This window comes from Heloderma suspectum, chromosome 5 (assembly GCF_057233095.1).
Source record: "Heloderma suspectum isolate Gila_16-S chromosome 5, 16-S_ref, whole genome shotgun sequence".
Classification (NCBI taxonomy): Eukaryota; Metazoa; Chordata; class Lepidosauria; order Squamata; family Helodermatidae; genus Heloderma; species Heloderma suspectum.
Window position 1 is genome coordinate 218799667 of NC_139462.1, and position 71937 is coordinate 218871603.

Consider the following 71937-nt stretch of genomic DNA (forward strand, 5'->3'; position numbering starts at 1 on the left):
CCAAACGTAGCTGAGCTGGCTTAGTAGCACATTCTGAAGTGAAGTAATATTAAAGAGTCTTGTGGCACCTTAAAAACTAACAATATTACTAAGGCAGAAGCTTTCGTGGACTATAGTCCGCTTCATCAAATCCAACCACGGTGCAGGAAAACTTCGTTACGCCAGAATAAATGTGTTAGTCCTTAAGGTGCCACAGAACTCTGCTGGTTTTGCTGCAAAAGACCAACACAGCTACCCTCTGGAAAATGAAGGAATATAATGGCCATCACAGTCTAAAGTGCGTGCGTGCGTGCGTGCGCTGGGGCAGGGGACACCATTAAGTCCAGAGTCTAAAATTCCCCAACTGGACCGCTCTGCTGCCAGGGCAAAACTCCCGGCGCCATTCCGCCATCCCTTCGCGGCCGTAACGAGGCCAATTATCACCGCAAGTGAACGGCTCCGGAACGAACGCAGCTCCGAGCTATGGGGCAGCCTCGGCCTAATTGGAGGGCTAGGCGAGGAGGGGAAGGAGCCAGGACGCACCTTCGTCCCCGCGGGGCGAGGCGCCTCGGCGCGCACTGCGCCGGGCTCGCCTTCCTTGCTGCTTCTCCCCCGCCCCCTCTGGCCCGCGCGTTTCATGTTCGGGGCCGGGGCGGGGAATGGAAGTTTCCTTTTGTCTGGCCGGGGTCAGACGGAGCCGTTTTGTTCGGTAAAGCTTTAACGCTTTGTGAACACGTAGAAAAGCGCGAGCCCAGCTTCTCTGGCAATCCGCATTGTTTCGCGGCTTTTAAAGCAAGTCCCCAGCCCCAACCCCCGGCTACTGGATCGATCACTGACCCCCCCAAGTTCATGGCATTTCAAGGGCCTCCTCTGCGCCTTGCCCAGCCTGGGTGGACCTGTGACCAGAAAACGCCAGGCGCCAGCGCATCCACTTACACCATCCATCCATCCATTCATACATACATACATATATATATATATATAATATTTAACCAGGGGGAACTTGCTTGGCAGAAGGCCCCTCTGACAACCGCAGTCTCTGAAAAAATGTCCAGCGTCAGCCCAGTGTTTAATTCAGACGCTTTTTTCTTTTCCAGAACTGGATTGCAGAAACTAAGGGAAGTGGTGGATAAGCAGTGGTGGTTTGCCTTTGGGGAAGAGAAGAAAACCCAGTGTCCTCCTCCCTGCCAAAGGACAGACGGTGCCCAATTTCCCGAAGACTGGGGCTTCATTGTCTGCAAAATACACTAGGATTGTAATGCTCCCGTTGGCAAGGAAGGCTGGGGAGGAGTGGAGGGGGACACACACACATACACACACACTCTTCCAAATGGTTTATTTAAACAACCAAACACAAAAAGAGGGGCTTCAGCCAGGCTCCTTATGAGCTGGTGTGAAGGATATTTCACTGTTTGGCTTCTGCAACGGGCGACCGCCAAACTAAATAAGTCAAGGGGAAAAGTAGGAGACAGGAAATTGACTGTGCTGCGTGTGTGTGTTTTTGTCTGCAGCGAAGTTTCCCTTGAGTGGTTTCATTTGGATTCTGTCTAGCCTCGCAGGCTCCATAATTCCTAAGACCTCCAAGCCTGCACCATCACTGCCCCAAGGAAGATGCCCCAGCTTTTCTATCTACTGCGACTGAAATAAGAGAGGAAAGGAGAAAAAGCGTAAAGCAATATACTTGTCCTATATCACGTCCTCCAAGAAGTATGTAATTTTCCTGTCATTAGAATGCACGGAGATCATAGGTTAAATATTTCGACAAGGTAAGTAGGATAAATGGCTAGGAATTTTATTTTGTATATTTAAACATATATTTCTATAGAAAGGTTTTTCAATGTGCCGAAGCTGTACAGTAGAGGGGTGATTTCGAGCATTGCTGCCTCCTGATCATCTTTGTGGGTGCCTAGGACAGTGTTTTACTGTGCCCGAGGAAAAGATTTTTCATTCATTTATTTATTGGCGGGGGATAAGAAGCGAGAGCGGAAACCCTTTCTGAATAGGAAAGGAGACCTTTGCAGCTAGAGCATGTCTTTAAAGACGCAGTTTGCAGGGAGGAACCCAAGGGATTGGCTTTCTAGGCCTTTGTTAATGCCTCTTTGCCCCCTGGCGGTCGTATAGCGTAAGGGCAAAAGGGGGCCTTCACTTAGGGGTTCCAAAACTCTACAACGGGGGCGGGACGGGGGGAGAGTAGGGGGAAATCCGCACCGTCGTTGGCGTTGTTTTTGCGGTTTGCAATGTAACTCCCAGCTGGACATTGAGAAGGCAGACAATCTAGAGGTAATCTAGAGGGAGGGGAGGGAGTAAAAGGGGGATGGTCTAGCCAAGGCTCTCCCTGTCTGCCCCCCTTTTCTGATTAAAAATCAGATGTTTCTGTACTTTTAAAACTATAATCTATGTCAGGTTTTTTGAGAAGTTACATAATTGAAGCACAATATACGGGATTGTACAATATAATAAACATTTCATTCCACTTAACACTGAAAGATAGAGAAGTACTGAATTTACATTCAGCCAAATAAAATGAGGAAGGGTTGATCAAGGAACCGAGGAAGGGGCCTTCCGCCTGATTTGGGTGCGGGGATCTCCCTCACACCACAGCTTACCCCACTCATCAGGGCTTCCTGGGTCTCCGTGTAGTATTTTCAGGGAGCTGGAGGGGCTGCCCTGGGAAGGAGGGGAAGGGAAGTCCGCTTCACAAGCATAGTTGCTCTCGTTTAAATGTGGATGCAACTCTTTGATTACAATCTATACACACCTACCTGGAAGTAAGCCCACATGAACTCAATGGCACTTCTGAGTGGACATGCATATGACTGCCCCTTAAGACTAATCCTAAGAACACTTACTAGGAAGTAAGGATGCAATCCTATACACACTTACCTGGGAGTAAGTCCCACTGGAAACGATGGAGCTTACTTCTGTGTAGACATGCATAGGATTGCTTTGTGCCCCTAAGTATTCAGTTGGACTTATTTTTTAGAAGACACACTTAGGATGGTGCTGCACCTCTGCAAGCCTATCCACATCTGCATAGGAGTAAGTTCCCATGTAAATAGGACTTACTTCTGAGTAAACATCTATAGACTATTATCTGAGCTATTTTAACTAAGCAGATTTATGTAGAAGTTTCACTGAAATAAGTATCGTATTTCAAAGTAAATGTGTTTAAGATGTGGTGTAACAAATGGAAAATGTAAATCTACAAAGAGGGTTAAAAAATGTAAGCGGAAGAGACTCCCCTATGGCTCTTATCTTGACGAAAGCAACTCTACCTGCAGACACATTTGAATGGTAGGCATTTCTGTAAGATATTCCATTCGAATTTTATTTCCCATAGTTTTTAGTGGATAGTTAAGTGGTACGTAGTGACAAATGCTTACATCAACCAAAATGGCTGTTGATTTATAATGAGTGCAGTTTTAAGATACCACAGCAGCAATAATCCACAATCTCGAACACAGTTGCAATCCCATCCTTCCCATCCTTACTGGGAAGTAAGGCCCACTGAATTAAATGGGGCTTTCTGTTATGTAACTGCATCAGATTGATTGTGGGACTTGCTTTGAGTAGACAAGATTTGGGGCAATCGGGTTGTGGGAGTAAGTTGCAGTGAAACTCAGTGGAGCCAATTTGAATGAAAATGGGCACAATCCACCTGGGAAGTTCTCCCACACAAGCCCAAGGGGCCAAGGAATGTCAAAGGTTTTATTCTGTAAGACAGAAAGAGCTAAGCAAGCTCTCAAGTCTGAATTCGAATTAAAGGACTTCAGTGTGGAGAAAAAGTAGCCCCAGTATAGGCACCATCTCAATCCTGAACTCACTTGTGTAGAGCTCTCAGCCAAAATATGAAGAAGGGAGGAAGAGCGGGAGCGCACTGACTAAATAAGACTTGCAGGGTTCCAAAGGCAAACAGGCTCAGCAATCAAAAGGACGCACTTTATGCAGATCTGCAGATCGTTTGGCATCTCTCTCTCCCCTCCTCCCTTTTATTAACTCTTGCTGCAGCATTGTTTGTTTGGTTTCGGAGTAGCCCCCTTGCGCTCCTTTCCTGCCTGCCTCATTCGTGGGCCCTTCGGAAATGGGGGAAGCTCAGCTTTGCATTCATTGTACCTGATCGCAGTAATCAGACAAGGGTTGCTCCTCTGTCAACCCATCTTCCTGCTGTTTTCCTTGCAGGAGCCAGCAATTTGATTGCTTCTTGAGGAAAATAGTCCATCATCACCAGGCAAAACTCTGGAAATGTTGATGACATAACACCCCCCTTTATCTCCCTTCTCCCCCAATTACTGGACTTGAAAGGGCTCAGATCTAGGAAAACTGTACCTCTGACTCTCCCCCAACTTGTGTCCACGTACTGCCCTCCCCCCCGCCATCGGTTGTGCAGGTGCCCACATCTTTAAAGCAGCAAATCCTTGAACGAGCTTGAGCGGCCGTCATTTCCCTGTTATCTGGCTCCAAGTTCAATACTATTGGTGACATTTTAATTTTCTCTCCTCTCAAGCCAGGGAGCTTTGCCCATTGCAGGGACAAAGCAGGCGAGGGTCACGAGGGGCTGGTTCTGTCAGCCCATCCGGAGGCCTCTGGTTGACATACGTCTCTATCCTAACACCAGCATCGACACCAGAACCTACCTGAGCTTTTCCTATGAGTGGATCTGACAAGTCCCTGATGGAGGAGAGGGGGTGAGGTTAGAAAAGAAATGGGAATTGATCATTCCCCCCTCTCCCAATCTGTGAATGCCATTTGAAGATAATGAATCAGTTCTCTTCCTCTATCGCTTGCTCCTTCTTCCCTTCCTTCCTTATATGTCCATTGTCTTCCTGGCCATCTAATCTCTTGTTAGGCCACATTTAGGTGAATTTCCTTTCCACATTCCCGCCTGCACACATCCAAGGTGGATCTGGTTAGAACATTTGATTGTGGATGAATGCTGCTGGCCACAGGTGCCCAACCCTGTATTTCAATTTTTACCGCCACCTCTTTCTAACACACTTCCTTCACCTGGAGATTTATCTCTCTTTCCCCTCCCCACTAGTACCTCCCAGCTTCTGGATAGGCCGAATGATATATTTATTAATTTATTAAAAGATTTACAACCTGTCCTTAAGTATTATTAGGGTGGTAATAATTCACTGGCAGACAGATCCTAAGCAGGTTTACTTGGAATAAGTCCCAGTGTGTCCAACAGCAGCCTTAATCTTGGAGGGGAGAGGTCTAAGGAGGGAAAACTATCAATCACTGGAAAGTAAGGCAGTGATATTAATATGGTGATAAGAAATAATAAAGCCCGTTCCTATAATTACTGACCTGACTAAGCTGATTCCGTTTATCTTCTCAGCTGAATAAAGTATCTCTAGTTTTGTTTCAGAAAAATTAGCCTTCATGCTTTCTTTTACTGACTGGATTTACAAAAAATGATGTTAATAAACTAGGAAACCTGGATAAAAATAATGACCTAACGGATGTGCCTACTGTGTAAAACTGTGGGTCATGATCCAGCCAATTTAAGCACTTTGCCTACAATCCTGTACCCACTTACTGAAGAGTAAGCCCCATTGAACGTAGTGGAACTTACTTTTGAGTAAACAGTTATGGGATTGCACTGTTGGAAGTCTAATTGTTCCTATTGAATGCATTGGTAACCCTCCCATTAAAATGAATGGAACTCAACTGGGACTCACTTTTGCTGGATCCTGTTCTTAATTTTGATTTCTCATTATTTGTCTGCAGTGTAGCAGTAATAAGTCTAGGAAATTTGTAAAATACAAATGATGTATCTGGCCAGTTCACCAACTAGTTAAACTCAAATGTTTAGATTTAGCCCTATTTAGTGCCAGTAGGTTCAATGGAAATAAATCAGTTACTCATTTAGTTCAGTTTAACCGTGTTATGAATCATAACAGGATTTGAGCTGTAAAATCTTGTTACACTTAAGGGTTTAAACCCCACCTACTTCACTTTGACAAGGCTGTGGATGGCACCAATAACCATAATTTTGAATCTCTTATTTGTGTGTGCATGGCTACTGTGAACCAAAATGATCTTAACAGGGGGGGGGGGGGGAGAGAGAGAGAATGACACAATATTTTTTTACTGAGCAAAATAAATAAATGCTGTCCCTTTAAAGTTAGAGACCGGCTAGAAACACATTGGGGTAATGGAGCAGAGAGAGGCTTTGGCCTTGAACAGCAGGTGGATTCTGTCGATATTGCTAAGTTGCAGCTGGGGTCGATAGTAAGTTTTCCTTGGCAGGAAGAAGAATTTATCAATAGGGATTACAATCAAGTGTGTGGCAAAGTAATAAGGATGACTCTGTTGGAGTGCTTGGTTGTATATGTGCAGACAATGCACATTCAGCTGGACTGTTTCACTTGCTGGACTAGAGTTCTCTTAGAAAACAATCTTGGTGGGATTCACTAAACATCCTGATTTAAATTTCCTTTTTTTGATTCCCCTTATGGGAAAACATAATTCATGGCCTAAAGAGCCAACTTTTGCTCCCCAACAATTATTTTAGTGCCCATTTTTAAATACTTGTTTTGGTTCCATTAACAGTTCCCCATCATTAAAATATAAGAACCGGTCACGTTAACTTGTCTTTGCATATGAGAAGGGGATTGAACCCATCTTGTGTGAATCCCTTTTTAAACCGCATCCAACACACTTCCCTTGGGTAGTGTAAATCGGGCTAGAAAAGTCACTCATTGAATATGCACTGTAAAAGTTTAACAGCGGTTACAGCCAAGCCAAGGGTTCAAAATTGCAAAGTTAAATATTTGTTTTTAATTTTCTGGCTCAGAAATTTTAACTACCAGGCAAGGTTCCTCCTGCAGCTGCTCTAATGGGCTTGCATAAATAGTTTTGTTATTACCACTTGTCTGCTAAAACAACATTGGCTTCGCATCCTGACACATCATATTTAAAATCCTGGCAGCCAAGAGAAATCTCTCATCTAATGGGAGTAGGGGGAGAGTGAATGAAATGAACTTGGTTCCATGTTGGGGTGGGCGAGGAAAGCTGGGTTGAGAGATTTATATAGTCAGTCTGAAAAATTAAAAAAACACAGCGGTTCTATTAGTTTTTAATTAGATTGTGTGATTTTCAACATGTTTAAAGGACAAGACTGTGTGCCTATAGAGAAAGAGTTCAGTGGGAATCTGTTTGATTAAATATATTTACTATGGAGTGAGATCCTGACCAATTCAGGTGGAAGGTATGGGGAGGGGAGGGGAGGGGAGGGGTTCCATTCCACACCACTAAATTCAGTGGGCTGTGGATGACACAGAAAAAGGCTGACATGACTTTTAAACAATATCCCATTTTAAAGAGAAGATATGGAAGGTCCTATTTCAAGAAATAACAAAGAAGGCATTTAATTTTCACTGAAATTTGAGGCATACTCTTCCAACTATTCCTCCAATTAAAATATGGATTCTTCCTTAATATTTAAATCATTTGTTTGAATTTCAGAAAGAATCAGGTGTGCACAAGAGGCATAACAGGCAGAGATTTTATTTTTATTATATTTTCCAGCTTGAGATTACATACAGAAGGAACACGTGGGCACTGGTCCTCAACCAGCTCCAGCGGTGGGAAGTTCTCCCATGGAAGCTCTTTCGAAATAACTGAGATATGTGCCAAAGCAGGAGACAGAGCTCAGCAGGAGAACTTCCCACTGGATCTTACCCCTGGCCAATAGGAAGAACTCTGATTGTAATGGATCAGGCCTGCACATTGATTCACTAATAAAATGAACAAAACCGTTTACTAGGTAGTCAACAAACTATATTTATTTATTTAATTTGTATACCACCCAATAGCAAAACCTCTCTGAGCAGTTTGCAACAAATATAGTAAAAGTTTCTAACAGAAGGAATCAGTTCCTCTAGAAACCTTCCTTTTTAAGTCTGTCACCTCTTCCTATTCTCCATCTTAAGACTGTGGCCAATGCAGACTTTATGGCTTTAAGCTAACCAAGCTCACTCTCACCCACCCAGCGTGGGTAACATCTAGCCTGATGAAAAGTTCTGGAGAACTAGAAGGCTTGTTCACTATTTGGTGACATTGCTGGCTGGTCCTGATAAAGTTGTTGCCCTCCTGTAAATTTTGGCATTTATCTTACGGGCCAACATGGCTGCCTTTACTTTTTAAGGTTGCAATTTTTAGTAGTAAGTAAAGCCCCTTGAACTCTGTGGAATTTCCTACAGAGTAAACATGCTTCAGATCTCATTGTTAGACTCCCCACTCCTGTGTGAGAGTTCTTTCTGCTTGGTTTTTTCAGCATTGCCGTTCTTTTTATGGATGGTTTAAAAAAAAAAATCGGCTGTATTCGTGGACACAACTTCAGAAATGGAGCAGGGCATTTTAAACATTTAAAATATCTTGCCTTGGTTACTTCTGTTTGCTTCCACATCCCCTTCCACCGGATAAGATATTTTTATGGTGTTGCCCCCCGCCCTTCGAAGCAAGAAAACTGCGTTCGTTGCTGAGATGTCTTCTGTCTGGTTTGATCAAACGATTTAACACAGCACACCAACACCCCCTCCTCTGCAAAAAAGCAGTTGATATATTAAGAACCGTGTGGCTGGCATCAAATGAGGCTGTCTTGATCCCATTCTGGGATAAGCAGACCAAGGCAAATATTGCAACCTCTCACACACCCTTTTCAGGTCTAGGTCCACAACCCAGTCACGCCAAAGTGCTTGACCGATGAGATGTCTGATTTCCAAGGAATTTGTGTAAGATACCCCCGCCTGAAGGTAGTGGCAAAAGCGCCTAATCAGCTAGTGTGGTGCCTTAGGAAAGGGCTTTCGCTTGAAGTCCCAGTATTTTTTATCTGAACTTGGTTGCGGTTCGGGCGGTTAGGTTCAAAGTAGGGTGTGATCGTCGATGGAGCCGGTCTCTTGTGGAGAAATACTCGGGGGCTGCCCGATGGACTCAGCTCTGGTTGTTTTATTTTGCTTTCGGACAATATATGTACTCCAGCCATCGCGTTTCAAACGCAGTTTAAATTCACAACTTATTTACAACGGGTGGGGCATGTGATTATTTTCTTACCATTCCAGGAGTAACAGAAAATATGCTGCCTGACCGAGTAGGAAAACGGTAGTGCTTTAATTAGGTTCTTTATGCCCTTTACGCCATCCTTATTTCTGATGTTATTAAAATTCCTGTTCTTAAGTGTGTGTGTGTGTGTCACACACACACACACACACACACACGGGGGAAGAAAACCTTTCTGTATTATCCCAAGCATCACAATGACCTTGGGATAGGAGGAAAGAGAAATGCTGATTTACATATCGCTCCCAAAACTGGTAATTTTTTAAAAAAGAAACAACAGCCAGCATTGATGAGCGTCTCTCCATCCGCCGCCTCCTCTCCGCGCTCCTCCTTTCCCGGTTTCACTGCATTCACCTATTTCAGTGCGCAAAACGAGGTACTGGTGGCAGCCATTGATCGCCCATCATGACGGCTCCTCTTCCCCGTTCACACGGCCTGGCGTCATGGATTCATCCATTTGAAAACATTACAAGCAACATCGGAGATGGACTGGGAGAGGAAGTGACACTTGACCCCTTTCGGATCCCGCAGCCCGGAGGAGAGGCCGCTTCCAGAATACGAGTCTGCCCTGCTGGGAGGCTGGGGACGCCGCCTCTCCTCGCCCCCGCCGCCGCCGCCCCTCAGGCGAAGCGAGCGCGCCGGCGAAGGGCAGCAGTCGGCGCCGCGTTGCAGCGCCGCCCAGCGCCGCAGCAGCTCCGCGGGCGCCTCGGAAGGAGCGCGGGGGCGGACGGCTCCCCTCTGCTGCCCGCCGGCCGCCCCCTCGCGGGCTGCCCCGGGAGCGAGCGCCCGCCCGCCGCACGGCCCAACCGGGGGCCGGCAGCTCCGCGCTGCCCCCTGGCGGGGCGGGCTCGCGCTCGCCCCGCGCCCGTCTTCTCCGCGCCCCGAAGCGGCGCTGCCCGAAGGCGCTCCCGACGCGCCCTGAAGCCGAACCACCCGAGGCAGCTGCCAAGGGGGCCCCGGCTGGCGGCGGCGCCGGGCGGGGCCCCGGCTCCGGAGGAGGAGCGTCACGGCTCGGCTCGGCTCGGCTGCCGCCGCCGCCGCCCGGGCCGCCTCCACCCAGAGCCCGGGCCGAGCCGCAGCCAACCCCTGCTGTGGTGACCGGAGAGGCGCCCGGCTGGCGGCGCGGCGCGGCGCGGGCCTCTTTCGCCCTGGCTCGTGCGTATCCATCGCACGGGCTTGCGGGGGTTCTGCGCGTCGGGAATTGTCCGGCGGAGGTTAGGTTAAGCTACGCGCGCTTCCCTCGAACCGTCTCGCCTCTCATCCAATCCTGTCGCTCGCGCTCACAAATGAGGGGTCACCCCCGCTCCCGTTGGGCGATCGCTCAAGGCACTCGCTGGAACAACCGTTTTACGTTAAATGATATCTAAGGACAGAGGCATCTATATCTCGATATAGTTAAGAGCCCGTTAGGAAAGAAAATGTATTTCCTAATGAACGATTAGGGTGCAACCCTCTACGCTCCTTCTTGGGAGTAAATGCCACTGATCCCAGTAGAACTTCTAAGCAAAGGTCCATAAGATCGGGCGACTAGTTGTGGAGAGGAAAGTACGTGTCCACCCACCAGCTTCACTCATTTGGAGGTGGTTGTGTTTGTCCCTTAAATCCAATACAGTTTTTGAATGATCACTTTCAAGAACACGGCAGAGTCGTCCCGCCCCCCCCCCCGCGTCTTCGTATTATTATTATTATTATTATTATTATTATTATTATTATTATTAAAAACAGCTCCACGACGTGACATTCTTTTTCCTGGAGGTAATTTCTCCGTAGAAGAGGTGAAGTGGTTTTAGAAGAGCAATTTGCCAAAGTTCGATTCAAAGATGGGGGCGGGTTGCTTCATTTTCTTTTCATTTACAAACACCATTTCTGAAATTGACACTGAAATCACATTTGGTGGTAAAGTAGCCAGCGCAAAATCCCCAAAAGAAAGACGGGTAAGAGCTGTGGAGACCAAGCCGGTTCTGTAGAGGGCTGTGGAACGGGAGTGTCCAGAAATGAGTGTTTCCACATGCTATTGACAGCAATCGAGAATAGTTACAGTGCAATCCTATACATGTCTACTCAAAAGTAAGTCCTATTCAGTGGGGCTTACTACGCGGTAGGAGGAAGGACCGCCTCTTTCCATATGTTCCTACTCATGCACCGAAATCATCTGTGACCCCGCTACCAGTGTCCCCCACCCCTGCTCCAGCCTTTTTTGTGGTGGCCCCCACCCACCTTGGGGAGTGTCCTCAATGACGATGTCCATTGACTTGCCGGCTCCAGGCGAAGACTTTTTTTTTATTATCTCAGGCCTTTTACAATCCTTCGCTTCCTACTTCCTTTACTTCTCATGCTAATATATTTTAAAGCGGGGGTTTAAAATTGGCTTTCTTCATATTTATTTTCTGCTTTTAAGATGTTGCTGTTATTGCTGCTTTTAATTGTTTTTGGTTTTAAAGTGTTTATCATAAATGAAATAAATTGCAATGTAAATAAAATAAAACAGTGTGTATAAGATGATCTATGGAATTTATTTTTGAGTAGACATGACTAGGATTGCGCTGTGAGTGACTTACCTGGTACTTTGAATGCTAGTTATAACATCGTTCTATTTATGGGGGAATTACTTTGGGACTAATTTAGAAGAAAGGTAACGTTCACCGGAAAATTTGCTTTTAAACATAAATCCCACCCTAAAATCGTTTGGCTACCAAAGGACCCAGCGAACTCCGCCACACTGGCTTGCAGGGATTTGGGCATCCCTTAAACAGGGAGATATCCGGCTCTGGGACTTGTTAATTAGCTAATTCACATAGAGTGCAATTCTATACACGTTCACTCAATGGGATTTGTTCCCACATGTGTATCGGACCGCACCCTTAAAATCCTATATATAAAACCCCGCTTCACTCAAGACTTCCACCTGGGTCCCACCTGTTTATAGCGATTATTTTAGCAGGACAGCGCGTGGAAACAGACGGCCACATTACCACGCATCTGCTCCTGATTTGTGGTAAGAATTCGCCTTCCCACGTGGCAGGTTGACACCGCCTTAAGGAGCGGTTACGCGCACAGTGAGATAGACAGTCTCTGTCTCCACCCGCTGTACCACCCTGCCACGGGATAAGAAGGAATGCATCTCACTTCAGGAGCAGGTGTGAAGTGTCGTCTGTATCTACCCAGCCAGGTGATCTGACGCAAATTTCATGTGAGTTTGTATGGGAAATACAAGAAATCCAAGCAAGTGGGGAAATGGGGGTTCATTCCGTAAGCCCCCAGTCGACGGAAGAATCGGATCAGACAATCTTGTGGCGCTCAGCGTCATGTAGCGAGAACAACGTGGGCTGAATTTCTCTAAAAAGTATTTTTACTCCCGCCGCTTCTTAAACAGCCCCCGTTTTACGTACTGTGGAATTGCCCACTCCTATTCCCAGAGTTATTCTGACTGAACTAATCAACATGACACCTCGTTTCGCAACACCTAATTAATTAGAAAGAAAAGGCAGCGCGCTCCCGCCTCCCTCGCGCTCTGCGGTAGGAGTCCCGCTAAGGCGGCGGTACTTGCCAGCCTCCCCGTTCCCCCTTTTCCCAGCAGGGGGCGTGAAAAAGTCGCTCGGTGGCGCAAAGGGAAGATCGCCGCGCCCCTGCCAATCCTGGCGGAAGCTTCGCGATTTGGAGCCAGGCGGCGTGTGTGAGACCTGCCTCCAGACCTGACTTGGCGTTAGTGCGGTGGGTCAGAGAACAGGAAGCCCGGGTGGTGTTTATTGATATCAGCCAGGGCTGGCTTTAGGGGAGGGTGTTTGTTGAATGTACTCTCTTTGCGGGGAGGTAGGTTGACAAAAATCCCTAACTATCTTCAACCCTTCCCCCCCGCCCCAAGTTTTACAGTACAAAAATTGGGTACAAAAATGAACTTCCATCAGTTAGTTCTAGATATAAATCAACAGGACAGGGCCCTCAACTGAGGCAACATCACCAAGTGCAAACATTAGAAATGCCATGAGCCAGCTTTCACCTACTTGTCTCCTGTCTGGGAGTTAGTTAGTCCAACACATCTGGAAGGCACCAGTTTGAGGAAGGCTAGTATAAGCACTATTAGATATATTACAGTTATAAGTTTATTGGAGGAGATGCTGAAAGCATTCTTTGCCCAGAGCACTATTTATCCTACGGTTGTCCCTGATCTGAGCTTGCTGCGAACAAGCCATGTGAGACATTCAGCGCATCAAAGAAGATGTCGCATCAGACATAACGATGGATAGGCAAACATCGGTATACAGATGTGATACTATAGAAAGCATCTGAGACCATCACAGAGGGAGAAAACTACCAGCAACTGGCGATTGGTCTCAGTAGAGGTACTGGAATCCAGACTTATGCCACCTATATCTTTGACAGTTTCAGGATTTCAAAACTGGTCCAGTGAAAATGAACAGATTATAATCCTGTTCATGTAAGCAAGGGGTGAAAAAAAGCAGAGGCAGGGGTAAATTTAAATAAATAAATAACTTTGGGACTTCTTATGTACTATTAAGCTGACAAAATAATAATTTTAATGTGATACCTTGATTTTTGCATGAAATGTTAAACATATTTAGATCCAGAGTCAATGAAATGTGGTTTCTGATAGGACAACCACAGGCTTTCAAGAGCATGTTCACATTTTAAACCTAAAACAACTGAATTCAAATCAGTTTGCAAACCCTCCATTCCAATTAATTTTAAATTTTCACCTGTCACATTTTTGAATGAGGAATTTAAAAACAGAATTCAGTTTCCATTTCGAATGTAAATTTGTTTCTAAATTGGAATGCTTTCCTATGTCTACTTACCTGGGAGTAAGCCCCTTTGAACTCAGTGGGACTTATTTATGTGTAGACATGTATGGGATTGTGCTATAAATTAGTTGAAAAGATCCTGTTGAAATAAATGAGACATGTTAGTGATCATGACTTAAGTTCCATTGATTTCAGCTTAGTCTTAATTATTCTGGGGTTAGATCCAGACATGGGTGGTGCTTCCATCCAGTTTTCAGGGATATCCTCCCACACATTCATAACAAAGCTTACTGTACTCAGTAGGGTCCCCTGACCCACTGTGGAGCATTTTCAGGGGGCTGGAGTGGGGAAGAGGGGGAGGAAGTCCGCTTCCAACAGCCCAGTTGCATGAGCCCAAATCTGAATCCAACCCCTGACCTTGACAGCCTATACATGTTAAACTTCATCAAATACTGATTACCATTGCGTGTTATCTATCAAATGCTAAAATATAAAAATATACTGGTCCTTAATACTAAATACTATTGTATGTCAAACCTCAAATTCTGTCAAAGATGTTATAGCAGAAGTTCTCAAGCAATCTTCCATCTTCAGTGAGAATCATAGAATCATAGAATCATAGAATAGTAGGGTTGGAAGGGGCCTACAAGGCCATCGAGTCCAACCCCCTGCTCAATGCAGGAATCCAAGTCAGAGCATCCCTGACAAATGGCTGTCCAGCCTCGTCTTAAAGGCCTCCAGTGTGGGAGAGCCCACCACCTCCCCAGGTAATTGGTTCCATTGCCGTATTGCTCTGACACTCAGGAAGTTTTTCCTGATGTTCAGCCGGAATCTGGCTTCCTGCAACTTGAGCCCATTATTCCGTGTCCTGCACTCTGGGATGATCAAGAAGAGATCCTGGCCTTCTTCTCTGTGACAACCTTTCAAGTACTTGAAGAGTGCTATCATATCTCCCCTCAGTCTTCTCTTCTCAAGGCTAAACATGCCCAGTTCTTTCAGTCTCTCTTCATAGGGCTTTGTTTCCAGTCCCCTGATCATCTTTGTTGCCCTTCTCTGGACCCTCTCCAGTTTGTCTGCATCCTTCTGAAAGTGTGGTGCCCAGAACTGGACACAGTACTCCAGATGAGGCCTAACCAGTGCTGAGTAGAGGGGAACTAGTACTTCCCGGGATTTGGAAGCTATGCTTCTATTAATGCAGCCCAAAATAGCATTTGCCTTTTTTGCAGCCACATCACATTGTTGGCTCATATTCAGCTTGTGATCGACGACAATTCCAAGATCCTTCTCGCTCGTAGTGTGGTTGAGCCACGTATCCCCCATCTTGTAACTGTGCATTTGGTTTCTTTTTCCTAGGTGCAGAACTTGGCATTTGTCCCTATTAAATGCCATTCTGTTGTTTTCTGCCCAGCACTCCAGTCTATCCAGATCACTTTGAATTTTGTTTCTGTCTTCCAAAGTATTAGCTATCCCTCCCAATTTTGTGTCATCTGCAAATTTGATCAGCATTCCCTGCACCTCCTCCTCCAAGTCATTCATAAAAATGTTGAAGAGCACTGGGCCCAGGACTGAGCCCTGCGGTACCCCACTCGTTACCTCTCCCCAGTTTGGGAAGGTCCCATTGAGAAGCACTCTTTGAGTCCGATTCTGTAGCCAACTGTGGATCCACCGAATCGTTGTTTCATCTAGCCCACTTTGAGCTAGTTTGCTCATCAGGATATCATGGGGCACTTTGTCGAAAGCTTTGCTGAAGTCGAGGTATATGATGTCTACAGCATTCCCACGGTCTACAAGGGAGGTGACTTGATCAAAAAATGAGATCAGATTTGTCTGGCAGGACTTGTTTTTGACAAATCCATGTTGGCTTCGAGTAATCACGGCATTGTTGTCAAGGTGCTTCCAGATGGATTGCTTGATCATCTGCTCCAGAATTTTTCCAGGGATTGATGTCAGACTGACTGGTCTGTAGTTCCCAGGTTCCTCCTTTTTACCCTTTTTGAAGATAGGGACAACGTTAGCCCGCCTCCAGTCATCTGGCACTTCCCCCGTCCTCCATGATTTCTCCAAGAGAATAGACAGCGGTTCTGAGAGTTCTTCTGCCAGTTCCTTTATTACTCTAGGATGCAGTTCATCTGGCCCTGGAGATTTGAACTCATTCAAAGTAATGAGGTGTTCCTTGACCATATGCCTGTCGATCTCAAGCTGCAATCCTGCCCCTTCAGCCTGTACTTCGCCTTTGCCAGGGGGGTCATAGACCCTCTTTTGGGAGAAGACTGAGCCAAAGTAGGAATTGAGCACCTCTGCCTTTTCTTTGTCATCTGTTATCATTTTGCCATCCTTATTTAATAGCTGAACAACCATTTCTTTCCTCTGCCTTTTACTATGCACGTAGCTGAAGAAAGCCTTTTTGTTGTTTTTAGCATCCCTCGCTAACCTCACCTCGTTCTCCGCTTTAGCCTTCCTGACGCCATCCCTGCAATTCTGTGCTACCTGCCTGTACTCTTCCTTTGTTACTTGGCCTTCTTTCCACTTCCTATATGTGTCCTTTTTTGTTTTCAGGTCATGTCTAGGCTTTTTGTGAAGCCACATTGGCTTCTTCTGTTGTCTTCCACCTTTTCTTCTTGTTGGAATTGTTTGTGATTGTGCCTTGAGAATTTCCTTTTTTAAAAGTTCCCACCCATCTTGGACTCCTTTTCTTGCTAGCATTGTTTGCCATGGGACCTTACTGATCATTGTTCTGAGTTTATTAAAATCAGCTTTCCTAAAATCCAGGGTACGCGTTTGAGTACACTCGGCTTTTGCTTCCCTTAGAACCAAGAACTCAAGTACAACATGGTCGCTTTCCCCCAGAGTTCCTGTAACTGCTACTTTATCCACTAAGTCATCTCTGTTGGTTAGGATCAACAAGAAGAACAGCAAAGGACAGTTTGCCCACTCCTGTTGATCTTCCTCTGCAGTGCACCGCTACAGTGGCATGCTAGGTGTGTCCTAGACACACTTGCAGTTCTCAGTGACTGATGGCGGGGCCTAACAGTGCCCTCTGTGAACTGCCCCCGTTACCTCTACAACAATGGTAGGATGTTGGGCTGTATGCCCCCCCACTGCCTTTTTTGCATCTCCCACTTGCCATGCTGCCACCACAGTTCAGCGGGATGATGGCAGGGGAAAAAAAGGCCCCTTCTAAAGGAAAATCAATGGTTTAGTGTCAAATTTCAGTGGTACTATTTTAAAGCAAAATAGCCCCTTTTAGCTGCTGCAGCACCAAAATTTGGCAGGGACAGCTAATTTTACTTTAAAGGGGGCTTTTTCCCCTCCATTCTGCTACATTGCTGAACTTCAGTGGCAGAATGGCAAGTGGGGGCAGGTATGTGGTCCCCTTAGGGGTCTGGGGAGGGCAATGTAGCCCCCAACCCTTGGAAGTTGCTCACCCCTGACCAGTAACATAAGCCAGAATACTCTCAAATGCTAAACACCATAACATATCAGCTATCAAGTAATACAAAATATCAACCATTAGATATCAGAATTAAGTCAGATCTAATGGGTGTCAATGACTGATAACCAATATTTGGAAAATATTTGAGAATATTCAGACACCTGGAGAATATTTGACATCAAAACGTGTAAAAGAGAAATGTTCACAGTGCAAGAAGAAATTTGTAACCACAACAGCACAATTAGCCCATGAGAGTCTCAAAGGCGGCTGAAAGAGTTGCCTGTGAGAAGGGCGAAAGGACATATTAAACCAGGTTCTTATGTCCTCTCTCACTTTTAGCTGTTCCTTAAAGAAGCAAGGTTATCTGGAGATTCTGCTTAGCTTGCTTTGGAAGGAATCCACCTCTGACCTCATCACCTGGGGAAATCAGCAATGTTCTAGAGAAGAACGAATGTGTCCTCAGCTTGTGGGGAAGAGTAAAGATAGGAGGCAGAAAAGAAGAATGAGTAACATTCCTCTCTCCCTCCAGGAGCTGAGATATTCATTTCCAGGCTGATTAATTAGGATGATGTTGTGCCCCACCCTACTACCATTATTAACTACTCTGGCTGCTGATTAATTAGGCAGTGGAAGTTGGAGTCATATATTCATTAGCAGATTGTCTGATTTTGTGTTTGTGTGTGTGTTTTAAATATCCGCAGGAGACCATAACCCTGGGAGCTCATTGAAACCTTCTGCTATTCACTCCCTTCCCAGCTTGTTTATCTCGCTTTTGTTGTTGTTGTTGTTGTTGCAAACAGTTGTACCGCCTTGTGGCTGCACCATTTACAGGCCAGAAGAAGTCAAATCCCAGCATCTGGAGAAGGGCATCCATTTGCAACCATTCTCCTGAAATATAGAGGTGACACACAGAAGGCTGGGTGAACTAGGGCCACTGCTGTATTAAATTAACACGCAAAGTTGAAAAGCAGTGTGGGATTACTGATCTCTTAAGGGTGAGCATACCCATCCCTAGTGTTGAGGGCCCCCAAGGGGAATCTTTCTCTGTCTCAAGACGGCAAATACCAGGTTCCCTCTTTCTGCCTTAAAGAGGTTTCTGGGTGCTCACAATTTGTTTAGCCCCCTATTACCACCTGCACTGAATTAATTCCCACAGGCATCACTGCAGATCTTCCAGGAATATATTATTCCTGTCAGCAGACAAATGCATTCCATCACCTTGGCAGAGGCACAGCAATGAAAACCTAATTTCTGGGTATGGCAAATAGTCACCCAACTGGCAGGATCCAAAAGGGAAATGTGACGTCAAAGTGGCCTTTTGGATCCTGCCAGTCCACCCCTTGGATCGTGACCTCCTAAGGATGTGTTTTGAGGGCAAGTATTAAATGGGAATGGCATTCCTCGTGGGACTGCTTAGCATTTTCCATGCCTTGGACTGGCCAGAAATTGTCTGCCCAACAGGGTGATCAGACACCCTGAAAAGGAATTCTAAAACCCAACTGAAAGCCACAAGATAAATCTTCTGCGTCCTCCTTGTTAGGATCATCATGCCAGTAAGTCCGCCAGAGAACCTCATTTAATTGGGCTGGGTCCCTTTACTGGAGGCCTGACTGGCACCATCCTTCTTGCCCTGGTCTGCCCTGCCTGTCCCTCAGCTCCCGTGGCTCCTGATGAAAGTATCGGGGCGCTGCAGATGGAACACTCATGCCTGAACTGGCATGAGTCCCTGTGACAGAAACCCTGGGGGCTAAACTCCCAGCAGAGCAGGTGAGGTTGAATCCCCTGCCCTGCCCAGGTCTTTCCTGCAGTCAAGAAGCCCTGGCTGGTGACCAGATGGCCGCCATCAGCTATTGCCATCAGTGGGCCCAGCTGGAGTCCTTAGCTGAAGCCGCAGCTGGGGCTGCGGCTTGTCCTGTCAATGTGAGGGGTTAATGGCTACCTTCACGTGGAATGAATCCTCATACCTCAGCCATGGCCCACCCATGAAGTTCCAATAGATAATACTGAAGTATTAAAAAAAGGCTGGAGGCATGCCAGGGCTGGGCCTGCACCAACAGCCCTGCAAATATTAGGTATCCTGGCAACTTTTTTCTATGGTTCCTTCCTAATCCCATCCTCCTTCTGATTTCTGTCTTTTTTGTTCTGTTCCAGTTCCTGGTTCAGAAGGGAGATGACACCTACGTATTCTCCTCTCCAGGCCTTTTGCTTGGGTGCCGGGAGCAGGCGATCACCTAATGGCAAGGCCACCTTACCGTACGGAAGGGCACTGCATGCCACTGTGCTATAGTTAATGGCTGCATCCGAAAGGCCTCTTGCGGAATCCCCTGTCAAACCTGTCGGCATGAAGGTGATGGCATGGCCTGCTGAGCAAGTGGGATCACCAGGTGTCACCCCTGCCCTCTGGCGACTTGTAGCCATGCCAGCCAGTAGTGTGTACTGCCTGGGATTCCATGCCAGAGGCCCCCCGGCCCCTGCCGTGCCACATTCACCCAGATCAGCTCTAGCTCCAGCTCCTGCACAGTCTGTGTGGGTTAGACCTCCTCCCCCTGCTCCCCTGGTGGCTCTCAGGAGTGCCCTAGTGGCCTCTTGCAGTCTACTCCAATAGCCAACTCAAGACACAGACAAAAGGATTCTTTTCAAGGCTTTAATCCTTTTACAACTTAATGACTCTTTCAGATGCTAATCACCAGCGACTAAGCAAGGAACAGCAGAGTAGCCTATGTTCCAGGTTAGGCAGTTGGTCCCCGTTTGAAGGAGAATCATTTGCAGACCCTGAACTTATGGGCTAGGGAGAGTTCCTCCCTCTTTCCCTTGGGTCCATGGGATGCGACCGTTGCTTGTGCGCCAAACGGGCGCTACGCCTCCTTTCCGTGCCCTCCATCGCTCATTGCTCCCTGCGTCTGCGCCGAGCATCTAGCAAGCCCCCCTCCCACACTCTCTCACTGCCAGGGTCACTATCTCAGGAATGATGGCAGGAGGAATCTGTACCAGCTGCTGTGCCTGTGAAGGATGAGTGGGCTTCTCTCCCACGGATTGCTGTTCCTCCTTAGAATCAGAACTGCTCTGGGGTTCGATGGGCTCAGTTTCCACCCTGACAGTGGCTGTGTGCTCCTGCGCATGCCTTCAAGCGCTTCCAGATGAGGAAGCACAGCCGCCAAGGCATCCGCCGCAACACCCTGCCTGGCCCCTCTCTCCTCTTTGGTCAGAGAGCTGAGGGCAGGGGGGAGTTGCTCCAATGACTGGGGCTGTTCCAGAGACCTCTGCCACTTCTTCACTGGCTTTGAGAGCATCAAGCAGAGAGAAAATAACGGCCAAGGTCGTCCCTGCTTCCTCATCTGAGGGTGAGGGAGCCTTTGAGGTGAGGTGCTTGGATGCAGGCCTCTTGGCCTTGGCCTTCCCCTTCATGGGAGCTGTTTCTTTGGGATCCATTTTCACTCATGTGAGCACAGAATATGGGGCTGTCATTCAGTTCTGAAAGGCAGCACCGCCAGGGCTCTACTCCTTATGAGACAGAGAGACAGAGAGAGGCCATTGCAAGAGCCCACGGGAGAACTACTTCTCTGGTGATTCCTCAGTTCCCTGATGTGCGCTGTTAGCAGTGGGCATGTCAGGATGACAGAGGATAAGTGAAGAAAGGGACAAGCCTCTTTCCTCTCCCTGTGTTCCTGCTGCCACCACTTGCAAGGCATAAAGAAAGGAGGGATATGTTTGGGGGCTGCTAGGGGAGTCTTTTGATGGGGCCTGGTAGGGATGGGGAAGGGTATTTTTCCAAGCCTTCATATTAGCTCGGAAAAATTGTCCAAGTTTTTCATTCTCCCCCCACCCCCAAGTAAACCTGGATAACTTCCAAGTTTATCCAAGAAAAGTTTCAGGGAGCTCAGCCAGGAGTGGGCAACCTATGCCCCCCCCCTGATATTTTGGCCTACAACTCCCATCAGCCCTAGCCAGCATAGCCAATGGTGAAAGATGTTGGGAGTCAAGAAACTAAGCTTTTCCCCTCTCTCTTCTATATTGGCCATCCGTTGGCCTTTTCTGTGGTTCACTTCATCCTATCATAAGCAGTACTGGGTATCACAGTTCCTATTTCTGTTTCCCCAAGCCATTGCTGAGTAGTTGATAGGCCTGTAAGGTGTAGTTAGTAGCTCCAGGATGCTATTCAGGTGCATTTTGGGATATTGTTTGGAAATTCTTATGTGAGCAGACACGTTCTTGGCAATATTGACATTGCCACAAAAGCCCCCAATAAATTGCCAATAAATTGAAAGCTGCACAGGACATCCTGAGAGGCTTACCGTGTTGTAAATGTGACATCCGAAAGCAGGCTTATGCCCTGGCTGGAGCAGGCTTCTGGAGCACAATGGAAGCTTTGGGCATATGTGATGCCTTTGGAGAGCCATCTCATGAGTATAGCAGGTTGACCTTTCCCCATTCTGGGTGTTCAACCTGCTTCTCCTATTGACCACCACAAGGGAGAAAGTCAGACAGACCACACACCCTTCCCACTTCTTTGGGACCTAAGTGATAGATTTGCATATCATAGAAAAGTATGTTGTGATGTTATTTCCCTTCATATCTCACACTAGAAATACACTTAAATTTTGTTTGTTCACTCAAAGTAGTTAGAATTATTTCCCCTGGGTAGTCCCTGGGTAGTCCCTGCCCACTAACAATCTCAAAATAGAACAAATCTTCATACTTTGGAGTCTTTTCCAGATGTTCAGTATTAACTGAAAGTTCTGCCTCCAGCGGGCCTCCATTAACAATTCATTTAGTTAGCAGCCAGGTATAACATCTGCTGCAGTTTTTTTTAACCTGCGCCTCTAAGGCAAAGCTCCTCACTTTTTAGTTTTTGAAATAAGCACCTCTTTTCCCTACATGAGCTCAAGTAACATACAAAACGCCTTGCAATTAATAAGAAACACTGGATCTTCACATAGGCCAACAGATAGCTCATGTAGTTTTGTTCAGCTGCTGAGATACACCAAAGGTGAAGGGAGACGAATTCTTGCAGTGACTTTCCCAGAGCCCTGCAGAGGCTTTCTGCTGCTCCGCAGCCAGCCAGGTGCATCCCTTCATCACAGCACAACTGGGCCTTGTTTGCTTCCCTGCAGCGTTATTAGAATTGAACATTCCAGGGAAACTTTTTTCAAAAAATATTTCGTTTATTTATGTATTTATTTTAACACTGATATGTTGCTCTTCCTCTGGGAAACTCAGACCGGCTTATCTGGCAGTCTTCTCATCCAGTTGTGCAAGAGCTGAGGCCTTGCAGTAGTGGCCATGCATAACTGCAGCTCTCACCCGCACATCTGCAATTTGCAAGTCATCCTATGCTAGGAAAGGGAGTTTTCTATTGGCATCAAAAGACAGTTCAGCATGACTAGAACTAGCTCGGGTGCAATTGGATTTAGCACAATTAAAAAAGAATGGATTTAATTTCATTAGAAACGAACATAATTGCTTCAAAATTTTATGTAAAATCCTAGGGATATTACAAGCAACTATTTTTCATCAGCCAGGCAGCTCTACTGTATGTGGACATCTTGTTAAAGCAGCCTGCCAAGACATTTTGGGTTGTTTTGGTAGCTCCCAGCATCATGCTTAGTTCCTGAAAGCTGTAGTGCTTTCCACTTTTCCTTCCTGTAGAAGTACGAATGAATGAAACCCTGCCCTACTTTCATCTAGAAAAGGAGCATCTGTTCTTTAATGATTCCCCCACTGCACTCCAATGTTCACAGTGTTTTTCTCCCAACACCTACTATTATTGCTGAGTATCTTTATCTTTGAATTTCCCAGGGCTTTATTAACCGTAATCTGAAAACAGCAAACATACTTGCTGTATCAAGAAGGCAGAGTATCTGCAGTACCTCAGGACTTTATGATGTGAACTTACGACCATGTTGCTAGACCTGTAGTCGTCAACATTGCCAGCTGAAAAGCTGAACAATGCACAGAATTAACCGTAAGGCTATGTTTGGGAATGATTTGCCTAGAAGAAAATTGAAAGGTCTTTCAGTGTTCAACAGAGCCAGGTGAACTCAAACCATCTTACATGCTTGATGATACTTAGTAATGTTTTAAGCTGGCATGTGGGACAGTCATGCCCTGCTTGGCAACTACTGGATGCCACTGTAGTTAATTTAGTTCTACCCAGCTTTCCTAACAAAGTACCTAAGGTGGCTTGGTCCAACAACCCAAACCACTCTGCCTGCTACAACAGCTCCTTGCCTCTATTGCATTGGAGTATTGGGTTATAGCCAGAGAGCTGGTTCCCCTGATTTAATGCTCTAACACAAACCTAGATACTGGGGAGAGGGGAAACAATTCATTCTTGAATTTTACATGAGTAGGGGTGGGCAACTTGTCCCCCCCCCCCCGATTTGCCCTACAGCTCCCATGATCCCTCACCATCAGCTATGCTGGCTAGGCCTGATGCGAGACCAAATCCGCTGGAGGGAAACAAGTTTCCCACGCTTATGCTAGAGTTTGTGTCAGTGTATACCACCTATTGGAGGCAACTCAAGAGCCATTTGGACTTGCAATAAAGGAATCATCACAATATGGCCTGCTGCTGGCACACGTTTAAACACCAGTGACACTAGGAAAAGCCCTCCATCAGGAAGTCACCTTCTGAGTCTGGGGCTTCAGCATAAAGTCACTCTTTCAACCTCTACTCTGTATAACTAGAGTAGTTATGATCTCCCCTCATTTTCTGGAAGGGAACAATATGTCATTAACTCAACACAGGTCTACTAACCCAGCCCGAAATCAGTTTTAGCAGGCCTAGATCTTCCTTTACTGTGTAGGAGAAAAAATGTGGCACATTATCTGAACATTTTTTCAGGTGGGGATGATGGCTGGTCCTCAGATGGAGATGGCACCTATACCTTGACATTTTTCAAGGGGCAGAGGGAAGATGCAGCTGCTGCCGCTGCATGTCCTCCCTTGTTCCAGTAAGGCCAGTTCACTCACACTTGCTTTGGGCAGCACGACATTAATTTAGCCCACAGCAGGTAGGTGAGGACAACTTTCTGCAATACAAATGTATGTTCATTTAATCATTTCTAAGATCCATTGCATGCTTGCCTGCTCTATATCCCCTTTGCTTTATTTTCACACTGAAAGCCAAGAAAAACTGAAATATACTGGGTTTCATTTTTTCTTCTTTCTAAACATGAATGTAAAGGCAGTGTGTATAGGAGCATTATACTGATCATGAGCAGGGCATTCACTTTACATTTTTCAATGAAGAACCAGATCAAATTCTCTGTAAATATTTCAACTTGACATGGACTGAAGTTGTCACTAGAGGGAGCTCTTGCTAGCCAAAGAAACATCTGATATAGTGAAAATGAAAGGATTTTCTGTTTTATTACCCAACATTTAGATTTGAAGAGACGTTCCGGGACACTGCTCTTGTTAGTCAGGAGGTGTGATGTGCTACTACTGAATGATATCCACAGACCACTTCAGAAGGGGAAGAGCATACAGAAGCACTGGGGCCTTATTGCACCAAACAGCTATTGAAGGAGCATGAAGGCTACTACAGTGCAGCATATACTATTTTATCCAGTTGATCTTTGAGTGCAAGATCAATTTTGTGCAAGGTCAGACCTCTGTAAACCAACTCGTTTTGTTTCTTAATTTCAGAAAGACAGCTCTCAAACTCCATAAACATCAAATGCTCTTCAATATGTTACTTTCTGAAAGTGTGTTTCAATGGCACCAGAGGCAGACAGGCTAGAGAAGAGATAACCAGATTCTCCCCCATTTGAGAGGGGACTATTAGTTTATATACTAGAGAAAGGCCAAAATTTAGGACAGCAGCCCTCAATTAACCCCTTTTCTTTGGATCCGTTACATGCATGCCACCTCCTACTATGGCTCTCAGGGCTTCTCTGCATTAAGCCAAAAAAACAGCAGTGTATATCAGCTGTGTCCTCAGGCTTCTCAAAGGGAAATACATGTAGCTTACTAAGCTGCTTCCATTTGTATACAACTGGACAATGCCATGTTGTGGATTTAGGGCAGCTGCCCCTTCCCAACTGCAAAGATGATTAAAATGTGACATCAAGACGCTTATCAAGAAAGATTGTAGCACTTCTACCAGTCATATCCTTCCTTGCCATCATTCAAGAGCATAATGTCTAAAAAAACATGACAGGAATTGTTGTTTGAAACCTTTAATAGCTTTTTTTTTAAACATAGACACACACACACACACACTTGAAAAATCTGAGTTTGAGAGTGAAAGGATTCCAATCCAGAATAGTGCAAGTTCCCAGCCACCCCATACTTTTCTTTGTAACACAAACTCTGATCACTTTGGTTTGGATACTTAAGAAGTATTGGCAAGATTGAACTTCTAATGTATATTTTGGCTGTCTTGTCAAAACACAGATTTACAAATAAACCTTTACAAATAAAATACTTACTGATTTCGTAATTACATTATTTACAGTTACAATTGTCCTTTTTAGTTACATCTGGTATTAAGGTGTTGACACAGGAAAGGAGTTCTTTGCTCTTGGGTGTGATGGTATCTCAAACTAAATCTACAGGATACAGCGGCTTTTATGTTGCAGATACATGTTCACATGGGCATACTCACTACAGAAATACAATTGAAATTGAACTATTTACATTACTAGAGAAAGGGTAGTAGTACACCTTTAAAAACCAATGAAATATGACAAGCCAGGCTTTAAGGCCACAACCTACCATTTACTTTTTCAGTAATATAACAGACTACAATGAAAATCCTTCAGAGTAAATAGCTTGTACCTTACTACTTGAGATCTTCCCTACCTTCTCCTTCATTTAAGAAACTGCAAAACAGAAAGCCACCTACAGCATTTAAGTATTTCCCCCCAAAAATTTAAGTAGGGAGAGGTGAACGTGCTTAAGCTCAGCTTGGAAATGATACAAAATTTTCCAAGAATTCAGACATGCTTTCATCATTTTTCCTAGCCAATCCAAGGATTTAGAAGAACGCTCCCACCCATCCCCAGCAGCCTTCATAGTCCTCAAAAGCCCTTGCCACCAGCCCACAGAATGAAGAGCAGCAGCAAGCAAGAGGAGTGGCAGTAGGCAAGGAGAGGAATGACATATTCTCTTCCCTCCCTCCTCCGTTGCCCTTTCAGGCGACGGGTAATGTGCTGAGGGGACCATGGAAGGTGGTCATTCTCCTGAGAGCTGCTGCACCACAAAAGCTGGTGGATATAAACCAGAAATTATTCTCCAGATCAGATTTTAATCCAAGACAGATTAAATTTGGGGGCTGGTAAAGCCTGCCTTTTTTTTTTTAACTAGCCCCTGAAGAGTTTCCAATTCCAAGCTTGGAAAACTTTTCTGGCGTCCCTAGTTTTAGGACAGTGGTTCTCAAACTGTGTCCCTGGGAAGGCATAAGGTACGGGGCAAGGGGGAGTTCCTGAGTGGGAAAAATACCTTGCAGCAAGCAGAGCTGCTTTCTTCTTGCAGAGGAGCAAAGTGCAGCAGCCACCTAAACTGCTACAATAAACCATGAACGCTCCCAAGAGGCAGGGAATATATGGAAGCTGAAGAGAGGCAGCTCCTTGCCTTTGGTTGGTTTTCAGGAGGGAGTCTCAAGATGCCTTAGTCCTCTTCCAGTGCTAGTGTTGGATTAGTGTCCCAGTTCACAGAACCTTATACCCACAGCAACAGGCTGTATCCATATGGCTGTGTGCAAGGATTCTGTGCACCCACATGCCAAAGAGCTGTCAGGTGGGGGCGAGCGTGTGTGTGTCAGAAAATACAAGGAAGTAACAAGGGGACCAGAGTTCAAGGAGTTTGAGAAATACTGTTCTGAGTTGTTTCCTTGAGTAGAAACTGAAGGTAGCTATTTAGCTTCAAGTTTATGGTATAAAACATAAGCCACTGTCTAGACTGGAAACCTTACGAAGCTGGAAATGGAAGATCCGACTAATACAGAAAGGTAAGTGCAGTAAGAGCTCACTTGTACATCGTAACTACAAGACTGGAGTATTCCTTTAAAAGGGGTTTAGTAGAAGATACAAACTACCATTACCAGTTTAAATTATTGCTGATTTTTGCTCCATGCAGCATTGAAATGAGTTCAAAACCCTTCTCTTTAATATTCATTGTTCACTGGAGGTATTAAAAGAGGAAACTACAAGGCTCAGCTTTCTTTCAACTGTACATTGCACTTTAAATTTTGAGACCCAATATTCATTCATTAGGTCAACTGTGGTCTATACGATTAAAATGACTTCTGTGCTCACCATAAAACTATTTAGAACATCAGATGTTTTAATGTAGTGACATAAACACTCTTCCTTATAAGGCAATCACAGATTGCAAGTTGTATAGGGTTGCAAAAAAAAACTAACCAAAACACAAAAACAAAGTGATCGCTTCAGAAGTGCACCATAAAACAAGGGCTCATTTACGAGAGGCGTTAAGTAATACTGTCGACATGGCCTGCCCCTCTCATGGCAGCTCTCATTTGGGCTCTGAAAGCAGCCAGGTTCTCAGAAAGCTCAAGAGGAGTTATGTAGCAGCCCTCCTCTTCCATTGATGTAGCAATTTGAGTACAGGCTTCTCAGTAAAATACTTGAGGAACCACCGTACCGAGATGCAGTGACATACATTACTGAACAAAAAATGATTTTGGCTGTGTGTATAGCAGGACAGAAGCAGGGGACCATAAACTGGTTAGATGAGCAGTTGAGACTTATTGCTTCTCTGTCTACAAGATAGGGGTTGGGATTTTTTTTTTTAAATTCAAACAAGTCAAAGTAGCACTTCAAAGCAGCACTTCTGCGCAAGCCTCACTAAAACAGGTCAGGTCCTTGCACATCTCCCCTTGATTTCAGTAGAACCTGCAAAGAACTTCTTCCCAGCAAATTGTGCCCATGGCCAATTATTCCTTCATACAACATCTGAAGGATTGTAATGATCACCTTCATAGTAAAGGAAACCCTATCTTAAACAACATTTGGATAAATACTATTCCTACTAAGCCCCCTCCACGTACTCTACCTTTCAGCACCAATCAACTTTCTTTGGGCACTTGTACAAAGCTTGTAATTACGTTTTGCTTCAAGGCTTTGAAATATGGCAGCTGTTTCAATGACTTAATGCTTGGGAGAACTGCCACCAAGCCTGGGCCTGCTATGCGTTAAGTTTGTACTGAATCCTTCCACAAAACAGCAAAGCCCAGAGACTTATCTGAAAAAAATCAAGGTAAGCTCTTGCCCAGTCTAAGGTGAATTAAATTTTCTTCACCAGTCATGTGCACGTGGAGCTCACGCAGGTTATTCAAGAAGAAAAATCCTAGTTTGGATTCAAGAACTGATGTCTGTTCTGCCTTCACACAGGCACTGCAGATCCAAACGCTTAGTCACTGTGAGGCTTGTCAGGAACACCCTGTGGTCAAAACCAAAAGTGTTAATGTGGTTTAAAAAAACAGAACAACATTAAGCTTGTATTGAAATTTCACTGTATTTTGTTGAAATTCGCTTAACAGTTTTGTTGCTGTTTGCAGTCCAACCTATGCAAGACCTGGATCCTAATGTGCTATTACAGACATGCTAGTGGACAATCCAATTGATCACGGAAATAAAACCAGGCAGTTACTCTTTCAATGTAAAACACATTTTGTAAACTTTGAGGCTACAGAACCAATACTCACCAGAAAGGGGGGGGGGGGGGGCAAAGCGGAATAAGCAGGTCTGTAACTGAAATGTTATGGTCCAACAAAGCATTGCTCAAGTGGCAGCCACCTCACAATGACAGCAGCCTTGGTTTTTTAAGTTGTCAAGTACCAGAGACAAGACAAGTGGGCGCATCAGACACTCTCCACCCATGTCAAACCACAAGCTGAAAGCTCAGCAGATCTTAACATAAGCAAGGGTAGAGTTGCAATCACTCCCCCGAGAGAGTCAATATATGCCTTCAGCAGTGGAATGAACAGAAATGCAACAAGTGTAGCATGGAGTATTTTCTCCATGCTGGAGAAAGAAGTATGTGTTGCCTTTCTACTAGTTATGTCAAGGTTATGGCTATCCCTTAATGCCAGAAAGCCCAGTTTCTAAAAGCTGTTGCTAAACCATTTCACGCTCGTCTAAGATAAGTTATTTATTTATTTACAATATTTATATACCGCTCCATATCTAGAACAGATTTCGGAGTGGTGAACACAAGAAATAAAACAGTAAAAGAATAAAACACCATATTAAAATTATATTTGTTTAAAAACACAATACTAATAAAAACCGTGACTGGCCAATTAAGGAATGCCTCCTGGAACAGTCCTGTTTTCAGGAGGTGCTGGAAACAACACAGTGTTGGTGCCTGCCTGACCTCCAGGGGCACAGAATTCCAAAGAAAGGGGGCCACCACACTGAAGGCTCTTCTCCTGGTGGACTCCAATCAGGCCATAGGTCCATGTGGAACCACCAGGAGCAAGCCCTCTGATGACCTCAGTGACCTGGCAGGTTGATAAGGGAGAAGGCGCTCTTTCAGGTATCCTGGTCCCAAATTGTTTAGGGATTTGTACACTATGAGAAATACCTTAAACCTGGCCCGGTTGCAAATAGGCAGCCAGTGCAGTTCACTTGGCAAAGGAGTTGTATGCTGAAAAGGTGCAGCTCCCGACAACAGCTGAGCTGCTGCATTCTGCACCAGTTCCAGCTTCCGGACCAGCCTCAAGGGCAGCCCCACATACAGCATGTTGCAGTGATCCAGTCTTGAGGTTACTAATGCCTGTACCACCATGGGAAAGCTATCCCTGCCCAAGAGAAGCCATAGCTGGCGAACCAGCCGAAGCTGGTAAAAGGCACTCCAAGCTGCCGTGGCCACTTTGGCCTCCAGCGACTATGATGGACCTAGGAGTACCCCCCGACTATGGAACTGATCCTTCAGAGGGAGTGCAACCCCATCCAGAACAGGCAATGAACCTATCTCCCAGACCCGGGAACCACTCACCCACAGGGCTTCCATCTTGCCAGGATTCAGCTTCAGTTTATTGGCCCTCATCCATCCCATTACTGAGGGTAGGCACTGATTCAGGACTTGCACAGCCTGCCCTGATTCAGATGTCACAGGGAGACAGAACTGCATGTCATCAGCATACTGATGGCACTTGGCTCCACATCCCCTAATGACTGCTCCCAGCGGCTTCATATAGATGTTAAATGACACTGGGGACAAGATGGTGACCTGCAGAACCCCACAGCTCAACTGCCAAGGGACCGAGGAATGGTCACCCAATGTTACTCTCTGAAATCGGCCCCATACATAGGACCGGAACCACTGTAACACAGTGTCTCTGATACCCATCCCACAGAGTCGATCCAGAAGGAAACCATGGTCAATGGTATCAAAAGCCATGGAGAGATTGAGCAGAATTAACAGGGTTGCACTTCCCCTGTCCCTCTCTCGATAAAGGTCATCCACCAGGGTGACCAAGGCTGATTCAGTTCCGTAACTGGGTCAAAACCCAGACTGAAATGGGTCTAGGTAATCCGTACCCTCCAAGAGAGTCTGCAGTTGCTCTGCCACTACCATCTCTAGAACCTTTCCTAAAAAAGGGGTATTTGCAACTGGGCAGTAGTTGTCTAATACCATTGGGTCCAGAGTGGGCTTCTTCAGGAGCGATCGCACTACTGCCTCCTTAAGGACAGCAGGGACCAGCCCTTCCCGTAGGGAAGCATTCACCACACCCTGGACCCACCCAGTCATACCCCCTCAGCTAGCTTTTATTAGCCAGGAAGGGCAAGGATCAAGAGGGCACGTGGTCGGTCACATTGCTGCAAGCACCTTGTCCACATCATCAGGCCACAACAACTGAAATTGATTCCACAAAACTAGGCAGATGGTGGAGTCAGACACCTCGACTGGAACTGCGCTAACAACAGCATCAAGTCAGCTGCAAAGAACTCTCTCTCTCAACCGATTACATGTTGTATAACAAGTATGCTATGTGAACAGGCCTTTCAGTTGGTGGAGCCATGCTTTTCTGGTACGGAAGAGGCCAGTGTTATGTGATACTTCCATCAGTCCAACACTGAATGCCACCAATTTTAAACAAATTATGTATACTGTGTCCACTTTCTATCTTACTTCATTTAATAAAAAGCATCTGGGAGGTAAGGACTCAGCAATTAGAAGGAACCTGGTGTTTGCGTGCGCCCTAGGACGTAAGCTAGGATGATGTGCGGGCACGCCCTTCCATAGACGCTGTTATTCTTAGTAGGCACCAAATGAGATGACCTAATTAAGGGTGGATTAACATCTGATGAATCACGTTTCCCTTTTAAAACAGCTAAACACAGGTTGTATGATAGTTACCATAGCCAGCTGCCTTCCTATGTTTCCTACAGTCACACCGCCTGAGAAAAATATACATGGTAGCCAGGACCGGATGTAAAGGAAATCTGGGGATGTATACCTAAAGTAAGGTAAAGAAAAATAATTTAGAACTGCCTTTAGTTTTAGCAACTGTTAACAAGAGTTGTCTTTTCTTCATGGACATTTGGCTACACAGGAAAAATATGCTGGCAATATTATGTGGACAGTTCACATTTGTTAGAAATGCTAAATATCTGGCTGTGGAGTACATTCTAGGGTTTTATTTACACAGTCATTTTCTGCATCACCACCTCTGTGTGTGTGTGTGTGGTGTTAAACGTTGCCTAGTGCTGTTTAAGTAGACTAATAGGATATATTTAGTGCGACCTTGTAAATAAACCCACAAATGTTACTAGCTTGCAAAAAAACAAAAACAAAACCCTGCTAGCTTGCTGGGAGCTGCCAGAGAAAAGGACAAGGAATTCCGGCTCGCTCCAGGAGCCCACTGCATTTCTATGCATGGCATGCGTGTGTGGCTTCCCTCCTCTGGCAGCCTGCTTGCTTCTTATACTGAGCACAGATGGAGTTCTGTGTCCCTTCTCCGCCAGGCCACTCACTTGCCTTCATGCTATTCCTTGTCACTGTGGCTACCAGACAAATGCTTAAATACAAGGCTGGTTCAGTGCCATAGGAATAAGAGAAAAATTCATGCCTTCTCTGCCCCAATCCTGACTCTACTATTTCCTTAACTGAACATGTGATCTGGTTGTGTTTGGAGGTCATTAGGGATATATGACATCATGGCCATCAAGCAGCCACATGATTGCCTGAGACTGCTTAAAGTCCAATTATTTTCCTTAGGTTGGGTTCTCCATGATATAGTTGCTGTGTGCCCTAACCCCCGCATTTACCTTGGGTATGCTAGCCCTGCCCAGGGGTGTGACTTTCACTGTGACCCCGGTCTAGGGGTGTTTCCCAGCACAAACCAATTAGTGTCTACTGAGAAGTAACTCCTATTGTGGTCAATGAGGCCTGTCCCCTGAATGCACACACCAGCATTTAGATATCCCCCTCACTTGAAATAGCAGATTTTAAAGCACTAACTCTCTAATGGCTGTAAAGCGCTTTCCCCAAGCTGCGATTCTCTGTTGTTTAGTTTGTGGCCATTTGGAAGTAACTACTTCCACCTTTGATCACCGGCTCCTGCACAGCATTGGGTTAGAAAGGCAGCTGGTTTCCCATCTCTTTGTTTCCCCCATCTTTCCCAGCACAAACATGTCTACTCAGAAATAACTCCCATTGTGGTCAATGAGGCTTGTCACCAAAATGCGCACTCCCAAAGTTACCAGATTCCCGTGAATCGAAATAACACATTTAGGAACCTTAATGTCAAAGCTCTGAAGCTTCAATTGATCACATCTTCGGCTGATCAGGGCAGAGAGAACATTGTGTTCCTTTAGTGATTGTCCTCTAATGGACTAAGGGAGCAATCCTATGGCAGCTAGACAGCCATAGGATATGCTGTTTTCTGGGAACCTACCCCAAGCCCTTAATCCGAGCTTGGTACCTGGAAAACTGACCTCCCCACACGTCTGCACTGCCTCAGAGGCTGCGTAAAGAAGCCCCGTCCTCCGTGCTCAGAAGAGAAGCGTGGAGTGGTTGAAAAGGGGCGGGGCTGGGGGCCTTCCAGGGTGGGGAGAGCAGATCTGCGTTGACGACACATCCTATGTGTCGTACACGCGGCCTCCTCTCCCACTTGCGCCCCTCCCCCACGACTAGACAGCCAAAATCAGCTGTCTAGCAAAAAAAAGCAGGGCAGGAGAGGCATGGAGGGAATGATCCCCTGCCGTGCTTCTCCTGCTTTGCTTTGGATAGGCAGTCTCCTCTGAGTTCGGAGGCGGCCACCTATCTAGATAGGATTGCACCCTAAATAATGTTTGTGGGGGTGGGGGGGAGGAGACAGGGAGATAAAGAAGGAGAGTGATTTATGTAGTGACACAGGAGGAAACCTCCTGGGATTTTATCAAAGTTGAAAGGGGGGGAACCTCTCTTATTGGTTGAGCAGCCCCCTGCCCATCAGATGACATGCATTCCAACACCCCACCCTACCAGGAACTATGTTCTGTGAAGAGACTTTGACTTGTGTGATACACTTGTTTGTGGAGCCCTGAGCGGAGCAAAGGCAGGCCCTTAAAAAAACTGGGTAAGCCACGATTGGCTTCTCCTTCCATCATCATGGAGAAACCCCCCTAGATAGCCATGTTCAAAACTACCTGATGGTTTAGCACAGAGAAATTCTGATCTTGTACAATGCAATGCCATTAAGACAGGATGGATGGCGCTCTTGTACTTTAGCAAGAGAACAGATACACACATTTGCTTAAGAATATAATACAACTACAAGTGTAACCATAATTTGTACATTTAAAACAGTTAACAATTTAAAGTGACAAGATGAGAGAGACACTTACTGATAAACACCATTGTAGACAAGAAACTGTGTAATCAGAGTAGCTACAAAAGCTATTGTAATTCCAAGACCGAGGCCACTTCTGGAACGATCGAATGTCCACCAGAGGCCCAATGACAAAGCTGCCAGTGTCAAGGAGAGCTGGATATTGTTTGCAAAATCCAATTTCTAAGAAGAAAGCTAAGGAAAGTTCTGCAGAGTTAACGTCTGACAAGTGTCTTCTTACTCCCCACAAAAATATTCAAGTCAAGCCACATACTTTTGTTAGCTATTTCAATACTATAAGATGGTTTCTACATCACTTCCCTTCTCACATTTTATTTGCCCCTTGCCTTTCACACGTTCCTCTTCTGCACGTGTTATCTGCACTACAAAAGTGCAAAAACCAATTCAGGCAAGGGCCAAGAGACAACAGTACACTTGAAGTAACTCCTCCCTGCAAATGTACTCCTTTCCTCTTTTCAAGTGGGTACCCCTGCCTGCACTGAACAATTTCCCCCCACAGAGTCTGTTCAAAGCTACTGAGGAACAATACAAGAAAGATAGTACCTCTCTAGTATGATGATGATTTTCTAGCAATGAAATTCAAAGTGAAGCCCTGGGGGAGAAGCCGGTGCAGCACACTATCTTTATGATACCTGAGAAAAGGACAAGTGCTACATATTCACACAAGTAAAGTGTGAATTCTGACTCTAGCAGCAAGTGTTGACTTTTATGTGTGGCAAGTGTAGTGTGGTGTAGTGGCAAGAGTGTTGGACTGGGAGCTGGGAGATCCGGGTTCTAGTCCCCACTCGGCCATGGAAGCTCACTGGGTGACTTTGGGCCAGTCACACATTCTCAGCCCAACCTACCTCACAGGGTTGTTGTTGTGAGGATAAAATGGAGAGGAGGAGGATAATGTAAGACGCCTTGGGTTCCTTGCAAGAGGAAAAAAGGCAGGATATAAATGCAGTAATAATAAAATAAAAATGTGTAAGATCTGACCACAGACTTGGTTGGGTAGCTGAGCAATAATTTCCAATTCTATCCAAATGTCCTAGATGAGTTATTTTTAATGGATATTTTAAACAGCATTTTTTTCTTATAGTGCTACTAATCTTTCATGCATTGTATAAATTTACAGCCCTATCTTCAGAACTTACTTAGCTACTTTCACAGATACTTTTGTGTTGCTTGGAGCTAAAACTGTGTCCTAAGCATGGCAAGTGGAGCAGACACGATTGGATCTGTCCTACCTGCCATTTAAGTCACTCTATGAATAGTGAAGCTCCTAGGCACAACCTTGCTCTGACACTCAGGAGCCAATCAATGCTTGATGCTAGAATCAGAGCGGTGGACATGTCTGTTTGGACTACTTGTGTGAATATGTAGCACTTGTCCTTTTCTCATATATCATAAAGATCCTTCAGACCCCGCATGGTGAGCGAGATCTCATCAGCATCTCTGCCAGCACGAGAGTCAGAGTCAAGCCCTCAACCTGCCATAAGGAACAAGCAGTTCTTTTCTGCCAGCTCAAATAGGCTTATCCCAGATCCTTCAAAGCACTACCCCAATGCAGTAGCTCATAGGGACCAAGCTGTAAGGCACACAATCCATTTTAAGTTAGTAGTTTACAGAGAAGGAAGTGTGGAAACAAGATCTGAAAAACACAGTAATTCCCCCAGGGTAAAATAACTTTTCAGATGAAATTGGTCAAGTACTGACTGAAAAGAACTTAAAAATAAAACAAAGATAAACCCCATTCCATTATAATTATACCAGACAGACATTAAGTCAAGCATTTCAAGGATACAGCACTTGCATGGTTGATGCCAACAAAGACAGCTATACATCGCATTACACTGGCCCATTCTCGCTTGAATTTGTGAGGCTCCCCAAGATGGCTGTCAATGCAGGGATACAGCAGGCCAATAACAGCTGTAAAAGAACAAGACAAATTGTTCACAGCATTATCACTACCAAGCTACTGCACATATTCATCCCTTCAGCACATGGTAAAATGTTTCTTACTGTTATGTCTGTAAATGACATTTGAGAAACTATGATGCTTCATGCATTATGCTGAAAGGTATGGAACTGTGGTTCAACAATCACAGGTTGGATGCTTAGAGTAGATCCACTGAAATCAATGGCAATGCCCGAGAGTCCCATTGAAAACTGTACACAGTACTGATTTTTTTAATTCAGCCATTTAATTTTACTTATATGAGCATTTCATCTATTTAACAGGAAAGCTATAGATTTATCAAAGTACCATTTACCAAGTAACATTAAAGCAGGATATCTTCTGGAGCAGCTACTATTTTTGCTAATCTCCACTTCGTAGTTTAGTTGGTTACAAAATGGTCTCTAAGGCCTCGCATACACTACCAGCATAGGCAGAGGCTGCTTGAAAAAGCCTCCAAGTAGTGACTTAGTTCCCACCAGCTGCCACATGTAGAGAAATTCTTTACACAGTTATTCCATCTGGTGTGAAAAGTTTCCAGATCAGGAGATGCTGGCCTGGAAACTCTTCATGCCAAGCAGGAGTAAACCAGTATAGGGAGTCAGTTTAAACTGGCCTCTGCATAGTAACAATATTTGTTGAAATAAGAAACAATCATTAGTTAACACCCATGGTATGGAGAAAAAATAATGGTTGAGAAGCCATTAAATACTTAATACATATGGGAACAGAGAGCTGGGGTGTTGCTTTTCTTTCCTTCCTGTGTAGCCTCTCCCCAGGTCTGTGCTGGTTTTGGTTTCACTTTTACCTACTTACTTTGCATGATTTAGCTGTGACAAGAAAATGCCTGATAGTGTTAACAGTCCTGTTTAAAGCTTCCAGTCATTTTAGTCTTAACTGTGGTCAGTCAAAACTTACTCTGTAACCATATTGCTTAGGCCAGACCCTGTATGGCTTGCTCCATTTCAGAGGCCACACAAGAACAGTGACAAACTCTGGTTGCTTCTGTGAAGTCTTGCCTAAGTTAGCTTCTTTCTCCCACGAACAGAACTGCTGAAGGGGAGTGCATGTCTGAAGTCATCCACTTTGATAAGAACAGAGAGGCTACTTAATTTGGCCCTGGAGCAACACCTACAGGTACATTCAGTCCTGGGTCAAGAGCAGCTCTGTTTAGTATTGAAAAAATTGATTTGAAAGCTGTATTTTATTATGTCTGAAAATATCTTCCGGAACCAAACAGTAATCAAAAGTAGTTAGTTCAACAGGTTGAAGAGGAATTATAGCAAGTATAATTATAGCACACACACACTTGCTTTGCTAGATTGGTTCACCAGCTCATTTTGCACTTTTGTATTTGGAACTATAATCTGTATTCTGCCCAAGCCCTTCGCTGTAATTTCTGAAGAGAGTTCTGGGCTGGAAATGGTGCTACATTAGCCCGAGTATCCATAATAATACCCACTTTAATAGCAAAAGTTATTCTTTCCCACGCTGCTATTTTGGATTTGGCAAATGCACAACACAAGCAGTACAAAATCATGCCATAGAGTCATTGCTCCTCTTTTCTTTATGGCTCTGCTCAAAGGTTTTACAAACATGAGAGTATTTACATTTCAAACATTTCTGCAAAACGTGCAACATTTTACTTAATATCACACAGCTGTGTTTAATGGCCTCCTGTAGTGCCATCTTTCACCCACTGTATAGCTAGTGCCAGTAGGATTTAGATTGCTAGCTACATTCAGCTACGTGTTTTGTTTGCACTGTATTACAAAAGAGCTTCCTATTTTAACTGAGTATTTTTGTCCTGGGTTATGCTACAGCTTTGGGTAACCCCCTCCCCTGAAGCGTCTGCTGGCAACTGCAGCTCCTCTTACAGCAGGCACCTAGCCAAGCTTCCCTTCCCTTCCCTTCCCTTCCTCTGCTGCCACAGCATGTGACTTCCTTGTTTTTGATTCAAGCGTGTGGCATGTTCAGACAGGCATCCAATAGGAACAGAAACAGGCTGCTCACCAGTTTCCAGAGAGAGCCAATCGGAAAGCAGAGAGTGGTGATGAGTCATGCCAGGTCCTGTGTTAAAACTTGACAGACAATAGCTTGAGGGAACTCTTCAGTGTTTGCGGGACAGACTATAATATAACTCTCAAAGCAGTAGGCACAGAAAGGACAGCCCCAATCTTTCCGAGACATGCATATGTTTAATCTGATTGTTTTTCTAATTTGATCAGTACCTGGATGGCATTAACAGTTCCTTTACATTCTTAAAGGTAAGGTCACTTTTAGGAACAGCTCAACAGGTCGGTGAAAGAAAACAAAACACAGATTCTGCCAACTACCCAGTCTCGATACCACTGCAGTGACATAACAAATCCAACATTAAGCACCTCCAATGCCTTCTCTAAACAAAGATTGCCAGTCAACCATATTTCAACCTAGTGAGACTCACCTGCTGCTGTCCCACAGCAAGGGGGCACCCACCAAGCAGAGGAAAAGATTGTAGATATGACCTCCTCAGGAAACAGCGTTACATTCCTCTGGATCTGCAGCAAGTTCAGCACCAGTGCAAGGAAAGTGCCCACAGCAAAGAGTACCACACTCCGTTGCAATACGTCCCTGCTCAAGTTCAAATTGCTACTGCCATGATTTGAGCTGCTCGGGTTCCGTGCTCCATGGCCCACTAATGTTAGTGGAGAACTTGAGACAGAGCTGCTCAACATTTTGCCCACCTTGGCTGCCAACCCTGTAGCAGTTCCACCTAAGGGGCTCTTATGTCTTCCCCTGGCAGTACAGGAACAACTCCAGGTGTGATCGTCCAGTCTGGGCACAGGTGTCTCCATTAGATTTCTGAAATAGGCATCAAAACATTATTAGTGCCAACACTAGTCAGGCAGCCATGTCAGCCCTCAAACATGCTATGTATTTCATGTGCAGTCCCTAATGCGCCATACTTCTCTACCATGAGGTGTTGGAAGCTTCTTTACAAATGAGAGTTAAGCCAGGGTCAGACAAAATGCCTTTGATGGATATTCCATAGGGCTGCAGGTTTAGCATAGCAGCTAAGAGAATGAGTTGTGATCTGGAAGTTCACCAGTTCTCAGCAGTGGCTCACAAAGTCATGTTAGGCAAGGAACTCTCCCTTTCTCAGCCTCAATCCCCCATCCTGCAATACTGGGATAATACTAGTCTACCTTACAGAGCTGTTGTAAGAAAGAATTACTGGCACAATATATGCAAATAACTTAAATGCTGAAAATACTACATTATTACTTTAAAATAATATGAAGTATAATCCTAAGTATTATTACTATTACTAGGTTACAAAAGCCTTTTGAAGAACCAGTGCAGAATAATGGCTAGAGTGTTTAACTTGGGACTCGGGAGACCAAGGTTCAAATGTCCACTCAGATACACAGTTCACTGGGGGGTCTTGGGCCAGCCACCCTCTTACAGCCTAACCTACCTCACAAGACTGTAGCAAGGATAACATGTGGTGGTGCAGAGGACTGTGTATACTACCATTAGCTTTTCAGGGGAAAGGGCAGGATAAAAATATAGCTAATTAAGGATGTAATCCAACACCCACTTACCTGGGACTAAGATCCATTGAACTCAATGGGACATACTGCTGAGCAGACATGTATAGAGTTGCATTATAAATTAATAGAACTAGTGACCTCATTGTTCTAAGGAACTTTCAATTCCATATAGAGTATCTACCTAGAACTTCAAACATTCCCTTCACCATGACAAAATTATAAAATGGACAGGCATTTAACATCTGTATGTTTTCATGTAGCTCATTTCTCAGGGGAGATGTCGACTGTCATCCAAACAAGGAAGCTTCTATAGCAGGAACATGTGGCTCTCCAGATGTTAGTGGACTGCTGCTTCCATCAACCCTAGCCAATGGTGAGATATCAAGAGCTGCAGTCCAACAACATCTGGAGGGCCACACAGTCTTCATCTCTGTTTTATAGGGCTAAACACAGAATCATTCAGACTTTTCTAAGAATTAAAAGTGTAGCCCCCAATTGTCCTAACAGCGGTGACTGGGATATTTTATCAACACTTCATAGTACAGATTTTCAATGAGTTGGCTTAATATGTAAAACATTCACAATTTGAAAAATCCACAATTCCAAATATCTTTGTATAACTTGGTAACTCTTTCCTCCAGCAGAGCACCAGCCTACATTCTTAGGTTGCTATTTTTTGCTAACAAAATCCCTTAACAAAAACATGGCCCTTCATCTCATAACCCATGCACAATAACTAAGAAAACGTCAGGAATTATAACTAATTATCCTTCACTATAAACACTACATAGAATCCATCCAGGACATATACACCTTGCATTGCACAAGCAGCCAAACTAGATTATCAAAAGTGTGTGTTCGTGTTTATAAAAGGCGATAACATTAAGGGCAACGCACAGAGACCTACACATGGCCTTTATTAATTGGGTGATGGACACAATATGAAGACTACATCCTTGTCTGGGAAGACCTTTGAAAAGCTACCTGTATTGCTGTTACCACTCCTGAAGTGTCTATTGGAATCTTTCTTTCTGATGTCTGGGCAACAGCTTCCAAGACTACTTTCTTTTAGATAATATTTCAGTCCACTGTCTATTAATTAGGCCTTCCCCTCCTGGGGCTGGAGCTACTTCTGCTATTCAACGTTTATGTTGAACGTTTAAGCCTATCTTAAGGAGCGCCTCCAGCAGCACCAGACAGGCCGCTTAACAAGATCAGCCTCGGATGGCCTTCTCTCTGTCCCATCAGCCAGGACAGCTAGACTGGTGGGGACGAGGGAGAGGGCCTTTTCTGTGGTGGCCCCCACTCTGTGGAACGCCCTCCCTAGGGAACTCTGTCATGCCCCCTCTTTAATGAGCTTCTGTCGTGCATTAAAAACGTAGCTGTTCAGGCAGGCATTTGGGGTGGGTTAGGGTATTTTAGAAAATGTTTTTATTGTAGAATTTTATTGTTTTAAACTGTTTTATTGTATGTTGTACATTGCCCAGAGTGGCTGGGTGACCAGCCAGATGGGCGATTAATAAATTTAATAATAATAATAATAATAATAATAATAATGTCTACTTGGTGCCATAAGAGTCCTAGAACAAATGTACATCCCCTGCCCAGAATGACTGCCCGACTTTTATTGCCTCCGGAGATACCTTAAAGCTGAAGGGCCGTATGATCAGTCACAGGACCCATTGTTCTCTATGGCATCATTAGCCTGACAGTTGTCTCTCTCTCTTCCATACTCTCCTGTCAGAGGTAGGAAGGGACCCAAACAGAGCTGCCTGCTAGTTTTCACATGTAAAATAAAAGGATTTAGGGTCTCCAAGTGTGGGTGATTCACCCCCCCTTCACTTCCAATGCTGCAATCCTATGGATGCATACGTAGAAACAAGTCCCGCCGAACCGCAAAGGATAAGCCTCTGCATTGCCCTTTTGCTAGGTCTTCTGCCAAGGTTGGCGTTCAGAAATCCACTCTGCCCATCCTCTTTCCCCCGTATATGGATTGGCAGATATTCACAGATTTTGCCCGCTACAATAAACTGGGGGTGGGGGGCAAGACAGAGAAAAAGAAGTTGCTGGAGATTCTTTGCCGCCCGCCCAGCTCTGCCCGAGGCTCATTTCTGGTCCTAACAACCCCCTCGTAGTGGATCAAACCAAGGGGCCCATCACACCTCCAGCGTCCACCTCTCCCTCAGCAGTGGCCAAGGAGATGCCCGCGGATCATCTATATCAAAGAGACGGCTCAGAGATCGGAAGCCCACCCACAGGGCCTCCCCTGTTGCTTAGCCAGCCACCCACCCCGGCACTCGGAGGTAGACTGCCTCTACACACGGAGGCTCAGCCCCTAGCTCCGTTCACGAGAGACCCACGTCCTCCGTGAAGCGCGCATGCGCGGGGGAGACAGAATCCCCTCACAGAGCCAGGAGGTGTCCTCGAGCATCTACCACTGCGGGCGGGGGAGACCCTTCCCCACGCCTCCCCTCCTACCTGCACGGGACGCCTCCGTCCGCCAGGCGAGCGCCGCCGCGTCCTTCCCCCTCTCTTGCGCGCGCCACGGCGGCCGCTCGAAAAGCTTATAAAGCCGCGAGCCCCGTAGTCACGTTGCCCGCAGCCGACCTACCCGCAGCCGCAGGGCGCCCCGCTCCGGCGCCCCCGCCCCTCGGGCCGGGAGCTGCTGACGGCGACGACGGCCGGCGTGGGGCGGGGAGGCGGGCGGGGAGCTTTCTCGGGCAGCCCCGAGAACGACATTTCAGTCTGGTGAGGCCGTCCGGCCAATGGGAGCCAGGCGGCCCATATGACGTAGGGGACACACCACCCGCCTTCCCTCAACTGACAGCGCGCGAGCTGACAGGGCGGGAACGCGAGCGGAGGGGCAGGTGAGGTGGCGTTTCCCGGAGGGGCGGGGCGGGCAGAGCGACGGAGCGCGCTGGCCGCGCCGCGAGCTCCTCGCAGAGCGCTCCGGCCTCGACGGCCAGGCTGGCGTGGGGGAGGGTCGTGCGAACGGCCGCCATGAGGCCAGCCTGCGCCTGGGTGCAGGCGTCCTTTTCCGACCCCCCTCTCTCAGTGCAGCGCTGCGGGACGAATGAGCTCGCCTCCCTCCTCCCCACGCACTTCTCCTCCTCACAAGAGCCCTGTGAGGTAGGGTAGGCTGAGAGAAAGTGGCTAACGCAAGGTCACCCGGTGAGCCTCAGCCCTCTTTGACGTGTCTAAGCATCACCCCACTCTGGCCTCCCCCCCCAACCCACCCCCATCATTAGTCCCAGAGGCTGCGACTGCGGAGTGGGGCAGGGATTGCTTCGCCTCCGCCATTTGCCCACTCAAGCCGACCCCGCGGAGTCGGACCCCCCGGAGCGGGACCCCCGGAGTCGACCCCCCGGAGTCGGACCCTCGAGCCGACCTCCTCAAGCCGGCCCCCCGGAGCGAAGGACAGAAGGAACAGGGGTGGCAGCTCATGTTCTCATGGCTGGATATACGTGCTGTTGCGTTTGTTTTGGCGACTGGACTTCAATCAGACGCATCTGACCTGCACAAACGGGGAAGGAAGTGCGCCCTCGGGGTGGATGGCACAATCTGTGTGAGTGGAGAAATGGGCAGAACATCACAACACGCCATACTTTCCCCATCCCACATCTGGTGTGGCTTCCCAATGTGCGAGTTGTGCCAGAGGATGAATACAGATGACCCCTTTACAGAGGGATAACGTAAAACCATGGTGAGCATGTGACCATTGGGTCTTTTGGATGTTACCTTTGGAGCAAAGGTGACATCTCCCTTTGGAAGATGCTGCAAGGCAGGCAGCTACTTGCTGCACCTCCTGTGTTGACCTCAGATTCCCCAGACCATGTGGGAGGAACACACAACGTACCTCTTTCCCACAACAACATTGCTCGGGTTTTGGGGAGATGATGTTGGCATATGCGCCTCAAGCTCTCCCCGCCTGGTTTCATTTTACCCAAAAAGTACAGGAAGGAATCACAGTGCTGCACCTCCCACACCATGAAGGTTAAAGACAGAATCATAGAATCATAGAATAGTAGGGTTGGAAGGGGCCTACAAGGCCATCAAGTCCAACCCCCTGCTCATCGCAGGAATCCAAGTCAGAGCATCCCTGACAAATGGCTGTCCAGCCTCGTCTTGAATGCCTCCAGTGTGGGAGAGCCCACCACCTCCCTAGGTAATTGGTTCCATTGTCATATTGCTCTGACAGTCAGGAAGTTTTTCCTGATGTTCAGCCGGAATCTGGCTTCCTGTAACTTGAGCCCATTATTCCGTGTCCTGCACTCTGGGATGATCAAGAAGAGATCCTGGCCTTCCTCTCTGTGACAACCTTTCAAGTACTTGAAGAGTGCTATCCTATCTCCCCTCAGTCTTCTCTTCTCAAGGCTAAACATGCCCAGTTCTTTCAGTCTCTCTTCACAGGGCTTTGTTTCCAGTCCCCTGATCATCTTTGTTGCCCTCCTCTGAACCCTCTCCAGTTTGTCTGCATCCTTCTTAAAGTGCGGTGCCCAGAACTGGACACAGTACTCCAGTGCTGAGTAACCAGTGCTAACCAGTGCTGAGTAGAGGGGAACTAGTACTTCCTGGGATTTGGAAGCTATGCTTCTATTAATGCAGCCCAAAATAGCATTTGTCTTTTTTGCAGCCACATCACATTGAGAAGAGGACCACTGAGGAAGCTGACTATAATGTCTGCTCACATGGGAATTTTACCACCACTTCCCTGCTTCCTCAGATTTCCTGTGACAATCTAATCCAAAGTGTGATAAAAAATCTCATTACTTATGTGGAAGCTAGGGATGGTCAATTATCCACATAGTTGTATGTCCACCATTTGGTACATGCTCACCTCTATTCCCCCAGAATTTAATTTAAACAAGGACTTAACAGCCTTGCAACTTGTTTTCAGTGCCAGGGTAAAAGGTGTTTATATACCATTTTCAGTCTTCGGCAGCCTGTACTTTAAGTCACAATATCAGAGGCTGTGGTCATGTACATGCTAATGCCACATGCTGAAGTACAGGCTAACTAAAAGTGCTATCCTACAGGGGTAAGTTGGAGTTCAATAGAACTTACTCCTAAGTGGAGAGAAGGTTCCCCACACAGATGGATTAAATGATGCAGAATGGGAAGCTCAACTATTCAAATAGTTGAACTGGTTTCCAGCTTTTCAGGACTCAGGAATTCCAAACAATTCTAGTTCAGAACCAAATCTAGCTTTTCCCCTTTTCCCTAAATGCTTGTCTGAATGGGAATCAACTCAGGCACTACCCAATACTGTTGGGAAACACCTTTTGAAGATGATAACTTATGCAAAGCTAAACGTCACTGTGTAAAAGCATCAACTCATGAGCAAAGTTCAGCTTAGTTTTTCACTTCAGTGAGCCTTTGTTGGGATGAAGCAACAGGGAAAGCTTGCCAAAGAGTACCAAAAGGCATAGAGGCTCAACCAAGCCGGGGCACTAGAAATGGTAGAACCTTAATTCTGAGGACACTGGTGATGCTTCTACAAGGGTTATCGCAGTTCCTGGCTGTTGACAGGTTGTAAGGAAATTATCATCTCTTCTGTCTTTCAGGTCAAGTGCAAGGTTGGTTTTTCCCTCTTTGAATACTTGTTTTTGTAATTCTTGATACTCTAAAATAGGTTTGGCACTTTCTCTCATTTGAATGCACACAATGGGTACATACAGATGACCATTTTGCCACAATTCTACCGCATATCTACACCTGATCTGTGGTAAAATCCTTACCGTTTGGCAGGATCGTACAGACACCAAACCACACCAAAGTGAGAGTTTATCTTGAGGTAGTTTGGTCATAAACCCTCTTCCAGGCAGTGGGGTCCTAGCACTTACAGTCAGAAGGCATTGTGCAGCTATTCTATCTTTCTTAATGGTAAGAATGATGTCCCCCCCATAAAATGCCCTGAACGAGGCAGAGTGATGGTGCTGTAAAAGCCTCATCTAGAAGCACTTCAGAAAGTGCTGGTACTTTAATCAGTAGGAATACAGGAACCCTATACCAAACCATGGTTCTGAGGCATTATCTTTCTTCCACTGGCACTAATAAAAGCATATGCACTTGTTCAGTAGCACTAGGATTGCCACCTAGCCAAAACTTGCAAAGGCCTGACCAGAATTTTACTATCTTGCCCAGAAGGACAGGCTGATAAAGCCAGAAGGAAAAAAAAGTCCAGTTGAGCCCTGTTTTGAGAGTGGGTGGGTGATAAAAACTAGCTAAAACAGCAGGGATAGCTCCAATCCCGTGTGAGAGTTGGTATTTTCTTCCAGGAGGTATTGCTTTGGTACAATCAATGCTAGCCCAAATACAGGCTAGAAATGCCCAAAATCAGAGATGTTAGCTCTCCTCTTACTATACGTCAGTCAGCATATACATGATTTCTTGTAAATGGCTCTACTTCCCCATCTAAGTTTCATTTTCTACTCTTTGAATAAGTTTTTGACCTGCTCAGTTAGCTGCTATTATTTTATTTGTTTACCCATTATCTTGGAGTGGATCCAAAAATTTGGATGAACCTCTTTCATAACGATAGTCATCTGTTGCCCTTATTTTTCAACTATAGAAAATGTGTGGGGAAATGTATCTTCAGATAATAAAATGTAGAGAAATTGTGAGCTACATCCCTATTGTGGGAGTGGTTCTTGATGAATTACTTTTAGTTGCCATTGGCAAGGAACAGCTGCATCTTATTAATTATAGCCCTCCCTATGACAGGGATCAGGGCAGTTTACACCAATTGTACATAAACAGATGGGCTGGACCCTGTTCTCAAGGGGATTACAGTTTGAAAAGGCACAGAAAACGAAACAGGAGAGTTGTGGGAAACTGGCAAATCTGTAATAAATATAGTGAAATAAATATAAATAAAATGAAATCAGTCCAATTGTCTTCCTTTCATTCACATTTGAAGCATTTTTACCCCACTGTTCAGCTGAAAAAGACTTCTACACCCTATTCCGTATCCCTTTTCCAATCCCTATCACTTTCAATAACCACCGTCTTCCACCATAATTGCCTTCCACAGAGTATCTGAGACATATATTCCTTTTGCTAGATTGCATTCAGTGTACCGGGGGGGGGGGGGGTGTACTTTTTTGAGTGTCATGATTTCACCATTTCATTAGTACCTTTTCACATGACTTTTCCCTTCTCTAGCGAAGTCTGAATTTTATCTAAGTTAGTCTTCTATTGTATTTATTATAAAGTTTGTGTCCTCTACTTTCCCATGCCCCCCTTACCCCCACATTAGTATTTTCTCTTGTTTTAAGAGAATTATTTGGAAGTTCTGGCCTAGATGTGCAGAGGTGTCGGCCCATTTGGTTCCATACCCTTTTAATGGTATTCTTTAGGAGCTTGAAAAGCCTCTGTGTTAGATAAGGGGGCATATACCATATCAATTGCAGTTTGCCTTAACCAACTACCTTTACTATCTAGATATAAAGTAAGGACCCCCACCCTTACTTAGTGTGAAAATTAGATTTTAACCAGTTCTTTTGTGTAAAATAGAGGTGTGGAACAGGTGGCCTTCCAGATGTTGGTGGACTACAACTCCCATCAGCCCTGATGAGGGCCAGTAGTGATGGGAGCTCCTGTCCAACAACATCTGGAAGGCAACACATTCCCCATTCCGGGGTGGCGGGATCTTCCCAACAACGGAATGGGAAGTGTGTTGGAGTATTATCCGGATTTTCATGGAATTTCATGGGTCCATCAGGCACACACAAAGCAAGAAAACCCAAGTGTACTGTACCTTTAAAATCCAGTTTTCACAGGTCACACAGCACTTGAAAGGACCATACTTCCGGGTCAGGTGTGGGGAGTTGAACTGAATGTCATCAACCAGGCAGGGGCTGCAGAACCAATGAGAGAGCTTGTTTCTCGGCCCATGTCCAAGTTCCCCCCTGCTACTACATTATTATGAATGGAGAGTAACTAATTCACAATTCTCTAGAAACAACCCAATTATCCAGTACAGCATCTGAAGGCTCCCTATGAGAGCAGCCCACCACCCCAATTTCGTCCCTTTCCAGCAAATTGTCACAGGTTTATTGCCCCCACCCTCTTTCCCCCCATGCGTTCAGATTTCCCTGAAGAACCCCAAATCCCTGATTCTCCAGTGCAGCATCTGAAGGCTCCCCGTGACAGCATCCCCCCCCCCATTTCACCCCACTCTAGCAAACTTGTGGAGTTATAGCTTCCACTCCCACTTTCTCCTTCTCTGGGCACTTTCTCCCTGCACACAATGACAGGCTCCCATGATTCTGAGACCTCGCCAAATTGCCACTCCGATAAAGCTCTTATGCATCAGAAAAGTGACTTTGCACAACATCAGGGAAGTGATTTAACACAAAAGTCGGGAAGAGAAGTAACGCAGAGAAGTGCACAATCACTGAGGCTAATGACTCCCACTAGTGAAATGGGAGTGCAGGGTAATTCTGAAGGCTCAAAAGAGCGCTCCAGGGCTTTGATGTGCTGGAAAGGCAGGCAAGTTACTTTAGTTACCTAGGTTACAGAGGACACAGCCAGGTGAAAGAACACCCCTAGGAACGCCCCAATCATACCAAATCTAAAGTGGAGGGATGGGCATACAGCAGCTGAACTGCAGGGGGCCCAAATTAATGAAAAACAACGGACTAAAAGTACTCTGCAAAAATGCGGCTTCCCCACAGGTAAACTCTGGGGTTGCTGCAGAGTGGCCATCACATCATGTATCCCTAACGACTCTAAGCCATAGCAGCATTGGAGTAAACCTCCCATGTAGATGGGCCCCTGGTGTAAAAAGTCACCCCAGTGCTGAGCGGGGTGTTGGGTGAGCAACATGCAACTGGTGGGCTGCAAGTCGCCCCACTGACCTTTTTTTGCAATCCCCCCCCCCAACCACCACTGCACCGAATTTGCTGTGGTGGTGACAGCAGCAGCAAAAAAACAGTGGTTTGCTGCCAAAATTCAGTGACCTAGCAGTGGCAAAAATGGGTAGCACAAGGCATGCAGGAGGCGCTAGCCTGGTTTTCAAGCAAGATGGCACTCTTGAAACCTTTCTGGGAGCATAATTTTGCTTGAAAACAAGGCAAGCACTCCCCCGTGCGCCTTTTTTTAAACCCAAACTGCCATTTTATTTGGAGGGCTGTGGGGGGGGGGCAGGGGTCCAGAGATACATAGCATAATACTCAATTTAGCAGGATCAGCTGACAGTCATAGAGCAGTATAGTGGTTAGCAGACTGGACTTGGTTCTTAAATGCCCATTTAAGATACCACCCCACAACAATATACCGTTGCTGGGAAAGTCCATTTTGCAGCCCACTACTGTGAGGATTGCAGCTAAGCTCTGAGGAAACAGGGAAGCCTGAGGTGGGTGGCAGATGATGACATCATCCCTGCTAATCAGAAAGTCCCAGCGCTTCCACCTTCCCTTGGCCCTACTACACCACTGGAGAGCCCTACTTAGCAACTCATTTTCCTGGAGGGGCCTTTTAGTAAGGATGGGAGTGCCAAAACTCCAGCCTCGCATCTTCCAAAGTGGTCACTCTATTGCTACATTTGCCACTCCTTCCACACCCCCTTTCACTCTTGGTAGACTATTGCAAGCAACAGGCATCATCTCTCAAGAAGATGGCGGAGTTGATTCAGGGAGCTCCAAGTTGCTGATCCCTTAGAGAGGATCTGATTTGGGAACAGCTGTAGCTCAGTCATAGAGCACATGCTTTACATGTAGAAGGTCCTAGGCTCAGTCTTGGGCACCTTCAGGTAGGCCTGGGGGAGATTACCATCTAAAATTCTGGAGAGCTGCTGCCATTTACTGTAGACAATACTGAACTAGATCAGCCAGTGGTTTGACTTGCTATAAGGCAGCTTCTTATTCAAAATGTGCTGAGCATATTAATGCTGAGTAATTTTATTTATTGCATTTTTATCCCAGGTCTCCAAGGAGCTTAGATTAGTATATATGACCGCCTTCTGTCATTTTATCTTCACAGTAGCCCCTTAAGGCAGGGGTCTCCAACCTTTCCCAGTTGGTGGGCATTTTTGGAATTTTTAGAGTATCATGAGTGCTCTCACAAAATGGCTGCTGGGGTGTGGGTGCCTATTCACAAATGTCTGTCATCATGGGTGTGCCCAGTCACAAAACACTCATTTCCCAGAAAGTCAGACTGGCAACGCTGTAAAAAAAGTAACTTGCCCAAGAATCTTAAGTACAAGGCAGGGGGTGGGGCTCCAAAACACAAAACCACTCTTTTGAACCCACAGTTTTCTGCTCCAGCACCCAGAAGGCAAACTGAGGAGGCTCAGAGAGAAATAACTTGTCAGAAACTTAGTACAAAGCAGAGGTGTGGCCTTAGCCCCAAATGCCAAACTGATAGCATTAAGAGCCCTCCATCTCAAAGCACCCTTAGGCCTTAATAACAACTTGACACTTAATAATTAACTGTTTTATCATTTGTTGTTTCTAACATATTTCACTTTATTTTTAGTCTGTCTTTAGTTCCATTTGGATTTCCCCCCCAGAGAATGAAAGGGAAAAGGGACAATTAAAAAGATGGTTCTGTCTCCGCATCTGTGCAAATTTCTATCCTAACTCCTCCTGTATCATTAGCTTATCACCATCCCACACACAGCTGTGAACAAGAAAACAAGACCTCTGCTTTATTTGTCAACATCCTGGAAGTTCATATGTCATTAGCAATCAGCAAATCTGCTCTAAGCAAAACACTGAAAAGTTATCTCCACAGGAAACAAGATTGTGGAGCTTTCTGGTCATCTTGCCCAGCTTAATTGCTTGTTATCCCTTCCACAAGATGCAAGAAAGGCACTTCAAGTTGTCAGTCAGTCCTGTCAAGGTGGCCAAGGTTTCTTTTTTAATTCCACCCCTTGCTTTGATCCCACACGTCAAAACTGTTGCAACAACACCTCCTGGTAGCAGTACAACCCAGAAGGCTCTTTGCAGCCAGCTTCTGCTGCATTTCCTGGAGGCTGGGTCAAAATTACTATGAAAACCATAATACATGATGTGGCTTGGCTTGCATGGTAATTCCCAACCAGCCTACCAGGAAACACAGCAGAAGGTGGCAGACACCCTTGTGGGTTGCGCAGTTACTGTGACAGTTTTGAAAAGGGGGTGGGGGAGAAAGAGGATAAAATCCCCTGAGCAGACCAATGCTGGGGGTCAGCTGAAATGTGGTCACAAGCTGCTGTTTCCCATCCCTGCTTCAATGTATTATAAGCTGCTTTGGGGATCATTTGATCAAAAGCTAGCCAGGATATAAATCTTTAAAATAAACTAAATAAACCTAGCTCCCACCACTATCAATCTTCCCAGGAAATGTGCAGGGGTGTTATAAGGCACCCCTCTCAGTTCTCAGGCAATGACAAAGCACAGTAGGCCTGGCCAGCGCCCAGTATGAATGGGAACATGCTCCAGAATTGTTTGCAACATGGAGGAGCTTCCTCAGTAAGCAAGCTGACGTAGAAAACAGTTTTCTGAAAGTAAAACAGTCACCAACACCAGTGGTGCAGTTAGGGCTGGACCTTGGGGCCAAAGTACATGGCCCTGCAGCTCAGCACCCCCCCCCCCCATAACCACCTAGAGAATGGCAGGTGCAGAAGCAAACTCCATTTTATTCCTGTACCTATGATGGTGCTATGATTTAAGTGAGTTTAAAATGCAAAACTGCACACGCGGAGAGTATTTTTTTAAAAAATCAGGGTCCGCAAATGGTTTTGTTGTCGTTCTAACATATCAGGAATGTTTTAAAGCATGGAAACACAGTAGGAGAGGGGCGGAGGAAGAGAAATGCTAGTTGTGTGCTTTACACTTAAATAATAATGCACATGGCCCCATAAAGGGGTGGGTGGGTCATAAGACCATGAAGAGTTAGTGTGGTGTATTGCTTGGGGTGTTGAACTGAGGCTCAGGGGATTTGGGTTCTAGTCCCCACTCATCCATGAAGTTCACTGGGTGATTTTGGGTCAGTCACTGACTCTAAGCCTAACCTACCTCACAGGGTTGTTGTGAGGATAAAATGGAGATGAGGATCACGTAAGCTTCCTTGAGTTCCTTGCAAAAGGAAAAAAAGGTGGGATAAAAATGTAATATTAAATACTTTAAAAAAATTAACTCCAATGACCTAGCTGCATCACTGAAAACAACAAAAACAGCAACTCAACTAGATAACCTGTGGAGTCTGTTCCAGATTTCACTGTAATCATTTTAGGGTCACATTAAGTGTGGTTACATTTGTACTATTGATGACGTGTACTCCCACCTTGGTGCGGGCCAGTGGAAACTAAAGAAAGTTTCCCACAACACTATGCACTTGCTTTACTTTCCAGTCACAGATCCAGAACTGCAGCTTCTGTTCCTTACTAAAACAGGTCTTTCTGTACAGGCAGAGTGTGCTGTATACCCCCCATGGCGAAGGCTTATCAGATACATTCAGGAGAAAGCGAAAGAAATGCAGCCACGTGGAAATGCAACAGCTTTCCGCCCCAAGCATTGAGAGGCTGCTGCGTATTTTAAGACCCAGCTCAGAAGCATTTACTCTTGAGACTAGAAGGTACACATCAGTGAAACTCATGAGGTTTCTCTTTTAAACTTGGCAACTGACTTAAAATGGATCCAATATAATAAAGCATATTTCACAGAATTCACAAGGTTGGAGGGTTACTAGTGCATCATCTTGTCCATTGATCTTTAAATGGTGGGTAGAGTGGCCACCAATGAATTGCCAAAAGAGAGGAAATACATCCGAAAAAAAAGAGGACACCAATTTCCATAAAGTTTGCACATTCTAATTTATATGTACAGATGCAGAATTAGAAATAATAATTTAAACAGAAATACAGTAAACCCAGGAAATCACACCGCAGTGTGGGAGTCTGTGATCAGGTGACCTGTGTGCCTGCCTGCCCAGTCTGCTGTTCAGGTGCTAACTGTTGATGGGAAACACTTCTGAAAGTTCTTTATCTTTAAGCTGGAATTGGACAGGGCAGCTGTTCAAACAGAGGATAGTCCTCTGTAAAAGAGGATACATGACCACCCTATGAATGGTGGGTCAGGACCCACAAATGAGTCATGATCCAGCTTATGGTGGGCCATACGATTTCCTCTTTCTTTTGTATTTGTTCAGTTCTTAAGTGTTGCCCTAGTTTTAGAGAGATATATTTATTTATTTATTTATTTATTTAAATAACTTTTAATACTACTTATTGCTTGCTTATAAAAATGCACAAAGTGCTACAAAAACAAACTGGACTAGATGCGGGGTCCTAGGCCTATAATGGTTGGAGACTACCCATGTAGCCCACGCTCCCTGCTTTGAAACAAGATCCCCCAGCCTTCCCCAATGTAGGTAAATGATTTACAGTAGAACAGGAGGGTTACTAATACCCCAGGAGCAGCAATTTCCTCACTAGCGTTGAGCCTGATCTCCTTCTGGCTCCTCCACTTGCATGGCAGACAGACACATACATTTTGCCATAAGCTGAGCATTGCATTGGCTCTCAGTGTTCACCTCCTGCCTCAAGTTGGCTGCCCAGGTTTTTAGTTTTTAAGTGATTTGGAGCGCAATCCTATGCATGTTTAGACAAAAGGCCTACAACTCCCAACATGCCCCAGCCAGCCATACTGGCTGGGGCATGCTGGAAGTTGTAGGCCTTTTCTCTGTCTAAACATGCATAGGATTGCACCCTTATAAACCTAGACCTGTCTGTCTATAGAAAGAAATACCCACGCAGAGCACTAGGATATATTTGTACTCTTGGAAGCTCTCCTTTTAAACTGCCATTCTCTTCCTACCTCCAACCATATTTGGTTTTGTCCACTTCTCCATTTGGCCTCTTCATCACCATCCTTGATACACACTTATTATTTATAAAATACTATCAATGGATCCATTAAAAAAATTTAGGGAGCACTTATTCTTACATCAACCTGCCCTGTGCTCTAAGATAATCTGTGGATGCCCTTCTCTGAGTGCCTTCCTTATCAGAAGTAAAGTGGGTAACAGAGTAAAGGCATTTTCTTATGCAGTACCCTTTTCAAGGAAACTCACTTGGCTCCAATGCTGCTTCTTTTTGGACACCATGCAAAACCTCTTTTTATTTGCACAGCCCTTTAAAGTTTTGTTGAGACCTGCTGGTTTCTTTTTGATTGTGGTTGTTACTTATATTCTGGAATCAATTTGATAAAGTGGGGTATATGAATGTTTGAAACTAATGAATGGATGTATAAATAAATAGAACAGTCGCAACACTGCCCTGGGGATTGGGAAGTTTTTGTGACAATACAAGCACTAGCCAATCAGTGCCATCCACAGCTGGCTTTTGCTAAAAACACGCAGACACCCTTTTTTTTTTTGGCCCAGAGCTTGACCTGGCAGATTCAAAAGTATGCTTGTACGAAACCTGGGGAAGGCATGTCCAGCCTGGACCAGCTCCTCCACAAACGTGTATACCTGTTTTCACTTTTCAGTTTGATTTTCTGCTGCAGGTGCTCCTGATTTGTTTTGGTTCAGGGTGAAATCTTTGGAATGCTTGTACCACAGCACACTGGATCAGCACTTGATCCACTGTGCTAATTTGACTTTGAGGGAGCTGCAACTTGTTCTCACCCTGGCTACTTTCAACACACATAGTAGAGGACTTAGCCATTAGCCATGTACAGGAAAAATTGCATTCAGCATTCTTACACCTGTGACATTTTGCTTCTTTTGGCTTCAAGAATCCCCAGAGTCCCAAACCACAAACCACCCATGAAATTCCTCTGAGTTTCGAAAGTGTTTTGGTAGTTCAGCAGGGGAAGGAACAGCTGCAGAAGCAAAATGAACAAACAGCCCCTCCTCCCTGGTGTGAATGCTATGTGGATACTTGGGCATTACCATGGCTTTTATTTGGAAGACTGTTTATCTTTTGGATTAAAAACCCCTGAGCAAAACACCTCCTGATTTCACACTAAGGCAATCAAATTCTGTGCTAAGAAGATACAGGTTCTGCGCTATAGTTAAATTATGCAAATAAATATTGGTGTAAATCTTTTATTTTGCATGAGGTTTTAGCAAATTTAATTTTAAATCTGACTTTTTTAGTTGTTGCAAAATTTGGACAATTTGGGGCACTCATGGGGCTGCTGTCGAAAGGCATGCATATGCCTGCAATTTTGAGAGAGTGTGTGAGAGCCCCCCGCCTTTTACATGGCCACGCATATGTATTACTTCAAGTTGTGAAGCACGCAACTGATGTTTCTCTTCTTGCCCCCACTTCAGGCTTTACAACTGCTTCTACATTCCTGGAATGTTACAGCATAAAGAGCCTGCCAACCGTGATAAAAAATAAAAACACTATGAGCGTGCATAGTTGCACGTTTTGAAGGCACTTCAATCATAGCACCACCATAGCTACAGGAACAAAATGGCATTTGCTTCTGCTGCCCAGATGCTAACACATTTGAGATAAGCATCGCTTTGTTGCAGAAAAAGGTAATATAATTTTCAAGTAATAATAATAATAAAATGAGTATCTGTAACCACATACTGCTGTGTGCTCCCTAGCTATATAATGTTTTCTTTAAAATAATAAGAAAGAAAGGAGGGTCCCAGGATGCCCAGTGCAGCTCATGTGATAGTGGCCTGCTTGCTGCTGCCCCCATCACCTGCTGCTCTTTAGGTTGTCTTTCCCTACCCTCCACCCCCAGGCTGCAGTGCCCCAGACTTTGCCCCCGACGTCCAGCGCTTGCTGCACCACTACCTGGGATCAAATCCCCACTCAGCAATGAAGCTTACTGGATCAACTTGGGCACATTTGGGAATTTGAGAAACTGCTGTGGGTACCACCACAAAATGCTTGGACGCTGCTACATCTCTTTAATAAGAGATTGTCTAATTTAGCCTAACGGCTGGGGGTCCAATACAGCTAATGCTTCTTTTAAACATATGTTATGGCAATGTCCAGGAGTTGCTTCTTTTTAGGAGGTTATTACAAAAAAAATGTTGTACTGGAACAGTCTTTAATATTCACTGATGTCTACACTTTTAAATTATTTACCTGCTTCCCGGAAATTAATAAATGGTCAGTGCAAATGGATTCTCCACGCCCTTGCTATTGCAACACTGGAAGGATAAACACTCACCTCCTATAATGCAATGGACTAAGGACCTTACAACGCTTTCAGTATCTGAATGGGTGGCATATAGATGCCACCTTGAAATGGATACTTATTTGGATATTTGGTCCACTTTATTTGCAGCCTATGTGTAATTGCTAGAAAGCTGTATGCATTTCATATGTATTAATTGTCACAAATATATATAAAACCATGTATGTATATAAAAAACCCCAGATTTTTAAAAACAAGTTTTGCAGATGCCCGCAGACACCACATTGCGGACCCCCTCACAGGTACCATTGGAGCTGCCCACAAGCGCCATGGCGCTGTGTTGGGGACCCTTGATGTATGTTATCCCAAGCTCCTTGGAAAGAACGTGGGATATAGATAAAGGGCATCTCTACACCAGCCTAAAATCTTGTATTTAAAACAGGGCTTTCTGCTTCCGTTTTAAATGCAGGATCACGACTCCCTTTTTCACGTGCTTCCTTTCCCCCCGCCACCTTTCCCCTCCTTCTCCCCATATCTGAGTCTTCCATTCTCTTTCATTGATCTTGCTCCTCTTTTTGCCGCTTTAACTCTTTTGATGGAGGGAACTGACGCGGACCACAACGGGGTAATTTGATAGCTTATTATCTGCAATCTATTTAAAAATGGAACAAAGGACATTTAGTGCAGGAGAGGCCTTGGATGGTCCTTGCGTCATGTAAAGAGCCCACAAACTTCTGTGAAGGAGCAATCTCAATCACAGGATAAAAGCCCGGTGTGAAGGAGCCCATAGATACCTTTAAAGCTGCTGCTGAATTGGGAATATTCTAGGGATGTCAGAGAATTTCTCCACGAATCTCCGCGAGGCCGAATGCCAACGCATTCGGCCCCCCGAAATTGGTGGAGAAACGGTCCGCCCCCCGCCTCCCCCCGGAATGGGACTTACCTTTGGCGAATGTCCCTGGTGCTGGTGGCCTCTGGAGGTGGTTCGGCGGCGGTTCGGCGGCGGCCGGTCTTCTGACCAGCTGCCGCCACCGCCATTTCCCAGGAAAAACAACAACAACAAACGTGATAGGCTACGTAAAGATTTACATAGCCTATCACGGCTAGATTTTCAAAAAACACCGTGATAGGCTACGTAAATCCTTACGTAGCCTATCACGGCTGACTTTGGGGGGGGGGGAAGCACGTATACAAATGCAAATAGCAATATGCAAATAGCGTTGCCCTTATTGCGAGCGGAGATGGGTTAAAGAAGACGCAGACAGCAAGCTTGGGTTGAAAACTGGGCCACATTTATTGAAATAGCTGCAAAGGGGTAACTAGGATGGGCATCTAACTGTGTCAGCGGCTAGCTGGCACTTCTTGGGCGAAAACATACCCAGCCTGAGGGGTGGCGGTGATCTCGCCATCCCTCCGGACTGCCCCTTCTGGGGGAGGTAGACCTTCCGGTGTCACCCCCAATCCGGTGCTGCGAAACACCTGGGTGAGTGAGTAGGGTTGGTCTCCCAGGCAACCCTTATCCCCCCGCCGAGCTGCACAACCCGTTCGGGGGGCCCTCAGGCGTCACCTGTCACCATAAGGTGCCTCTGCATGCACACCATCCCTACTTTCCTGTTTTGCCCGTCCTAGCCGCCAACTGGAATGTGACCGATGATAAAGACCATATTCCCTTACAGGACACACTCGACCCGCAAAACAGTGTGACGTAGGCAAAAAAGACGCACAGTAATAGGCAAATCGAACTGTGAGCCAAAAAATTCCTACATGATTCCCAAAGGGCAACCAGTAATAAACCCACACTGCTTAGGGGAGGGTGGGAGGGAGCTGCATTGAGCCAGAGAGCTGAGTTTGAGAAGGGGGCTGAGTTTAAGGCAACTCAGCCTGCCCCTCCTTGCATGGTGGTGCCACTGGGGTGCACCAATCAAAGGCCCCTGCGTCATGTCACCCCACCCGCCCGCAATGCCCCCCCCCTTTTAGCCAGACAAGCTGGCGCCGGGTGAGGGCATTTGCGAGTGGAGATGGGTTAAAGAAGACGCAGACAACAAGCTTGGGTTGAAAATTGGGCCACATTTATTGAAATAGCTGCAAAGGGGTAACTAGGACGGGCATCTAACTGTGTCAGCGGCTAGCTGGCACTTCTTGGGCGAAAACATACCCAGCCTGAGGGGTGGCGGTGATCTCACCATCCCTCCGGACTGCCCCTTCTGGGGGAGGTAGACCTTCCGGTGTCACCCCCAACCCGGTGCTGCGAAACACCTGGGTGAGTGAGTAGGGTTGGTCTCCCAGGCAACCCTTATCCCCCCGCCGAGCCGCACAACCCGTTCGGGGGGCCCTCAGGCGTCACCTGTCACCATAAGGTGCCTCTGCATGCACACAATCCCTACTTTCCTGTTTTGCCCGTCCTAGCCGCCACAGGAGTCACAAGCCTAGAGCTTGTGAAACTCCCCCCACCTGCGCAGAAGAACTTCCCGCAGGCCCCTTTGCAGATCAGACAGACATATGTTATTCACTAAATGAGACAGGCGGACACCGTCCTACCTGTAACGCTCCCTCCATGTCCACAGAATTCCCTGGCGGGTGGTGCATCCATCACCTCATTCACCTGGCAATAAGCCATTTCTCTGTGCACTTTCCAACGTGCCCTGCCACTGGCAACGTCATTCCATTCCTTCCCATTGATCCATGGGAGCAGTGAGGGCAGCAATAGGCTACTTCCGGCCAGGTATGCCGGACCACCTGCATCTCAACCAAGGCCTGTTCCATCAGGTCCTTGCCTGGCTTACAGCCAAAGTCATTCCCTCCAATGTGCAGCACCTGGACCTGCGGAGGAAGACTGACAAACTTGGTGGGAAAGAGTGAGGAGGGGACTCCCACCATATGCCACGTCTATGGAGCCACTGGATCTTAATGTGACAGGGTGACAGAAGCTGAATTCTGAAGAAGACATACAAGCTCTTCATGCAGCTCCAGACATCAAAACGTGCCCATGTAAGAGCACCCGTACCGGCGTACAATGAGTCTGCTGGTCTAAGGAAGAAGCACATTAAGGGAAACTACACAATTGCCCTTAAGTCAACAGCAAACCGTTGAAGTGATAAAAAAAAAAGGAGGCCCCTCCTCAGACCCGTGGCATGCCATAAAACCCATAAGGTGCCGCCAGAGCATAATCCGTTGACTTGTGTTTGGCCGTGGGCCACTGCCGTGCCCTTGCCATGCCGATCAATTTGATCACCAAATATGTAAATGGATTACTTTGGGCCAGACCTGTACCTTGCAGCAAATCAAGGCCCTCCGGGACAAGTTGGCCTTGTGAGCCCAGACCAACCCTGCATTCCGTTAGGGCTGCTACGTGGAACAGGGAAACGTCTTATTGGAAAGCTCAAATGGAGGGCCATTACCCCCGGAGCCCGAAAGGGGTATCCGGAGAGAGAGGGTGGTTAATTTACTAATGCAGGCAAACATCTGTGCCCAACACTATCTTGCACGCCGAAACCTAAATTCTGACATGGAGTCAGTGAAACCCACCTTTGTGGGCTGGAAGGCTAAATGGCCAGCTTGCGACTTATGGTCCCAAATAGTCTGTTGTTCCTTACGGAGGCGTGAAATTGTGGCCAATGATCTATAGATAAGGGCCATGAATCCTATCGCTGAGGTTTTGCCTAATGCGCGGCACACACACCCTGCTCTGTCGCAGGCAGCTCCTGTACGGAGAGCCATGGAATGCAGGCTGGCATGCCTGGCTTCAGTATCCCGATCTCCCATAGTACTGCAAGGATGGGATCTGGGAATGGAGCACCCACAGGGATAAGGCCCGGAAGATGTTGACCTAATTTCATGACAAGGCATCGACAATTGGGTTTGCCTAACCCAGCACATGGTGGACCCAGAACCAGATGTTGTAATACTGACTCTGGAGCGCGAACACACTGACACATGACATGACCCTCCAATTTCGGGAGGATGGAGAATGAATAACGTGGTCATGTTGTCATAGCGAAGGGGGGGTGTTACTGACTTGGCTATAAGGTTATCCCTCAATGTGCTTGGCGGGGGCGGCAGCCTCCACTCTACAGGCCTTTACCCACTGCACGATTGGACCTGCCCTAAGAATCTGAAACCCCTTGGGGTAGGGGCGGAACCATGTGAGTCCGCAGTCCGGCTTTGAGGAGAGGCTCACGCTTCCGAAAGGAGGTGCCATTAAAGCCCTACTAAGTTGAAGCCATGCCTGATGTATCACTAATTGGAGCTGTGCCTAACGGACCTGAAAATTGTCCTGAGGGAGGTGAGAATAACACCTAAGGGTATCGGATTGGCTTCACCGAATGTTGCTGTGGGAGACAGGCCCTCAGCCTTTGTGAGCTAAGGGGCACCGAAGTAACAGAAAAGGGGAAGCAATACTTGCGTTAGGTCAGAACAATGACCACCATCTTTGGACTCCATGTAGCACATGCCCATCAGGGACCCGTGGCCGGGATCCCAGACAAAGACAGCTGCCTCATCGAAGAGGTGTGACACACTGAGCAGAGATGATCAGGGATCTCGTGATAATTGACTGGCCCTCAGGAAAGAGAGGTTACGAATCAGGATAAACTCCCTAGAGGATTTCCTGGGCACCATTTCGAGAAGGGAGATCCCTAGAATAGCTAATGGGGTGTGGAAAAAAGGGGGGGGGGCTAAAATCCTTCTGCCCGTACTGCATTGTTAACCTCTCCTGAACCTGTCACGCCTATCGAGGAGAAATGTTGCTTACGAGGTAGGGATGGTCTATGTTGACCTAAAGAAAAAATGCTAGGGGGCCCTAGAACCTAGCATAAACCGTGTTCCAAGTTAAGACGCGTTCCCCCAGTTGGGTAGTGTCTTAAAGCCGGAGTATCAGCGCCAACCTTACTAGGCATTGGCCATCCAGAGCTTCCTACTGCCTCGGCTTTTCCAAGGGGACCCTACCCTCCCCGAGCATTGGACAAGAGGTGCAAGAGTGCTGACTGCTACAAGGGAGCATTCACGATGAAAACTGCACGTGTCCTGGGAGCATGTGCCCATTGGGGCTTTACTCCCAGCACAGATAGCAGTGCTGAAGCAGTGGACCCGCCATAGGCCGAGGGCCAGTGCGGGAGACCACCTGGTGAATGTGGCCACTGCCAGATCTGTTGCCGACCCCAGCTGGGAAGGAGTCAAAATTGGAGTGAAAGGTCCTGGTCAAACAGGTCCTTACGCAGAGAAGGGCAATGGTGGCCCTCCTGCGAGAGGCCTAAACAAGCCATTCGCACACCTCCTCGGGCGAAAGACATTACGAGAAGGAGTAGCCCTGGTGACAATACAACTCGCCAGATTAGTGTAGAGATCTGATATGCCCCTTACATGGATGTCCAAAACGGGCGGGGGCAGGCGAGGGATCCTAATTAATCCAGGGGGGGGAAAAAAAAAACCCTGTAAGATGATGCATTAAGCGGCTGGGGTTACTGGGGTGTGACTGACGGAGCTGCAGGCAGCCCGAGCGTCATATAGGGAGATGACATTGGGAGGGACAGCCGCCCCCAGGTAGGTAAGCTAAGGCAGCAACCCCACAGCCCTAAGGGTCACCCGTCTGAGCAACTGGGGTGAGGTGCAGTCATCTCACCCATATCCAGGGCAGCCGTGTCTGGGTCCCCGGGAGCAAGGGAGGTGATACCACTTGCATTGCTCCTGATGGAGATGCCTCATGAGGGCAGACCGCCTTCAGGTGTGTTGTGTCGCCTGGGCGAAACCCCAAGGAGGAGGATGTTGCTTGGATCACTGCTGACGGAGATGCCGCAGGAAGGTGGACTGCCTACAGTGGTGGGGTGCTGCCATGGTGAACCTGCAAAGGCGAGATGGAGGCCTCAATGGCGTCCGGGTGACCTGAACCCAGAGACGAGCTGTACCAATCGTGGGCACACTCTGATCCCCAGCTGGAAAAAACCGAGGTTGTTGCTTGTGCGCCCAGGGAAGATGAGGCAGCAGAAGGGAGGAGCTCTGCTGAAGGCGGTGAGCCTTCTGGAAGAGCCGATGAAGAGGAGGTGGATGCCTCAATAGCATCCAGGCGATCTGAAATAGAAAGGAGCAACGAGCGTTGGGTCTGCTGTCGTGTTTGCTTGTGCTGGACCACTGAGGATTTTTTGTGCCTGGCCAGGGGAGGAGGAGGGATCCCCGAGGAACGCTCAGCAGCTTCCAAACGAGAAAAAATTGATGCCAGTACCGGGTCTGCGTCCACATCAGAGTCAGAATCGGGCCTTGGCAGCGGACTTTGGGGCGGGGGGGGCGGGGCCCTGCCATTCCCTTTCTTACCACCCTGGCCCTTCTTAGGAGGCATGATGCAGGAGGTGAATTAAGCAAGCTATCTGTCAGGGTGGACACTGAGCCCATAGAATCCCCGAGTAGTTCTAATGCTGAGGAAAAGCAGTCGCTCCTGGGAGAGGAGCGCGCTCCTCTTTCCCAGGACCAACAGCTGACGGAGTTTCCTCCCCCCCACATTCCTAGTTTTAGTTAGCAGGCAAGGGAGTGACTGAGCGCAGATAGCAGACTTAGTGAAGGCGCGTACTCAACGGCTGCGCCCCGAGGATCCAAGGGAAAAGGGGAGGGGTTCTCCCTAGTCCTTATATTCAGGGGTCTGCCAGTAATTGCTTTTCAAACGGGGACCAACTGTTCCAACTTAAGGCATAGGGATGCTGCTGCTCAGATCTAGTTGATACCTGTAGAGTTGTTAAGTTGCAAAGGAAGAATAAATCTTTGAAAAGAATCCCTTTGTCTATGTCTGGACTTGGCTACTGGATTAGACTGAGAGAGCCCTCTAAGGAGCCCTTGACACCATCAAAGAGTTAATAAAGCCGCTGGGCACCCCAGACAATAGGCAGCCACCCCACAGTCTTAAGATCTGTGGGTATGAGTTCCAGACTGAGACAGAGAGGCCTGGGGATGAAGATGGGAGCGCTGCACTACCGTTTAGATAGAAAATCAGATTTTCAAGAGGCGCAGCCAGGGGCCAAAGGTGATGGAGCTGCATTTGAGCGTGGGCGCCCACAGCCGAGGGCACCCTGTCACGGGAGGCGCCAAACAGGCAGTCGCCGCTGTTACACAATTTTATTAATTAAATATTTAATAATCGTAATTTAATTAATTTTTATTATTTTTAATATTAATATTATTATTTATTTAATTAAAGCTTTCTTTTCATACAAACATAGGAAGCTGCCTTATACTGAGTCAGACCCTGGGCCCATCTAGCACAGAATTATTGACACTGACTGGCAGCAGCAGATCTCCAAAGTTGCAGGCAGGATTCTTTCGTAGCCCTACCTGGAGAGGCTGGGGATTAAACCTGGGGCCTTCCGCATGCCAAGCATGTGCTCTACCACTGAGCCGCAGCTCTTCCTATTTTATTTGTTTGTTTGTTTGTGGGTCGGTGGGAGGGGGAGACGTCCCAAGCCAATGGGAGGCCACCAATCGGGCTGTGATATACACGCCCCGACTCGGCTCAGCAGCCAGGCGCCCCTCAACAGGCAGGCTCGGCTGACCAGTGGGGGGGGGCAGTCAAACCGTTGCTTGGAGCGCTGCCGCCGGCAAACACCGGCGCCACGCTCACCCGCCCGCCGACGCCTCCCGCCGGGAGCAACACCTCAGGGAGGCCGGCAAGGCGAGGAGGAAGAGGCCGGCAAGGCCGGCAGCCGGGTAGACAGGCCGGCAGGTGGGCCGTGAGCTGGCCCGGCAGCCGGCGGGCCCGTCAGGCAAGCGTGCGGGCGTGCAGGCTGGTGGGTTCAGCGAGCGCGCGGGCCGGCGGGCGAGCGGGCAGGAGAGCGAGTACACGAGGAGACCGAGTGGATGGGCGGGCGAGAGGAAAGGAGCCGTGAAGGAGGGAGGGAGGCGAACAATATCACCAAGCGAAGATTTTGGCGCGCAGAAGCACGCTGGGTCCAGGCGGCTGGAACGAGGACAAAGCCGTTCTCCAGCAGGCCAAAGTCCCTCGTCGTTACCGAGGAGAAAGGAGGGGGCGGGTGCAGTGCAGCCTCAAGAGCCGGGGCCCTCAGCGTGCGCAACGACACCGGTCTCCAGCAGGCCGGTGTCCTTCATCGTTTTTGGCGGAGCTGTAGTTCTCTCTAGCTGCGTTGAGCCAGAGAGCTGAGTTTGAGAAGGGGGCTGAGTTTAAGGCAACTCAGCCTGCCCCTCCTTGCATGGTGGTGCCACTGTGGTGCACCAATCAAAGGCCCCTGCGTCATGTCACTCCACCCGCCCGCAATGGCCCCCCCCTTTTAGCCAGACAAGCTGGCGCCGGGTGAGGGCATTTTTTGCCATAGTCTACGTAAATGTTTACGTAGACTACACGTACCCAAATAAGGAACGCAAATGGCGGCGCCCATGGGCGCCGCCATTTGCGTACGCGCTTTTTTTCCCCCCAAAGTCAGCCATGATAGGCTACGTAAGGATTTACGTAGCCTATCACGGCTGACTGCAGGGACGCAAACGGCAGCGGTTATGGCCGCTGCCATTTGCGTCCCGGCAGGAGACGAGATTCGCGGCTGGAGGGACAGGGTGCCTCCCCCCCGGCCAGAATTTCGGCGGAGAGGGATGGGGCGCCTCCCACCCCGCCCAGAATTTCAGGGGGAGGCACGGAGTGCCTCCCCCCCACCGCGAAGCAAGCTGCGGTATAAGGTAAGGGACATTCGTCAATCCCTAGAATATTTTGTCCTCATCCCACTGAAATTCACCTCAGATAGGCTTTGGTTATAACTTTGAAGAAAACTTGATTCTGTAAAATAATACGTAAATCTTTACTTGAAAAGAAGTCTTGTATGGTGTGACACCATCTTTAAGATAACCAAAGAAGAGCACTTAGCGTCACACTTGGAGTCGCGTAGGACCTGAAGATCTACCCACCTGCCTCTCCAGAGACACCAGCAGCCACAACACCAGCAGCAAATAGCAGCAGCAGCAGAGGGCAGCAGCTTTAAAGACCTGGGGAAGGGGCAAACGTGGACTATCTGCTCCTTCTTAGCTGCTGTTCTCTTTTATCTTTTTTATATTCTTTTAAACTGTTGTGTATTTTATATCTTAATATTTTAATATGTGCCTGGGAGGACTATTGGGCAACTCAGGGGGTGGGGGAGGTGCCACCATAACTGTGGTCACGGGCAGGGGGAGGTATGGCGTTGGGGGATTAACAGGCCAGATGAGGAGAAGAGGGGCTAGACACCTTACAGCTGTCCCCTCTTCTGGTTCTTCCCCCAACCTGATGGTTCCTGGCAGCCTTACCAGTCTGCCCTCGGGTCTGGTGGTGCTGCTGCTGAATGCCAGGTCGGCCCAAAATAAGACCTCCCTCATCCATGATTTGATTGTGGATGAGGGGGCTGACCTGGCATGTATTACTGAGACCTGGGTGGGGGAACTGGGAGGGGTCACTCTCTCCCAGCTGTGCCCTCCTGGGTACTCGGTGCAGCACCAACACCGACTTGAGGGTCGGGGAGGGGGGGTTGCCATGGTCTATAGGAATTCAATCTCCCTCTCCAGGCTTCCTGCTCATTCGAGTGCAGATCTTGAGTGTCTGTACCTTGTGTTGGGTACCCGGGACAGATTAGGGATTCTGTTGGTGTACCGCCCACCCCGCTGCCCATCGGACTCCCTGCCTGAGCTGACGGAGGTGGTCTCGGACTTGGTGTTGAGGACCCCCAGGATGATGGTCCTGGGGGATTTCAACTTCCATGCCGAGGCTGCTGTATCCGGGGCGGCTCAGGACTTCATGGCCGCCATGACAACCATGGGGCTGTCCCAACATGTCATCGGCCCAACGCATATAAAAGGACACACGCTTGATCTGGTTTTCTCGACTGGGCAGGAGGATGGTGATCTGAATGTGGAGGAATTAACATCTGTCCCTTTGTCATGGTCAGATCACTTCCTGCTGAGGTTTAGACTCTTGGCAGCCTTCCCCCTCTGCAAGGGTGGGGGACCTATTAAAATGGTCCGCCCCCGGAGATTAATGGATTCCGATGGATTCCAGAGGGCTCTGGGGGATTTTCCCGCTGGTATGGCTGGTGCTCCTGTCGAAGCCCAGGTCGCTCTGTGGAATGCAGAGATGACTCGGGCGGTTGACACGATCGCACCCAAGCTCCCTCTCCCTCTGAGCAGAGCCCGGCCAGCTCCTTGGTATACACCTGAGCTGAGGGCAATGAAGCAAGAGGGGAGACGGCTAGAACACAGGTGGAGGAAAACTTGTGCTGAGTCTGACCGAACACAGGTAAGAGCCCACTATCGAGCCTACTCTGTGGCGGTGAGGGTGGCAAAGAGGCAGTTCTTTTCCACCAGCATTGCATCTTCTCAGTGTCGTCCGGCGGAGCTTTTCCGAGTGGTTCACGGCCTGGTACATTCTGGGCCAGGGAGAGAGATGGTGGAACCCTCGGTAGCACGCTGTGACGAGTTTGCGCAGCACTTTGACGATAAAGTCGCTCAGATTCGTCATGAATTGGACACCACCATTAATGCAGTTCCATTGGTAGAGGCGTTCAGAGCACCATCTGGTCCAGTTTTATTGGATGAGTTTCAGTTACTGAGGCCTGAGGATGCGGACAAGGTGCTTAGCCAAGTCCGATCGACCACTTGTGTGCTTGACCCTTGCCCTTCATGGCTTATTAAATCAAACAAGGAGGGGTTGTCCGGCTGGGTCCAGGAGGTTGTAAATTCCTCCTTGAGAGAGGGAGTGGTGCCTGCCGCTTTAAAAGAGGCAGTAATTAGACCACTCCTGAAAAAGCCTAACCTGGACCCAGAGGATGTTAACAATTATAGGCCAGTGGCCAACATCCCCTTCCTGGGCAAGGTGCTTGAGCGGGTGATTGTAGGACAGCTCCAGGCACTCTTGAATGAAACGGATTATCTAGATCCATTTCAATCGGGCTTCAGGCCTGGTTTTGGAACGGAAACTGCCTTGGTCGCCCTGTGGGATGACCTCTGCCGGGAGAGGGACAGGGGGAGTGCGACCCTGTTGATTCTCCTGGACCTCTCAGCGGCTTTCGATACCATCGACCATGGTATCCTTCTGGATAGGTTGTCTGGGTTGGGAGTTGGAGGCACTGCACTACAGTGGTTCCGCTCCTACTTGGATGGCCGATTCCAGAAGGTGGTGCTGAGGGATTATTGCTCTGTGCCATGGCAATTGTGCAATGGGGTTCCACAGGGCTCTATTTTATCCCCCATGCTGTTTAACATCTACATGAAACCGCTGGGGGAGGTTATCCGGAGGTGTGGGCTGAGGTGCCATCAATATGCGGATGACACCCAGCTCTCCCTCTCTTTCTCATCAAAACCAGGTGAGGCCGTGGCTGTTCTGAACCAGTGCCTGGGCATGGTAATGGACTGGATGAGGGCTAATAAACTGAAACTCAATCCAGACAAGACGGAGGTACTGTTAGTGGGTGGTTCGTCTGCCTGGCTAGGTGATATTCAACCTGTTCTGGAGGGGGTTGCACTCCCCCTAAAGGATCAGGTTCGTAGTTTGGGGGTGCTCTTGGATCCAGAACTGTCACTTGAGGCACAGGTGAACTCAGTGGCACGGAGCACTTTTTATCAGCTTAGGCTGGTATACCAACTACGCCCTTATCTGGACAGAGATAGCCTAGCTACAGTTATCCATGCTCTGATAACTTCTCGTCTGGATTACTGCAATGCGTTATACGTGGGGCTGCCTTTGAAAACGGTCCGGAAACTTCAGCTGGTCCAAAATAGGGCAGCAAGATTGTTAACAGGGACTGGCCTGCGAGCTCATATTACGCCAGTACTTTTCCAGCTGCACTGGCTGCCAGTCCATTTCCGGGCCCGATTCAAAGTGCTGGTGTTAACATTCAAAGCCCTTAACGGCTTGGGGCCAGGTTACCTGAAGGATCGCCTCCTCCCATATGTGCCTGCCCGGACCTTAAGATCATCAGCAGCAGCCCTTCTCCATGAGCCCCTGCCAAAGGAAGTGAGGCGGGTGGCTACTAGGAGGAGGGCTTTTTCTGCTGTGGCACCCCGGCTCTGGAATGAGCTCCCTAGTGAGGTTCGCCTGGCTCCTACATTGTACTCCTTTCGGCGCCAGGTGAAGGCCTTTTTATTTTCCCAGGCATTTTAGCTTTCTAAATTTTTATCTTTGCTGTTTTAAATCTGTATTTTAAACTCCTGTACTGCTGCTAGGTTTTATTGTGGTTGTATTGTTATATTGTGGTTTTAATGTTCTATATATTTTAAATTGTTTTGTTGTGTGTTGTTTGGTTTTAGTTTTTGTGAACCGCCCAGAGAGTTTCGACTATTGGGCGGTATAGAAATGAAATAAATAAATAAATAAATAAATAAACAAACAAACAAACTATTAAGGTATTCAAACTGATGAGTTAAACAAATCAAACTGATGAGTCATAACAAATTGTGGCAAGTTCTTGGTGGTATGGGGATACCAAGTCATCTTGTCTGCCACCTGAAGAATCTGTATAACGACCAAGTAGCAACGGTAAGAATAGACCACAGAACAACGGACTGGTTTAAGGTTGGGAAAGGAGTACAGCAGGGTTGTATACTCTCACCCTGCCTATTCAACCTGTATGCAGAACACATCATGTGACGTGCTGGGCTTGATGAAGCCGAGGCTGGAGTTAAAATCGCTGGAAGAAACGTTAACAGTCTCAGATATGCAGATGATACCACTTTGATGGCTGAAAGCGAGGAGGAGCTGATGAACCTCATGACGAAGGTGAGAGAAGAAAGTGCAAAAGCTGGGTTGCAGTTCAACCTCAAAAAAACCAAGATTATGGCAACCAGCCTGATTGATAACTGGCAAATAGAGGGAGAAAATGTGGAGGCAGTGACAGACTTTGTCTTTCTAGGTGCAAAGATTACCGCAGATGCTGACTGCAGCCAGGAAATCAGAAGACGTTTACTTCTTGGGAGGACAGCAATGACAAATCTTGATAAAATAGTGAAGAGCAGAGACATCACATTGACAACAAAGGTCCGCATAGTTAAAGCAATGGTATTCCCCGTAGTAACCTATGGCTGCGAGAGCTGGACCATAAGGAAGGCTGAGCAGGAAGATAGATGCTTTTGAATGATGGTGCTGGAGGAAAATTCTGAGAGTGCCTTGGACTGCAAGAAGATCAAACCAGTCCATACTCCAGGAAATAAAGCCAGACAGCTCACTTGATATTAAAGGCAAAACTGAAGTACTTTTGCCACATAATGAGAAGACAGGATACCCTGGAGAAGATGCTGATGCTAGGGAAAGTGGAAGGCAAAAGGAAGAGGGACTGACCAAGGGCAAGATGGATGATATTCTGGAGGTGACGAACTCGACCTTGGGGGAGCTGGGGGTGGCGACAGCTGACAGGAAGCTCTGGCGTGGGCTGGTCCATGAAGTTACAAAGAGTTGGGAGCGACTGAAGGAATAAACAACAAAAAAAGGTTGTAAGGTATTCCCATTTCCAACGCTCCCATAAGGTCTTAGCCAGGATTTGTACTTGCCTCTACTTTTGCTTATAAAGATGCTTAGTGTCAAAATTCCTCAGAGGTCCTGGGTTAATTCCAGTCTTTTGTGTGAGAGGTATAGCAGGTGTCAAGAGAAATGGAGATTGTGGGTTGGTGAATACAGGAACCAGTGGTCTTGAAATGATCATGGCTGTGACTTCAGAGGGTAACCAGAACCCTCATGGGTACATTGGGAACAGCTTGTTTCTGACAACATAGAATTCAAGATGTGACAAGCTATTCCAATCATATGTTCCCAGTTTCCACTCATATGTGAAGAGTGAGGAGGATTAAAAATCCAAGTGCAGCCCTATTCTGCTAAATATCTTTTGATGTCAGAGTTGTTGATATCTGTGTTGATCTTCAATACTTTGCAAGCTCCCACAAAGTCTGAGCGTAATTGTGTGGCTAGCCTTGTAATAGAAAATAAATCTCCAAAGAGCATTTATGAAACTTAAGATGTCCAAAGATTCAGTGACTTTGATATGGATGGCTCAAATGCTCATGCAAGAGAACATGAGAGCCCAACATTTGTTGTTTGCCTGTCCCCCTCTTGTTTTGTGTGACATGACCATCCATGGACCAAAGATATCAAGTCCTGCATAAATAAATGGGGGGTTCTACTCTGAGATGATCAGTTGGCAAGTCTTTTGCTCCTGATACCTGCCTCACAGTTTACATTTGATATACTGATAAATTACAGTGATGATACATTTGTTTGCCCCAGTGAGCCATAATCCAGCTCTTAACACTCCTTCAGTATAATGCTGGGCTTGATGTTTAACCTGTTCATGGTAGTGGTGCACAAGCATAATAGCAACATGATGCCGGCCAGGAATTATAATTGGGTTCCCCCCCGCCCCCACATAACCTGACATTATTTAGGTAACCGGCAATTCTAATCAAATTGTCTTTGTCTATGATGGGATTTAGTTTCCACAGGGAGCGTTTCTTAGGAAAGTTCATTTTGTTATGAATGCATGTTATTTCTACCTCATATGCCTCCATCTGTACACTGTGGAGGATTATTCTTTTCACTTGAGTGAGCTCGTCTACTGTGTTTTAGAACAGAGATGTCAGTGATAACAATCATTCAGGTTATTAACAGATGCTTGACAAAAAGAAGCATGTAAGAAGAATGAGGCATGCCATTGCTCTTACAAGGGTTGCCCACTTTGAAAAATTCCTGAAACGATGAGCGCCAAGTTGATCTTTTGGGGACAGGCTTTGTTCACATGAGAATGGATTTCTATATCAGTCTCTGGGTTCACAACTCACAAGTTCAAATGAATTTCCTGTGGCTGAGGGTGCACTACATCGTTCCAAAATAAATTTTGGTCCTGACAGCCAGGTGATCTGCATCAAATGGTCCGCCGGAACTGACCTTGTGGCATGATCATCAGTAGGGACATAATGCCGTTGTTCTGGTTGGATTGACCTCCTGATCCATTCCACTCGGTTGCTTACATATACATAGAACTGTTGCAGAACCCAGAGTCAGAGAGACCACGGAGTGAAGGAAAAAGAGATTCTTTATTTAACGCGCGGGCTTAAGGCTGGAATCGTTTCCAAAGAGCCAGAAGCCCCGATTTACATTAGCACATTGGTTTTATAGACATTGTGACACATATGAAATGGCTCCTCCTCTCCCTCCCGCATGGGGTTGCAATCCTCAACATTTTCCTCCTAGCACCATTGTTTATAATACAAGAACTGGGTTATAGGGTAGCCATGATAAGGAGAGAACAGAAGAGAACAGCAGAGAACAAGATATACAATTGTATGACCTTTGACAAGATAAGGAATTCCTGTGTCTCGTCAGCTTACAACAATATATTCAAGGGAGAAAGAGCTCAGCAAGAACATGAAGCATGAGACTGCATGAGGCTACTTAGTCTGACCCCCGATATGGCTGCTACATTCCCCCCTTAAATGCATAATTTCATTACAATTATAGCATTTTTGATAACCATACAAAGCTTTTTGTGACATACATATTACTTAGCCTCTTGTTGGGCTATTAGAGCATAGAGGGCAGCAGTTTTACTAGCTGAGACATAAAACAGATTGGTTAAACAGCGCATAAGACAAGGAACGCAGAGACATAACAGAACTTTTATGAACAATACTGGTAGAATTAGGATGAACAATGCTTTTAAGCCAGCTAAGATCTGGAAGCCAAGGGGTTAACTAATTGAGCTAATTGTTTTGTCTTATTGTTTTGTTAGCTACTATATTGTGCAGCTTGTTGATCTGTTCATCTACAGCATTGCCATTATCAGTTAAGTTAAAACAACAGAGCTTTTGGTGTGTCTCACAACTTAAATGATGAAGAAGGAAGAGGTAATCTATACCAGCTCTGTTTTCTAGAACTGCACCTCTTAGATCACGCAACTCTTTATTTAACAATGACAATGCTTGTGAGGTGGCATTTATGCTTTTGGCTAAGCTGCAAGCTAACCGGTTGATTTCCAGACCATCAGCCAAGGCTAAACCTGGAACCTTAACCAGTGACATTGCTAAGGCCAATTTTTCCGAGTCAGAATATAACTGCACATGACTATTACAATTTTTAGTTAGTTGGAGTGCTCGAGGCTGCCGTTGACGGATTTTCTCGGGCTACAGGGGAAGAATTGGCACCAGTTCAATTGGCGGCTGAGGCAACATGGGTGGTTATCAGACAAGTTGGCAGGAATAAATGACCAAGTGCAGGAATTACATGTCTAAAACCATCCATGAGGCAAAAGTATGTGGGCATCATTAAAAGATATGTTTTGAATTTTATTACAGTGGAAGGGGGCCAGGGATAGCTTTGTATTTTCTGGA

General features: G+C 46.6%; 1 protein-coding gene across 3 annotated transcripts; it reads right to left on the reverse strand.

Annotated features, from left to right (window-relative positions):
• Positions 1 to 25407: 25407 nt before the first annotated feature.
• INSIG1 (insulin induced gene 1) lies at positions 25408 to 42168 on the reverse strand. 3 transcript variants are annotated; one of them, XM_084859324.1, is made up of 6 exons: positions 42135 to 42168; positions 38434 to 38831; positions 35835 to 35959; positions 34044 to 34210; positions 31573 to 31672; positions 25408 to 28647 (listed from the first exon to the last, which is right to left on the reverse strand). In XM_084859324.1, the coding sequence occupies exons 2-6, from the start codon at positions 38822 to 38824 to the stop codon at positions 28618 to 28620; spliced, it is 813 nt and encodes a 270-aa protein (XP_084715450.1). In that variant the 5' UTR covers positions 38825 to 38831; positions 42135 to 42168; the 3' UTR covers positions 25408 to 28617. The 3 variants fall into 3 exon arrangements, with proteins under 3 accessions (XP_084715450.1, XP_084715451.1, XP_084715452.1); XM_084859325.1 differs by lacking the exon at positions 42135 to 42168 and adding an exon at positions 42002 to 42064; XM_084859326.1 differs by lacking the exon at positions 42135 to 42168 and adding an exon at positions 41167 to 41298.
• Positions 42169 to 71937: the final 29769 nt, after the last annotated feature.

Excerpts from the sequence above, each read along its gene's own strand:
- INSIG1 (XM_084859324.1), bottom strand. The coding sequence starts at position 38,824 with ATGGAGACACCTGTGCCCAGACTGGACGATCACACCTGGAGTTGTTCC. Across the intron at positions 31,673-34,043 it reads GTCTACAATGGTGTTTATCA|GTATACATCCCCAGATTTCC; the intron begins GTAAGTGTCTCT and ends ACCTTACTTTAG. Across the intron at positions 28,648-31,572 it reads TAGGAAGGCAGCTGGCTATG|GGTGTTCCTGACAAGCCTCA; the intron begins GTAACTATCATA and ends TTTTGACCACAG.